This window comes from Amblyomma maculatum, chromosome 6 (genome assembly GCF_055883805.1).
Source record: "Amblyomma maculatum isolate TAMU_Amacu chromosome 6, ASM5588380v1, whole genome shotgun sequence".
NCBI classification, from domain to species: Eukaryota; Metazoa; Arthropoda; class Arachnida; order Ixodida; family Ixodidae; genus Amblyomma; species Amblyomma maculatum.
In genome coordinates, this window is record NC_139349.1 from 181,017,053 (window position 1) to 181,089,141 (window position 72,089).

A 72,089-nucleotide genomic window follows, 5' to 3' on the forward strand; every position below is an offset into this window, starting at 1 on the left:
GACATGGATGGACGTGGCAGCATCGCTCTCGGAAGGATACACACACGTCCACCACCGTGCGTTCCTTTCCCGCTCGCTCTGTCCAAAGAAAAGGTCTTCCTTCAGCCCAGTCTCCCCCCCCCCCCAAAGAAGAAAAAAAGAAAGAAACAGCGAACGGCAGGAACGGCTGGGGGAGCCCTTTAGCTTGTGTTGCTGTGTCCTTTCGATAGGACCACTCAAGTTGTTGATGCTTGTTGAAACAACACTTTGGTGCGCTGTTGCAAATTCTATATGCTCAAGGACGTCGGTGTACTATGTGCGCGAATAAGTTTGAATTTTGGCAGTGTCCTCAGATATTATTGAGAAATGCACGGTCCAAGTGAAAGGTGTGTACGACGTCATGCAGGTTCCAGGCAAGTTTCATTATTTTGCCGCTCTTGCCTTCACAGTGCAGACAATCTGTTTTCCGGCTTTTGCATATGCGGGTTCTGTTTGGAATGAAGCAGATCAGCTAGGAGATGTAAACTTAGACGAACTGATGCAGAGTGCTGATTCCGGCTAGTTGGCGCATATGTGTTGCTCTTCTGTTCCCGCTCTGTAAGCACTGCTTTTTTCATAAGTGATCCTAGATTTAAGCACACTATTCAGGAAGCATAATCAAACCTTATACATAAAATTCTGGCCTGTTCACTTTGCACATCGTACTGCTCTAGTTAGGCGCTGTCTCATCCTGTTCTCGTATAACTTTAATGGGGGGGGGGGGGGGGGGGGAACGATTTTACGCAACTTTTAGGCGGCGTTCGTGAACACCAGAAGTGCAACAGAGTTACATGTTTCACTTTGCGTTTTCGGTTTGTTCTTGGAGGAAGGCGGGATGTGATCGGGGCACATCGTCGGTGGCACCTGCGGCGCCGTGTCCTAACAACCGCATTTTTACGCGGCGTTTCCCAAATGACACTACATGCACATGTCTGGAATTGTCGAGCATGACCCCGGGCTCGCATGCTATGTCCCTCCATCCCACCCCCCTCTGCGAAGGGATCGAGGGTCATGACCCCCTGATTCCCTCGAAATTTACGCTTCAGTGTGATAGCGTTTTTTTGTTACTTGAATTAGATTACATTGTTCTGTTGTCTATTATGCCGTATACGCCTCATGCCTTCCGTCTGCGGCTGGTTAAAAGTTAGAACCTCCTCCTTCCTCATGCGCGGTGTAAACGCATTTCATCACTCTATCTCCTTCAAACACATGGCGTGTGAACCAGTGGGCAGGTTTTCCCGGTAAACTATGGCAGTGGTTATTTTCCTTCCTCCTCGAAGTTTCGCCTTTGATTGGCATGCTTAGGGCACTGCCAGAATTGTTCTTTGCACTTTTCACAGCCTCTGGTTTCCATATGCAGTGCATATCTTATTCTCAGCAACTGTCGGAACAAGTACCGGATGGTGCTTGCCAGTGATACGCTACAGCATGAACGCAGCCCCGTCATTCATTTAAGTCCATTGTTAGCTTCGAGAAATTTGGATTGCTAATTGATCAACGCGGCTTGACACTGCCGAAAACAGACGCAGAGAAGAATAGTTTGCGCCTACTTTGACTCACTGTAACATTGCCATAGATAGAAAATAATGAAAAGTAACGAATATTAAAACTGCTGGGCATGAGGTTGGGAGTGAGTGAGGACAAATGCGATGAGGGTGAGGGTGAGGGAGGACCAGCAGTATTTTTTAAGTGAGGATGAGGGCGAAGGAATTTTTTTAAGTGAGGGTGAGGGAGGGCTGCCGATTGGAAATTGAGGACAAGAGAGGAAAGGCCAAAATGAGGGCATTTGCCCACCTCTGCTCTCGCCTGCCTTCAGCTTTCCTCACCTGTCGCGCCTATCATCCTCCTCAGTGGGAGTGCAGACTCTAAAAATGGCTTCTTCTTCAAGGCGACCATGAAGGGTGTGCACATGAGGGGTGTATCAAGTGTTGGCTGTTGTGCAGAGACCCTTGGCTGATGCGGTGGAAACTTTACTTTTGTGCAGGTGCGGTGGACGTGGTCCTGGCGTCATCAGCAACCACACTTTTGCAGCAGGTGGGGTAAGCCTTGTTGTTAGCAAAGGAATGACTCAACTCTTTCCCTATGATTTTTTTGTAGGTTTCAATAGTTCATTTTTTTTCTGCGTGCACTATTAGACTTCGTACCCTTATGTAATGCATAAAATGAATGCTATGCTAAAAACTTCAATTTGAAGCCTTAGAAGTCAGAGTGAAGTAAGTGTTGCAAAACAAAGGTTTAGTTGCCAAAAACAAAATTTATAAAGATGCACCTGTACCTGAAAATTAAAGAAATGTTAAATTTTTCTGGAATACACAAAATGTTTGTGATGTAAACCGCACACACTTCAAGGGACAAGAGGAAGGGACACAGGATGAGCGCTGACTCTCAACTAAAGGTTTATCGCTAAGACCCATAAAGTTGACTTTACCTTTCAGGGGTACGTCAGCACAGGACCGGGTTAAGTGGAGGAGTATGGGAATGGCCATCGCCCTCTGGAAGGTATAGTCCGGCTGATGATATATACCCTTCAGGGCGATTGCATCGGAAAGGAGCACGTGGCAACACCACGTGTCAAAGTTTTTGCAACGGCACCTTTCGTCCTTGGATTCATTCGATCCTCTCACAGTGACCCCACTCTTGTGCCAAATTGCACCAAACAAGATTTGCTGCGTCACCCTTGTACAGGGTGCGCACATGTTCTTGAAAACCTTTAAAACTCTTGAATTCGAAAATTTCATTTTCGAGGCCCTTGAAAATCCTTGAATTCCTAGCATTAGAAAAAAAACCTAAGAAAATCAGAAAAAAAAATACGCGGTTAAAATATTTGTCTTTTCAATATTGTGTTTCAGTATCTGCATTTCAGGCGTAAAAAATCAGTTTGTGCTAATATAGCCGACGTTGTGCGGTGGCTAGCCACATTGGAGCCACTTGCTCTAAAGCCAACTTGAGCTGATTCAATCCAATTCGATTTTGTCGCTTTGTTATGGTGGTTGACGGCATTGAATTTTTATGTCTGTTCTGCACCCGACTTGTTGTGGCTAAAAGCATCCGACTGCAAAGCAAATGCCTCGGAAATGCAAATTTCAAGGCGCATGGCTTTACGACGACGCTTACAAAGACTCTTGATGTGGTGTTCAAGCGTGATAAAACAAAAGTGCTGATGATTGTTGACAACTGTCCCGCTCACGGTGATGCGGAAGGCAATTCGTCTTGAATTCCTCCCTGCAAACACAACTGCTGTTCTCCAGCCCCTGGATCAGGGGGTGATCAAATCTCTGAAGACAAACTACAGGAAGCTACTCCTCAAGAGGATGCTAATATGCATGGACAATTCCATAATGTAGAGCGTAACATTGCTGTCCTCGGTGGGAATGCTAGCTGACGCATGGAGTGCAGTAACGCCAGCAACGATATGGAACTGCTTCCAGCATGCCTTCCGCATACCAGGCCACAGCAGTTGCCTGACTGCGCTCAAAATGAAAATGAAGACTGCCTCCAAATGGAGAGCGATGATGCAGGGCTAGTGCTTTCTGCCCTCTAAGTACACAACATAGCTGCTGACGATAACCTCTGCGTGTGCAGGGAAGACACTCTGGTTGACGACTTGGTAGCTGAGTTGCTGCCAGCATAGTACAGCAGTGAAAGTGAAGAAGAGGAATCAGAAGAGCAATCCTCTGTGACAGCAGCACAAGCCTTCAGATACCTTGCCGGGGTCCGGAAATTTTTGACTGCAGCAAAAAATCCTGAAAAAGAACTGGCTGCTCTTACTGGAATAGAGAACTTTGTTCTGAATGCACATGTAAAAAAGAAGCAATCAACAATTCATGATTTCTTCAAACGGTCTAGTCAGCCACAGATTTCCAATAAACTTGTTCTGGATCCTTCACCTCTGCTGTTTTTATTGTGTAATAAAAGAGTAGAAGTTCTTAAAATGCGATTTAAGTGAATACTTAATTATAATGTGCACTGTAATCTTGCTCAGAGTCATATATGCGAGAACTTCCGATAATTCAAACAAAATCCTGGGGTCTCTTCGAGTTTGAATTAATGAGAGTCTGCTGTAATAGCGATGGAAGAAACATTGATCCGTGCATCGTGGAGCCTTTTTTTCATGTCCAAATTTACTAGCGCTCCCTTTGAATCACGGTTTATGAAGATACAGGATTGCAGTGCATAAAAAGTAATTTATAAAGAAATGCACAGATTTAGTGCCTCTTGAAGCCTCTCGATATTGGCTGTGCGCAAAAAACCAAAGCACTGTTTCTGCTAGTGGCAGGCAAAATGCCATCAACAGTTGAAAGCAAATAAAGAATAATGAAAGGACGCCCCTTTTTTTTTTTTCTTACTTGCCCGGTGGTAAGAAAATAAACTGCATGACTTGTAGAGTACTTACAGCTGATCTGGAACTACCTTAGACACCAACAATATCGTAGGAACCCATGTTTGGAAAAATCGCTTTAATACTCGCACGGAAGAGAAGCGCCGCCCCCGTTCCAGCCCTGGAATGACGGCGCTCCCTTTTGCGGCTTTGAGTGCTCGCTCTCGGTTGTGCTCTTGCATTGCCAAGCCGTGATACGAGGAAGTTGAGCAAGACTAATAAATTTCTTAACATAATTAATTTATTTTATTTTCAGTACACCCTGCAGCGCCGAAGCATTATAGCAGGGGAGTGGGTACAACATTAAAGTGACGAGCAGATAAACAACAACAAAAAAATCACACGAGAGAAAGAACAAAAAAAGGGGGGGGGGGTAGACAAAGGAGTAATGAATTAAAAAAAATACAAGAGGAACAACAGTGCATTCGGTCAACAATAATAGTTTGAAGGAACAGTAAAATCACAAATCATTGATTAGCCGTAAAAATACATCTCGGTCTGCACTCACATCAGTTGGCAACTTGTTCCATTCAGAAATAGTACGTGGAAAAAATGAGTACTTTTTGTAGTTAGTTTTACACGCCATTTCTCGTATTTTAAAACTGTGGTCTGTCCTGTTAGAAATATAGTGGGCTGTTTTGAGGTACTTTTCCTTATCAATGCCTGTTGTGTCGGTGTATATTGAGTGCAGAAGTTTGAGCCTTTGCTTCTGGCGCCTTATCTGTAGCGGTTCGAGTTCTATGTGTTTCTTTATCTGTGTTATGCTGGCATGTCTGGAATATTGCCTTGATATAAATCTGGCTGCGCGGTTTTGTATACCTTCTAATTTATCAATCAGGTACCGCTGATGCGGATCCCATACTGCAGACGCATATTCCAGTTGAGGCCTTACCACTGACTTGTAGGCAGTACTTTTAAGAATCTGAGGAGCAGTTCCAAGGGTCCGTATGAGTAGGTTGAGCATTTTCCCAGCTTTTTTGACGGTCATATCAATATGATTTGCAAAGGACAGATCAGCAGTTAGTAGGACTCCTAGATATTTAACTTCTTTTGCCGTGCTGAGAGTGGTGGAAAAATACAGCGCAGAGAAGGACGAGGACAAAATGACTTTCATTTTGTCCTCGTCCTTCTCTGCGCTGTATTTTTCCATCATGAATAACCAGCACGCCCAGACTGCTACGGTGCTGAGAGTGGTATCACCTAGTTTGTAGGTAGGTTCATTAGGAATCTTAGACTTAGTAAATGTTACCTGGTAACATTTGTTGGTGTTCAGGCCAAGTTGCCAGGTTTGGCACCAGGAGGCTATGCTGTCCAGGTCCTGCTGCAGGGCATCTACATCTTGTACATTTCGGATTGGTCTATAAACAACGCAATCATCTGCGAATAATCTTATTTGTGAAGATATGTTTGAAGGGATATCATTGATATAGATTAGGAAGAGTAGCGGTCCCAGCACCGAGCCCTGCGGCACTCCCGAAGTGACTTCAACAAAGCTAGAATTTTCGCCTCCAATTACCACGCATTGCATTCTGTCGCTCAGGTAGTCTTCGATTACTTTCACAACTTTATCATCCAGGTTAAGAGTTCTCATTTTGTACTTTAGTAGTTCATGTGAGACGGAATCAAATGCTTTGCGATAGTCGAGAAAAACTGCATCGGTAGGGAACCTTTTTTCAGCAGTATCCGCTAGCTCATGAAAAAGTTCAACCAGCTGAGTGGTGCAGGACACGCCTTTGCGGAAACCATGCTGGTTGGGAAAAAAAAAGCTGCTTTGTTCTAAGTGTCTAATTATATTGCTGTATAGTAAGTGCTCGAACACTTTACAACATACGGAGCACAGTGAGATTGGTCTATAGTTGTTCACAGAGAATTTGGAACCGCTTTTAAGGTATGTCACCACCTTTGAAAAGGCATTTTTTTGTAAAAATTACATTTTTTCTTTTTTATATTTAGAGAGTCCCCAAACATTCAAGAATGTTTTTCAGCAACAATCATGTTCGTATCTTATTTAGTTCAAAAGTTATAGCTAACTTTCCAACAAATAATGAAGAGTTCCGAAACCGAAACTGATGTGGTTTGGTAACAAAAACAAAAACGATAATCTACGGCGCATATTGAACTTTTCTGTTATGTTTTAGTCTCATATGCAAAATCTTTTTAAAGGCAATTTGTAAGGCTTTGTTTTTTTTTTAAATATTTCTTTAAATTTCCGCAAGGGGGTGCATGACGCTACTAACGTCTCTGTTTTTAATCGTGTTTTTCACAAAACTTGATTTCTTGCACTTTCTTGTTGTGCAAACAGTTGTAACTTTGAACTGAAGGAACATTTTTCAATGAAACTTTGCACGCTCGTTTCTATATTACTAACCTGTGCAGTGAACTAGGATGAATGAAATCGAATGGTAAGTTTTGATGTAATCATGTTTTATGTCAAGGAATGCAAAAAAAAATGACACATTTGTTTGTTTTCGTTGGAATTTTTTGTATAACATGATTCCCAATAATCGGATGGCAAAGATCCTAGTTAGTTGCACAGCCTGGTTATTTGGCTAACTCTGTGCCAAAAAGTGTAGAATTTCTGCACTCCATTGGCTAGTTATGAATGTTTGCGTAACAGCCATGTTTGGAACATTTTTTGTCAATAACAAATTCTAACATCATTTTTTAAACTTTTTTTGCTTTTGAATATCATATAAAACGATGCTTTATAAGGTCAGTGCGAAATAAAAATTTAAAGGTCAAAATTTAAAAAAATTTTCAAAAAGGTGGTAACATACCTTAAAAACTGGTACGACATAAGCTTTTTTCCAGTCTTTGGGTATTAGGCTGCATTCGAGTGTTTTGCGAAAAATTACTTGTAAGTACTGTAAGTATTGAAAGAACAGGCTTTGAGTACTCTAGGAGAGATTCCATCTGGACCAGTTGCTTTGGTTTCGTCAATGGAGTTTAGGCACTTCCTGATACCCTCAACTGTGATTGTTATTGAAGGCATTACGTTTTGCACTCTAGAAGTAGTGCCGGGAAAAGTATCTATTTTGTTCTTTTTTAGAAATACTGATTTAAAGTAGTTATTAAAACAGTCAGCTTTAGCGTTATTCTCAGATATCTGGTTTCCATCGTAAAGAATACTCGGAATACCTGTTCTCTCCTTGCGTGTCTTTCTTAGGTAGCTCCAAAATGCCTTGGGATTACTGTTAATAGATTCAGCGAGTCCGGAGAAGTAAATCTCCTTGGCGGAAGCTATAGCTGCGGTATAGGCTGTATGCAGTTCCTTTAGATGGCGCCCAAGTTCGCTTGAAGGATTCTTTTTGTATTTTTGGTAAGCACGGGTCCTTTGTTTTATCTTCCGTTTGACCTCGTAAGTCATCCAGGGTTTGTCTACTTTAGGTTTGTCAGAGATTTGTTTGAAAGGAACGTGTTTTTCGATCAGTGATGACAGCACTGTTTTAAAAGAAGTCCACAGAAGTTCTGCGCTCTCAGGCGAATGTTCTGTAAAAGCCTGAAAAGCTGCCTCTAAACCCAGACTGATTTCATTATAATTCGCCCTGGAATAGTCATAAACCTTCCGTACTTCATGGGTAGGAGGAATAAGGTGTGGCAGAGTGAGCATTGCGGTTACAATTTTATGATCACTGATTCCAGGTAAAACACAAACGTCATGAACAACATTCGGGTCATTGCAAAATAATAAGTCTAGGGTGTTATTTCCACGCGTAGGGTTCACAACGTATTGCTCAAACCCATACTTAGAAATCATATCAATAAATGCTGTACAAGTTCCGTCTGAATGCATGCTGTCACCCCAGTTCAAGTTTGGAAAGTTGAAATCTCCTGCTAACACAATACGTTCATCTGGAAGCGAAGCCAACGTGTCATCAAGGGAAGAGATAACTTGCGGTCGAGCGCTTGGTGGGCGGTACACGACGCCAAACGCTATCGTTCCTTTATCAGGAGTGGTGAGCCTGCACCAGACTGATTCGTGATCATTGATTTCCATGTCAATTGCAGTACAATGCAAGAATTCTTTTGCCAAGATAAACACTCCACCGCCTCTCGAATTCCTGTCTTTTCTAAATACCTGGTATGCCGAAGGAAATACTTCGCTGTCTCTTACTGAGTCGTCTAGCCAGGATTCTGTTGCAAAAACGATGTACGGATTAAACATCTGGAGCAGGCCATAGAATTCATCAATTTTATTCTTAATGCTTTGACAGTTTATTAAGAGAACAGGGCACTTCGAATGTTTAGGTTTCCCGATGCTTAAGAGTGGTCATTTTTTATCTAGTTTAGTTACCTCTTGGGTAAGATCGTCCCACACGAAAACTTCTCCATTTATGATAAGTTTGTCGTATGTTAGGGCCACTTTGTCTTTACCGTTAAGTTTTCTTGGCTTACCAACAGCCCATAGCTTTTGCCGTATTTCTCTGACACGCCGATCCCCGCAGGGGGCACCTGTTAAAGCAGGTGTTTGTGTGTTTTGTGCGACACCACGGACCCCGAGCACCCACGCTTAGCCGTGCGTGGCATCGTCGTGTCTGGGGAAAAGGGGATCCTGGTGGTTGAGCCGATGCCGAGTGTTTGGACCTTTAAGGCCCCTCGGCGGAGGCAACACACCACTTTGGCCCACGCTTCCCATAGACGGCACCTCCGGGCTGACCCACCCGGGGGAAATCGGCAGTCGCCTTTTCCTGTTCTCCCCTCCATCTTTCACTTACCTATTTTCTTTCTTAGAACTGTCCTGTCCTCTCTTACCTTCTTCATTTCTTCCTACTTCCAGGCGGCGAGGGTTAACCTTGTGTGGCTAGCTACCCTGAGTTACGCCATATTGGGTTATAGTTACGGTGTACAGCTGGCGTGGGCAGGAATTGACAATTTCTGTCCCGTCCCCTCGTTGGGCTCCATGGTGGGTGGCTGGCACTGCAGCCGAACAATACAATATTTTATGGCATCTAAACTCCTTAACCCCGATCGTCCTCCTTCTAAAAGGGGGCGCACCGAGACCACCATGTTCTTCTCAAAGAACATAAACAACTTTCCTCGTTTCCACGTGGTCCACAGTGACCACGAGGAAATTACTGCACGACTTGTGTCCCCATTTCTTGTTTCCCGAACGTTGACTGAGGCCATTGGCCAGGGCTATAAGATAAAGAAACTTGGAAACGGTGACCTGTTACTAGAATTAATGTACAATCATCAGTATCAGAAGCTAAGTGCAGTCGAATCATTTGGAGAAATACCGGTACAGATTAGCCCGCACCGATCACTAAACACTGCCCGAGGAGTCATCTCTGATGATGACCTTAGGTACGTGAGTGAGCAAGAACTTCTTGAAGGCCTGAAAGAACAAAATGTCACAGATGTTTACCGGATAAAGATCAGACGAGATAACAAAGAGATAGAAACAAAGCACATTGTACTCACCTTTGCTGCAAGCACTCTCCCAGAATCTGTCGAAGTAGGCTACACAAAGATAAAACTGAGGCCCTACATCCCTAACCCACGCCGTTGCTTCAAATGTCAGAAATATGGCCATGGCTCTCAGAGTTGCCGTGGCCAACTCACATGTGCAAAGTGTGCCTCGCACGAACACCCTACAGACAACTGCGAAGAACAGCTGCTTCTCTGCTCAAACTGTCAAGGTAACCACCCAGCTTATTCACGCTCATGCCCATACTGAAAAAAGAAAAAGAAATAATTACACTGAAAGTCACCGAAAACATATCTTACGGAGAGGCACGAAAGCGGCTTTCTCTTCCTCAAAAGCCACACTACTCCGTTGTGACGCAGCAGGGCGCGGCATCACAGCGGTCGTCGGCACCTGCCCAGGAAGCACACAGTTCTTCCAGGGCAGCGCCACCTGCGCCCTTGGTGGAGTCAGCTAGCGCTACTCCACCACCACCCGCAAAGCTGGCTGCGCGGACCCCCAGGTCAGCCGGCCCAAAGGCCTCGACCCATGAGTCGAGGCCTAAAACTGACAATCCTGTGCTTTCTGCACAGTCGTCCACCGCATCTGAAGATGCGATGGACACAACTTCTTCACCCCAGCTGCCTAGGCGGCAAAGCTCACTGGAGCGAAAAAGAAAGGGAAAAGTCCCAATAACAGGTCCCAAGGACCTACAAACCTAAATTTAAACTTGTCCCTTAAATAACTTTTAATTATGGCGCTCCTCATTTATTGGAACTGCCGAGGACTCTTTAAAAATTTAGATGATATATATGAAATTCTTGCGGACTATCAACCAAACATACTTTGTCTGCAAGAAACCCATTTAAAACCAGCAGACTCAAATTTCCTTAAGCAATATAATGTATTCAGGAACGACAGGCAAGGCAGCTCTCACTCCTCTGGTGGCGTTGCCATCGTAACACAAAAATCAATCCCCTCTCGAAACATCTCACTCAACACAGACTTAGAGGCAGTGGCAATCAGAAGCTTAGTTTATGGCAAAATAACAACCGTGTGTTCCCTGTATATTGCTCCAACTTATAAGCTAAGTAGCGAAAGTTTTGAAAAATTGATTGATCAACTTCCGGAACCTTGGTTGCTGGTCGGAGACTTTAATGCTCACCACCCATTATGGGGATGTACAAGAACCGACTCCCGAGGCGTTCTAATCGAAAAATTCTTATTGTCCTCGGGATCATGCTTACTAAACACGAAACAGCCAACTTACTACAATATAGCTTATAACTCTTACACATCCATAGATCTAGCCATTGGCTCCTCGATGTTCCTGGCAGCTACAGAGTGGACTGTCATTAACAATCTATACGGAAGTGACCATTTTCCGATCTTAATAAAATATACTGGGAACGGAAATGAAAATGTGTCGAATCCCGTAAAATTCAAAGAAAATGCAGCCAACTGGAAGATGTTCAGGGAACAGTCATCATTGGCCAGTTCATCAGTTACTGACTTAGGCGTTGATGAAACTCAACGCTTAATCACGCTGCACATCATAGAGGCAGCAGAAAAATACATTCCACAGACGTCAAGTAAGCCACGAAATAAACGAAGACCCTGGTGGAATGCAGAATGTAAGACTGCTCGTGAAACTCAAAACAGGGCATGGTCGAAACTACGCCGATACCCCACAGCCGAAAACCTAATAGCCTTTAAGCGTGCAAAGGCAAATGGCAGGCGTATTCGACGCATCTCCAAGCGCGAAAGCTGGTCATCATTCCTTTCTTCAGTGAACTCCTATTCTGACGCACACAAAGTTCACAACAGGATAAGAGCACTTAAAGGATATAGCACAGTCCCAACGCCCCTTGTCAGCACCGGTGGTGACTCTCTTGAACATCAAGCAGACACACTAGGGCAACACTTTGAATACATATTCAGCTCAGCACACTATACAGATTCCTTTTTGCGGCACAAGGCAAGAGAGGAGAGGAAGCACATACATGATAAAAGGCCATCCTCAGGAGGATACAATAGCCCATTCACCATGCAGGAGCTGAAGATTGCACTAGACACATGTGGTAACACAGCACCAGGTCCTGACAGGATCACATACGGAATGCTCAGGCATCTGCATGTGAACACTGTTGAAACCCTACTCTACCTGTATAATAAAGTATGGGCCACAGGACGCTTTCCTAAAGCATGGAAGGAAGCGATCATCATCCCTATATTAAAACCCGGAAAAGAACCCACACTTGCTGCTAGTTATCGGCCTATCGCACTAACCAGCTGTCTATGCAAGCTTTTTGAGAAAATGGTAAATCGTCGCCTTCTCCATTTCCTTGAATACAATGGTCTTCTTTATCAAAACCAAGCTGGTTTTAGAGCTGGGCGATCAACAGCTGATCAGCTCATTGCGTTTGAGTCTTAGGCAAGGGATGCTTTTGTACATAAACAACATTGTTTATCTGTCTTTTTCGATCTTGAAAAAGCATATGATACCACTTGGCGCTATGGTATCATCCGCGACCTCTTCTCTCTTGGCATCACAGGAAACATGTTGAGCACAATTCGAAGTTATTTGTCTGAACGGACCTTCAAAGTTCGTGTTGGCAATGCATATTCAAAGCAGTACATTCAAGAAAATGGTGTCCCTCAAGGTGGTGTTCTCAGTTGCACACTTTTTGTAGTCAAAATGAACTCTTTAAAAAGCGTGCTGCCAAAAACTATTTCTTGTTCTGTATATGTTGATGACGTCCAGATAAGCTTCAAATCTTGCAACTTGGCCATCTGTGAACGACAAATTCAGCTAGCTGTAAACAAATTGTCCAGGTGGGCTGATGACAATGGGTTTAAATTTAACTCTGGAAAGAGTGTTTGTGTACTTTTCTCTAAGCAGCGTGGCATCAGGCCTGACCCCAACATTACACTGAATGGCCAGAGCCTTGCCTTTAAAAAAGAACATAAATTTCTTGGCGTAGTTGTTGACGAAAAACTTTCCTTCATTCCCCACATAAAACAGTTGCGACTGAAGTGTCTCAAAGCGACGAATTTGCTAAAAATTCTCTCTCACCGGTCATGGGGCACAGACCGCGACTGCCTTCTGAACCTTCTGAATAGTGTAGTTCTATCACGCATTGACTATTGCTCGATGGTTTATGGGTCAGCATCATCCTCTGCGCTAAAATTGCTCGATCCCGTGCACCACCTCGGCCTTCGCCTCGCTACGGGCGCTTTCCGAACTAGCCCAATTGCTAGCCTCTATGTCGAGGCGAACCGATGGTCACTGCAACGAAGGAGACAATTTACTTCTCTAACTTATGCTATGAAGGTATTATGCCAACTGGACCATCCATGTCGTCGGCTCCTGCTTGACAAAACTGGCACAGCACTTTTCTCAAAAAAACCATCTCTAACACCACCATATCCAATCAGAGTTGCCACGCACATTGAATATCTGAATGTTTCGGTTACCAGTCTTCATACAACTTCCATAAAAGACCTAATTGCTCCTTGGGAAATGCACGGTGTTAATTGCGACCTGTCGTTTCTTGAAGTGGGCAAACATGCATCCCCTATTGCCATACAGCAGCACTTCATGTCACTTCAGGAGAAGTACACTTGTGATGAATATTACACTGATGCTTCGAAGTCTGCTCAAGTCTCCTGTGCAGCACATGGACCACAGTTTTCACAGTCAAAAACCCTGAACAGACATACTAGTATATTTACCGCTGAATGCCATGGTATCCTTTTAGCTGTGAGACACATTATAGAAAATAAAATACAGACGTCGATCATCTACACAGACTCCCTCAGTGTTTTAAAGTCCCTATCCTTTTGGAAATGGCAAAATAAGAACCCAGTACTGAACTCTCTTTATAACACCCTTATGTTTGCCCATGAACAAGAAATTAAAATTACACTGTGTTGGGTGCCAGGCCACCGCTGTATACCTGGTAATGAGGCAGCTGATAGGCTAGCTGCTTCAGCTGCCCTTCGAAATAAGACAGACATTGATAAGATAACTTATCATGACCTCAAACCACACATAAAAAACATGATTCGACGACAATGGCAAGAGGAATGGGACGCAGCATCAGAAAATAAACTACACACAATAAAGGCAAAAATAGGCAGGTACACCACAGAAAAACAAGACAGATTTAAAGAAGTAGCCCTGTGCAGGCTGAGAATTGGCCACACATACATAACCCATACATATCTTTTAACCAACTCTCCTGCACCACACTGCTCGAGATGTGGTGATCGACTCACTGTCATTCATGTTTTAATCATATGTACACAACTGGAACCAGAAAGAAGACGTCATTTTCCCTCCTTGTTCACTCATCAAATACCTGCCCACCCATCCATTTTTATTGGCGACAACCCAATGTTTCCTTTAAAACAGGTGCTTAAATTTTTATCAGAAGTAGGCTTTTTACATGAAATTTCTTATCGACGTGGGTCTCAGCCCGCTCCTCCTTGAGAGGACGGATGAGATCTTTTAATACATCTACTTATACATTGCGCATCCATTATATATCACAAATGAATTTTAGGCCCTATACACCATTGTTTTTAGCGATATTACAGAGCGAATACATTTTTAGGCCCTATCATCATCATCATCATCAGCCTGATTATACCCACTGCAGGGCGAAGGCCTCTCCCATATTTCTCCACTTAACCCGGTTCTGTGCTAGCTGCATCCACTTGACCCCTGCGAACTTCTTAATCTCATCCGCCCACCTAACTTTCTGCCTCCCCCTGCTACGCTTTCCTTCCCTTGGAATCCAGTTTGTTACCCTCAGCGACCATCGGTTATCCTCTCTTCGCACTACATGTCCTGCCCATGTCCATTTCTTCTTCTTAATTTCCACTAGAATGTCATTAACTTGAGTTATTTCTCTGACCCACTCTGCACGCTTTCTATCTCTTAATGTTACCCCTACCATTTTTCGTTCCATAGCCCTCTGGGTTGTCCTCAACTTAAGTAGAACTCTCTTGGTTAGCCTCCACGTTTCAGCCCCATAGGTGAGTACAGGCAAGATGCAACTGTTGTATACTTTCCTCTTGAGCGATACCGGTAAGCTGCTAGTCATAATCTGCGAGTGCTTGCCAAATGCGCTCCATCCCAATCTTATTCTTCTTGATATTTCCTTTTCATGGTCTGGATCTGCGGTTACTACCTGTCCTAAGTAGACATATTCGCCTACTATTTCCAGTATTTCGCTACCTAATGTAAACTGCTGTTCCTTCCCGAGGCTGTTGAACATTACCTTAGTCTTCTGCATATTGATTTTCAAGCCTACCATTCTACTTTTTCTGTCTAGGTCATCAATCATTATTTGCAGTTCATCCCCCGAGTTGCTTAGCAAGGCAATGTCATCAGCAAATCGCAGATTACTGAGGTATTCTCCATCTACCCTTATCCCTAACTGCTCCCATTCCAAGTCTCTGAATACTTCCTCTAAACAAGCTGTGAATAGTACTGGGGAGATTGTGTCTCCTTGCCTAACACCTTTCTTTATGGGAATTTTTTTGCTTTCTTTATGTAGAACTATGGTTGCTGTGCAGCCACTATATATATCTTCCAGCACTTTCACGTACGGCTCGTCTACCCCCTGATTTCGCAATGCCTGCATCACCGCCGAGGTTTCAACTGAGTCAAATGCTTTTTCGTAATCAATGAATGCTAGGCCCTATACACCAGTTTTTTATCCCTTCATGAAAAATCACAGCTATTCCATCATATAAACTTGAGTGCACCATTAACCTTGAGTTTGGCGCTCTTTGGCCTGAGTCGCCCTTGCGCCATTAAAATCCATCATCATCATCATCTGACACGCCGAGAGTAGTCCCTTGAGATTGCAAAGTTCGACCCTTTTAGTTTATTGCCATTGCTTAGGACCGATTCGATGTCCTTATATGATGCAAAATTTACAATAATCGGTCGTTTACGCTCAGAAGTGTGTTTGCCTATCCTGTGGGCCCTCTGGATTTCCCCTATTGTTACCTTTAACGTGTCCTGGCAGAGCGCCCTAACAAGGTTCTCAGAAGTTTCCCAGCTTTCACGTGGTTCAGCATCTTCAAAGCCGTGGAAAATTAAATTCATTCTTCTGCTATTATTTTCTAAGTAGTCTATTTTTTTGGCTGTCACATCGACTTTTTCAGAATGACTTTGAATTCCGCATTCCGCTGTTGCAGTCTCATGTTCTTTACTTTCAAGAACGGCCATCCTTGACTCGAGCGATTCTATGCGTATTCTGAAATCACTCACTAGATTTTCCAGCTTAGTTTGTCTTTCCACAATGTCACTTAGTCTGTTAAGAATTGCTGTCTGACCCTCTTGCAGACTGTGAAGAATAGTAGCCGTTTCGGCGCCAGGACCGGGGTTTTGTTCAATGTCGCCAGACAATAACAACAATTTGGCGAAGAACGCCTTCACTGACAGGACTAGTTCATACATCCTTTGTGGGAAAGGCAGCAGCAGCAAAAAGCGATCATCGCTTCTATAGCAAGGAAAGTCGAGCCTTACCTGCAGTATGCAAAAATGCCTGATTAGAAGCATGTTCACGCTGTCGCCGCTGCCTTCCCCACTGAAGGCGAATTGGTACAGATGAGGCCTTTTATACTGGAAATCTTGAAGGTCATGTGATGTTCCTGAGGGCACGTGGTGTCGGTTATTACGCCAGTGACCCTGCACGTTGTAGCGAAGATCTGGCAGGCAGTAGTTCTGGTCAGTCCATCGGTAGCTATCTTGAAGGGGGTGTGTCCTTGTCTCCCAGAGCATGCTGTTGACACAGTCACCGATGACAGAAAGCAGCAACTGCAGTATGCAAAAATGCCTGATTAGAAGCATGTTCACGCTGTCGCCGCTGCCTTTCCCACTGAAGGCGAATTGGTACAGATGAGGCCTTTTATACTGGAAATCTTGAAGGTCATGTGATGTTCCTGAGGGCATGTGGTGTCGGTTATTACGCCAGTGATCCTGCACGTTGTAGCGAAGATCTGGCAGGCGGTAGTTCTGGTCAGTCCATCGGTAGCTATCTTGAAGGGGGTGTGTCCTTGTCTCCCAGAGCATGCTGTTGACACAGTCACCGATGACAGAAAGCAGCAACTGAAGTATGCAAAAATGCCTGATTAGAAGCATGTTCACGCTGTCGCCGCTGCCTTTCCCACTGCACCTTCCAATCATAAATGCACCTTCCAATCATAAATGTCAGTGCATTACCTGGAATGTGAAGAAATAAATTCAGCATTGCAGTACTATTTTTGGGTGCAGCACATTTGGAAAGCTTGATTGGTGTTTTGAGGCCTTTTTATTTTAGCTGTGAGTCTGTTCATTTTTGCATTGTTACTGCATAATACACTTTTTAACATTGTATAGGTATTTTTCTTTTCTTCTCAGCACGACTCGCAAGCTTCAATCACTCCGGGCTAGAGGAAGTAGATGCCAATGGTGATCTCATCAAGTTATGGTGTCAGAGTGGTCTGCAAACCTGGTGCTTTCATGTGCACAACATAAAAGGCCTCTTTGAAAATGCGCCTGGCGGCAAGGGAGGACATCTCAGTGCAAAGGGCAAGCTAGTCAGGCCAAAATTTGCCCGACTCTCAGATTTGCTGGTGGAGCTACAGTTTCAACGCTGAGTGATAATATGACCATTGTTTCCCATGTCACTTGCTGTGAAAAGAATGCCATTTTCTTATGGAGAGACTGCATCTAAGATATTTCTAGCAATGTTTCCAGATTTAAAAAAATTGCAGAAAGTTTTTCTGAGGAAGAACCAAGGTGTTCTACATCATCTCGGATGGTCCATTTCATAAACAAATTGATTGAAGAGCTTGGCTGGCCAGAAGTGTACTATTCAATCGAAATTTATGAAACTCCAAAACCTGAGTAGCATGTGCAACAGCTGGAGGTAAGGTATTTTTCAAAGGCACAGCAGAAAATTGTAGTGGAGCATTTACAGTCATTTCGTTTCCACTATGTCCACTATGATATGTGCTATATCATATCATATATCATATCATATATCATATCGAAAAGTCTCTCACAGAACTACCTGAGGACAAGCTACTGTGCTTCTTCAGTGATAGACTCATCACAATGAAATGCGTGAAAAAGGAATTGCAGGAAGCTCTGAGCTGCAATCTCGTAAGATGCGCAATGCTTTTGGCTCAGGCCTTAGTGCATTTGGTGCCAACCTTGAGCTTCTAGTGATAGACATGTACAGTAAAAGCTCGTTAATTCGAACTTCACGGGACCCGGAAAAAGATCGAATTATCCGATGTTCGAATTATCGAATGGCCTCGAAAAAACTGACAAGAACCATTTGTATAACTGTAAATGTACCGTATATAGTCGCGTAACGAACCCGCTCGCATAATGGACCCACTCAGCCCCGATTTGTGGCAACGAATAAAAAAAAAAACAACGTAAGTCGTTAGCGCGTCCTTTTGTTTCGCGCCGTCGCGGTCCACAACACATTTCTTGGCAGTGGGCCGATATGCTGCGCAGCGATAACGGCGTGTTTATCTTTTGACTTTAGCTCCAGCAGGGTGGGGGGGAAGTGAACTTGGCAAAGTGCCAGCGCTTGTCCAGTTGTGTAAGCCTCCTTTTCAGTATGTTCGCTTTATCATGCTATGAGCGACTGGGGCGGGCGCGTCTACCGCGACTCCAATAATCGGAACGCGCGATAGCAGCAAGCGGCTTTTGAAGCAGCGTTGTGATCGCGGCTGACTTGCGTGCTTCCGTTGACAACTGATGGTTGGAAGGACGGATGGCTATTGCAAAAAAAAAAAGAAAAGAATGTTTAACCCGTAGTGCCCGTCCGAGATCATAGCCTTTCATGGGCGTTGGCTGGGACCGCGTCAACAGTACTTATCCCTATTTCCAAATTAACAGGGTTGGAATTAACGTATATATTTAGTTCCGAACTACGTTGTGCAGAAGAGAGCAGGCAGCCACCGCCGTCGCACCCATGCACTGACCTTGCTGCGGCCGCCGTCCCCTCCCTCCAACGCCGCCGCCCGCCGCGCCGGTCATGGCGCCATTTAAGTTTTGCTCCCTTTTACTTGGTTTTACCTGGTTGCATCTTCTGTCCCCGTTTTGGACGTGCGCAGCCTTTAACTATGCCTTCCGATCGCGGAAGTGTTTCTTTATTTTCTTTTTTTTTTTTTTTTTGCCGCGTGATGTGCGCCAAGCCGCCCAGACGCGGCGGCACGTAGTTTGAATTACCCGTAGCGGAATCGACTCGCGTTCGAATTAATGGGCTTTTTTATACACAGATCTCTATGGAGCTTGGGCGGACCAAGTAGTGTAGTTCGAATTATCCGAAAATTCGAATTATCAAGATTCGAATTAACGAACTTTCACTGTATTACTATTTCAAGCATGCTGTTCGATCGGCAAGACTTATTGATCAGCAGAAGGCATACTGGAACATGTCTTTCTTTGACATTTAAACAACAGGTAGTTGGCATTTCAGTCCAGTCTTGAGAGGGTGCTGGAACAATTTGAAGTTTTCAAGGTCTACTTCGAAAACGAAGCAGAAGTTGGGCCAACAAGGGCTGCAGTCCAAAAACTGCCAGCTGCTGGCAACACCACTTTCAGACGATTCTAGCAAAGATGCGCAATACTGCCCAACTATTCTCTGGATTTCAGACTTTATTTCAGCGGGAAGAACCGCTCATTCACACTGTGTATACAGAGTCCCCGAGTCTAATGAAGAAGGTGCTGAGCCGCTTTATGAAGCATGATCCAACTTAAATGGCACAGAACTGAAGAAACGATGTTGCAGCACCGGGAGGTCTGAAGCAGCATGTGGAGCTTGGATCTGATGCTGACAGTTTTTTTGCTGGAGACCCTAAGAAAAAAAAAAAAAAAAAGCCTCCAGAATCGGAGCACGAGCATTTTACATTCCTTTTGAGGAAACTTCCTTTAGAGACCAAACTATTGCTCCACTTGCATTATCTCGACCCATATCTACAGATACCTTTAGAGGACACTGTGCAGTCTGTGTTGCAGCAATGGGGCCCCAAATCATAAATGGTGAGCAGATGGCATCACTGGTTGACAAGTGGCATTCTCTTCACTCTCAGCGAATTAGTGAACATGCAACTGCCCATGTTTCTGGTGTTGACAACTACTGGGCTTCCTTGCTGGGCTGCGGAAAATATCCACTGTTGTCCATCTTCATTGGGAGTTTATTGATCCTACCACACGGAAATTCAGACTGTGAGCGCGGGTTTAGCGAAAACAAGGCAGCCGGGCAGACTTGGGAATCATGGCCCTTAATGGCATACAACATGTCAATATGCTTTGATAATGACCTTTCCAACGTGCCAGTGACAAGAGAACTGATTAATGCTGTTAGGCAATCTCACAGAAATTACTTACACAGTCTTCAATGGGAGGCTGACGATCATGAAAGAAAAAGAAAAGCTGCTGCTGTTAACACTCCACAGAAACAGATTCAGTACATAGGATATTTTGGCTTGTCCCTCTTCATGTCTCTGTTTCCTGGTGCGCTGCCTTATATTCAACAGAAACAGAAGACCAAGCTTGTGACTAGGAGAAGCAGTGTGTAGAAATGCGCCTTGAACCATCCAAGGCAATACTTCAGCGCACACAAAAGCTGATAAAGATTTGGAGGCCATTGAGTTTTGGCAGTGGCTACTGACCGAAGCCAACACAAGTATGTAGAAAAATATGACAGCATAAATGAAAAACTCCAGAAGCTCTAGAAAGCCTTTTCAGCATTTCGAAGAGATGTGCAGATACACAGAGGAAACGTGTGACCTATTGTAATTATGTTAACATGTGACCGAAGCAAAATATCTGTTAAAATAAACAGCCTTTAACATATTCTAGTCATTGAACACATATTGCCTGCTATGACTGTGAATATTGAAGGCGATTCTGAGCAGAACAAAGAATTACCTGTTCAAGTAAACAGAAATTATTTTATGCTACTGAGTTTGTCCTCACTTAAACGTCAAAAATCTTAAGTACATTCTTTGATATACTCCCCCAGTATTTCTGTATTTGGAAACAAGCACAAAGGTATGTCAAGAGAAGTCTTCATGTAGGAAATTTCCAGCATTGTTGACAAACATAAGGGCTATGAAAAGTAAGGTTCAATATTAATATTGTCACGTGGCTGCGACAATGCCGTGATCACAAAAAAACACAGGTGTAGAAGCACTGAAATTAACTCTTTATTGGGCTGACTTGCACCCTCAAAATAACTTGGCGGCGGCGATGACGGCAAACATGCTCACTGGTCGTCTAATAGCGAATACCTGTCACACCCGTCAACGCTCAATTTAAAGGGGGATGTGGCTTTCAGCAGACGGAAAATGGTCAAAAAAATCGATTTTTTTAACATTATTTTCTGCTTTTACAACTCTTGTTTCATGTAATTAAAATTTTTGACCTTTGAAAACCATCTAGAAATAATCGTGCCTCGTTAATATGGACACTTTGGTTTTCGACCAAAACTGTCCATTAAGCGAAGCATCCATAATAACCAGTCATAAATAAAATGAAAAGGATTTTATTGAGAAAAGTGAATTGTAATTAATGACTTCTTTTGTAGATAACGGTGTGCACTGGACTCAAAATTTGACAGAACACTGGCAGTTTTGAGTGCATTATCCTTATGATTGTTGTCCTCGAAAAATTGTAGTGCAGTCTGAAGCGACTCGCGTACCATGACACGTGTGATGGTGGGCTTTGTGTTGGTTGAACTTTCGAGCATGAATCGGCGTCCGATTCTCTACTCACTGCCACTTCCAAAATGACCTCGGCACTGAGCAAAGTAGCCGATAAGTACAGTGAAATCTCGTTACTACGAACACCACATTAACGAACTTTTCAAATTAACGAATTTTTTAAGAATCCTCGGCAGATTTGCCATGTTTTCAATGTAAAACTATTTCAGAATTAAGAATTTCAAAATAGATATATTTCGGAATAACGAACATATTTCATTTCTTGTTCGATAATTTTGGAACATCAGTATTACGAATTTGGCTAAAATTAACAGCACCGCAGCTTGCAACTCTTGCGTGAAACGAAACAGAAACCGCCGTTTCTGTGTTTATGGTCCGTGGGCTGTAGCTATCATCATCAGGACATCTAGGACCAGCTCCTAGCGCCACCATGAAGCTATGGTTTATTACACAGTAGCCAGCAGGCCTAGCTGCCTGCGTTTTTTTTTTTCTTCCTGTGTTGTGTGTCGTACGCGACTCGTGCGTTCGCGCGTGCGGGACGGAATTTTTTTTTTTTTTTTTTGCCGCTGATTATCTTATTGCGAAGTTTGTGCGAGATTGGCGATGATATTAGCCAGCAAAGTGCCAAGAAGATATGAATGCAGCTGCTTTCACTGCAAGAAATCGACGCAGGGAAAAAGCGATTCGGCCTCTACAGACAGCTAGCATTGCCCCATCGACTGCCGCGATCATTATAAAAGACCGAGACAAGATTTTCAAAGCTCAGGGAGCATTGAAGATGGGGTCATAAAAAACTCCGATGTGTTGTTGTTGTTGTTGTTTTTTTGTTTTGTTTTTTTGCACATGGACAAAGTCCGTACTTTCAGCGCTCGGTGCAATCACGCACGCGATGAGGTGTTCCGGAAAATGGAAGGTGCATGTGCTTTAGTGGTGTAATTTAGTGCGCGGTCGTGTTTGCTGCACGCGGCAGAAGAAAATAATGGATTTCTTCAAATAAATCAGCTTTGGAGTTAGTGCAACCTTTTCACTTCAGGTTTTGCTTGTCTACACACGTGCCTACTGCCAAGGTACATCATTTTCGTACCTAGGTTTGACTACTGGCTTATAATCGCAGATTTTTCATTACAACGATATTTCAAAATAATGAATGATTTTTCGCGGTCCCGCAGGATTCGTTATATCGAGATTTGACTCTGCTTGAGATTCTTCTGAGGCGAGGAAACAGCCGAGCCGTCGATACTAGTCCCTCATGGCTTGGATTGACTGAGATGGCTTTTGCCGCTTGTGTTCACAGATTGCTTGCTTCGTGCCTACGTTGAGCTTTGTTCTTTTGCGTTTAACTCCTGATGCTCCTGATGCTTTGCACTTTCTTGCCTAGTTAACCTTTCTGCCTTTCCGTTCTGATTCTTTTTTGCCTTGTACTGTTTCCGTAAGGAAGCTAGAGAGTCAAGTTGGCAAGCTGCAATGCAGAGGGCTATCGAACATCCCATCTTCTTGGCGTCGTTTCTATTTGTTCGCGTAAAACAAACACTGCAAGCTGAAGTACAGTTTAGAACGACGGCTAGCCGCCTACGAAGAGCTCAGACCTTGTCAAGGCTGCATTGTTGACTTAAAGCGAAGCTGACATGCGGACCGCCTGAGGTGCAAAATGTGGCAGTTCGGCAGCGCAACAGAGACGAAAACCAGGAGCGTGAGAGGGAACCGCTTCCAGGACGGGACGCCCGGTCTCGGTTGCATGCTCGTACATCGCCTTTCTTTTGTCATCCTCTCACCGAAAAGCGTTAACGGCTTCATGGAACACATACTGTGCTTTAGGAAAGAAAACCTCAGTTCCCACCGCCACTGTAGGCACTTTTCTTTCTTCCTGTCATTTCTTTCTTATGCTTTTACTGGCCTCTCTGTTCACGTCCAGCAGAATTTCTTGCAACCACATGTTGCTGTTTTCCCGACTGCGGCGGCACTGCTGCTGCGCCCAGAAATCTCCTGGTTCCCCCCTTTCGGGGTCTTTCTTACGCCAACCCTCGGTTTGCTGTGTAAATTCCTCTCCGCTCTTGCGATCCCCCCCCCCCCCTTGCCCCCTCCCTAAAACGGCCCCCTCCCAAAAAGGTTTTGGGCATGTGCAATATGGTGCAGAGAAAGGGAAAAAAAAGAACGTGCTGCACTAAACACGTAAACAGGTTCGTTCCCTGCAAAACGGGTGTTATACAAAATACCCCTCACATGTGGGAATTGTTACATATGGCAAACTGGACGTTGCTTGAAGGTTAGACTTCAGGAGCACGGCGCAGCCGTTGAATCATTGGCGGAAGGTGGTGAACTGGCAAAACATAGTTGCTATTGCCGTACCTGCATGCCCAGGTTCCGTGGCACAATTTCCTGAAAAAAATTACTGACCCAACTTAACGGAAATTTTTGAAGCCTACAGTATAAAAGAAGAAAATGACCGTTGCGTAAGCACCACTTAAGTATACCTATCCAAAAAAGAATTCAATTGTCTAGATGCCAACTTGTGCCACTTGCGTCCCCGCGCCTGCTGTTTATCAGGTGTGATTATGAATTTTGTATAAACGAGGTTTTCCTTGTAGTAAACTTAAGTTGAAGTTGCGCGTTTTGTCCTGTGCTTTCTTTTCTTCGTCCCTGTTGCTTCGTGCGGTTGCAATAGCATTCCATAGTCAACCACCAACTAGCCCGCCTACATCACAACTGGAAAGACCATAGCACGAGTTATACGAATCTTGGTTGGCAGACTAATGTCTCTGCTCTTTACTAGGCGGTCAAGGCTAACTATGGCTCTCTTTCCCAGAAACAGGCGTCTCCTAATTTCATGTATTGCAGTCTCCTTCCGGGGTAATCTTGGAGCCCATGAAGAGAAAATCTGTCACAGCTTCCACTTCTTGTCCCTTGATGCTCCAGGACTTGATAGGGCAAGATGCCATGATCTTTGTCTTTTTAATGTTCAGTTTAAGCCCAAACTTCTCACTCTCTTCTTGTACGTGCATCAGAAGTCTCTTGAGTTCCACTTCACTTTCTGCCATTAAAGTGGTATCATCCGCATATCTAAGGTTGTTGATACGTCTTCCAGCAATCTTCACTCCAGCTGAAGACTCGTCCAGACCGGCCTTCCTCATGATGCACTCTGCATATAGGTTAAATAGGCAGGGCGACAGTATGCAGCCTTGCCTCACTCCTTTCTCAATCGGAAACCAACCAGTAAGACCATGCCCAGTTCTAACTGTGGCCTCTTGCCCTTCATCAGGTTCCTGAGGAGACAGATGAGGTGAAATGGAACTCCCATCTCTTGGAGAGCTTGCCACAATCTGTTGTGATCTACGCATTCAAACGCTTTCGCATGATCTATAATGCAGAAGTAGATTGGTTTCTGGAACTCTCTTGCTTTTTCCATGATCCAGGATGCTGCGGTATAGACCAGGCAAAAAAAAATGCCGCCATACCCGGTCGTAAGTGCGAGACACACCGAGGTGGCCAGCTGTGGGCAGGTCGTGGAGTTCTGTAACAGAGGAGCGGAGCTGCTTGGGAATCGCCAACAAAATTGGAAAATCGTCATTATGGAAGTTACGGCGGTAGAGGACACCATCCTGTACAACAAAAAATTGCAGAGAAGAATCCAGTTTTCGAGATGTCGGGCCCTTCAATTATTGAACTTAAATATGGTCATTGCGCTGTTCGTCTCCTATGTTGGCGAGATTGGAGAGGGCGAAGATGCAGGGGATGGCTTCTGTTTCACCAAGATCAGGGAGCTCTTCAGGATATCGACACAAACAGTCGGAGTCTGGATGAAGGTGCCCTGACTTGTACACCACGTTGTAGGAGTATTCTTGAAGGTGCAGTGCCCAGCAAGCAAGGCAACAGGAGGGATCTCTCAAGGATGACAACCAACCAAGCACGTGGTGGCCAGTTGCAACAGAAAAAGCGGCTGAATAAGTAAAGCCGGAATTTAGCAGCAGCCCATACAATGGCGAGGCACTCGCGCTCGGTAATAAAAAAATTATGTTCGGCGTTAGAGAGCAGGCAGCTAGCACAGGCAATGACGCGGTCTTTGCCGTAGTGATGTTTGACCAGCATTGCACTGATCCCATATCCGCAGGCGCCTGTTCGAACTTCAGTGGAAGCTGAGGGATCGAAATGAGCCAAGACCGGGGCAGATGTCAGTAAGCTAATAAGCGTTGAAAATGCACCTTGCTGGTCAGGGCCCTATGTGAAAGCGGTGTCGGTCTTAAGTAGGTTGGTGAGAGGATGAGTGATACGGGCAAAATCTTTGATAAAGCAGCGAAAGTAAGAGCAAAGGCCACCAAAGCTGCGCACATCCTTCGAAGACTGGGGACGCGGAAAGTCTTGACGACTTGAACTTTAGCCGGATCAGGTCGTACTCTGGAGGTGTCGGCCATGTGCCCAAGAAAAGTGAGTTGGCGGCGACCAAATTGGCATTTTGATGACGAGCTGGAGGCTGGCTGTACGGAACACTGTGAGAATACTGGTCAGGCGTTCAAGGTGCAAAGAAAAGGTTGGCGAGAAAACGACGTTGGCGAGGTAGCACAGACAGGTTGTCTATTTAAAACCGCGAAGAAGGGAATCCATTTGTTCAGAAGTCGCTGGGGCATTTCAGGGACTGAACGGCATGACTTTAAATTGGGGCAAGCCGTCTGGTGTGACAAAGGCTGTTTTTTCATGGTCCTGCTCGTCAACAGCAGTCTGCCAATTCTTGGACCGTAAATCGATGGAAGAAAAGTATTTAGCTCTGTGGAGGCAATAGGGCATCGTCGATTCTGGGAAAATGGTACACATCTTATTTAGCGATGCTGTTGAGATGGCGGTAATTGACAGAAGCGCCAGCTGCTGTCTTTATTTTTAAGCATAACTACTGGGGTGCTCTCGGGCTGATCGAGGGTTCGATATCTTTTGCAAGCATCTTGTCAACCTCCTTTTGGATTACTTGGCATTCTGCACTGGATATGCGATAAGGACGGCAATGAATAGGAGCACCATCGCCGGTGTTTATGCAATGCTGCACAGCAGCGGTTTGAGTCAAAGGGTGCTGATCGAAATGAAAAATGTTTCGGAAATATGTCAACAGACGGCAAAGTGCTTGAGCTTGGGGAGATCTGTAGTGAACATCTTATCATAATCTTGGAGACTGGAAACTTCAGGGAGTGAGCAGTCAGAAGAGACAGTAAACCGTTATTAATTTGAACAGCGTGAACATGAAGACAAAGGACAAGATAAAAGAAAGCCACAGTACAAGCGCTGACTCACAACTATGCCTAAGCCCTTTACTCCAAGTTTTTGAGTGACTTTTTGTGCAGCAGGTGAATCCAGGGGTTGTTTCACGTGATTGTTTTGTTTTCTTCATGTTTGTGTTTATCTGCGCCTTGGAGTAAAGGGCTTAGGCATAGTTGTGAGTCAGTGCTTGTACTGTGGCTTTCTTTTATCTTGTCCTTTGTCTTCGTGTTCGCACTGTTTAAATTAATAACGGATAAATACCAACTCGCCCAACAGAGTATCTTGGTAATGGACAATAAACCGGTGGTCACAACAGAAAGATCACATTCATTCACAGGACAGAGCGGCGAGCGAGACGCCTTGAGGGAGGGGCTGGATTTATGACGCAATGCCTCAAATTTCAGAACGGGGAGGCATGTTTGGTCTGCGGTCATAGTGACGACAATATGAGCAAGGGCAACACTTCGCGTGGGGGGAGCATCAAGGGTTGGGGTAACGATATAATGTCCATCGGGAATAGGGGGTACAGAGCAAAAGGTGGCTTAAGTTGTGGCTTCAGGTGGCAGGCGGACAAAGTCGGCATTAAAGGCGGTGCACAATAATAGATGGTGGGTCGAAAGCAAAGGGAAGGTCAAGTTCAACAATGCTTGTAGCAAAGTCTATGATGGCTGCATGGTCAGAAAGAAAGTCGAGCCCAAGAATGACGTCGTGAGGGCAGTGCTGTAGAACTGTGAACAAGACTGTAGTATGGCGGCCAGATATCATTACACGGGCAAAGCACAAGCCAGATGTTGCGCCATCTGTGACACCCACAACCTGTATAGAGGCAGGGGTCAGCAATTTTCGCAAGCGACACTCCAGTTCGAGGCTCATGACAGAAACATGTGCAGCGGTATCAATTAGGGCTTGAAGGGCTGTTCCATTAACGAGTACAGTAAGCAAATTACAGCGCGCATGAAGAGCTAGACGAGGATTTGTGATCGTGGTCCCTCTGCAGCATCGCCTCCAGATGCTGCAGCATCTAGTTTTCCGTTGGGGAGCGGCCATAGGAACCTGGAGATGAAAAGCAACGGCGTTCGGGTGAACGGGACTGACGGCGGTGTCGGGAGGGCATTCAGTTGAGGCGGGAAGGCTCATTTTCAGCGGCAGCTCTTGAAAGGTCGTAACAAGGCGAGAAGGGAGGAGAGCAGTCATCCTAGGTAGAAGAGGATGGAAGGCGGGACCTTTGTGGCTGGAACCATCGATTTTGGCAATAACGCATGATATGGCCGATGCAGGAGCAAGCAAAACAAATAGGCCGGTTATCAGATATGTACCAGTTGTCCGGATTACGTCGACGCAAGGGGACATAGGCAGGTCAGCTAGGATAAACTGGGCGATTTTCAGTGTCATAAGTAGGTCAACCACAATAAACGGTTTGAACATCGGCGGCAGTGGGCGGGCTGATGACAATAATGGATTTGAAGCTCAGGATGGCGAGCTCTTGGCAGAGAACAGCCTGAATTAATAGAATGTCTGAGTGATGACCATCAGCGCAATGTGGCAGCAAGGTAGCGGGAGAGATGGCCTTGAGTTCGCGGCGGACGATACGGGTCACATTTTTGGTCTATGTTGGCTGGTGTTAGGGTGGCAAACCTTGACAAGATGATGTCGGAGTAGTATTAGGAAGGCGAGCAAATGACGGTGTGATGTGATGACTTTTGGCGTCTTCAAAACGGCGGCATTCTTTTATGATGATATTAACTATGTGGCAGTCTTTGTATACAAGCAAGTTGAATCAACACATGACCAACTCTTTGGGACTACATGTGATCCACTTTGTGGCAAAGGGCAAGCGCATACTGATTGTAGGCCACAAATGATTTAATAGATGTCTGGACACAGGTCTTGAGGGTTCTCTTAGCGTTAAGCTCTCGGCTAAGGGGTTTTCCAAAGAGTTTGCGGAGCTTCTCTTTGCAAGCATTCCAACTTGTCAACTGGTCCTCGTGGGTCTTGTACCAGGCTAGCGCAGTGCCTTCAAGGTAAAAAACATTGGCTAGCTTAAAGGTGGGGTCCCAGCGATTATATTTGCTGACACGTTCGTACCTGTGTATCCATTCTTCCACGTTGGCAGTGTCCATACCAGTAAAACAGCCAGGATCTCGCGAGTGGGTGAGGATGACCAATGGTAAGGCCTCCGGTGGTGTGGGGACGGTATCCTGAGGTATCGTCGGGTAGGAAACTAGGTGGCCGCTGCGGAGTTCCGTCGTGCGAGGCTGACGCCGAGATCAACGACTGCACCTCTACCAAGATGTTACGTGAAGACAATCTATTTACTTTATATTTACAAGACAGCAATTGGCATAGCAGCAAGCAGCACCATGGAAAACAGTCCCACTTTGTCATTTACCTTGCTGTGAGGCAAGGGAGGGAAACACTTCGTCCTCATCGTCTCGTAACAATATCAATGAGGTTTTACTAGGTACAATGCACCAAGCAGTAATGGCAACTTATCACCATGTAACGTCCGCTGACAGCTTTTGCCCTGTTGAATGCCACTGAGGCACACATATAACTTGCTATCAAATGTGGCTTGGCACACACAGAGCTGCTCCAAATGGAAGGCTCAAAATTCAAATGTGTCTTTCTGTAATTTGGGTCCCTCTCTTTGCTGTGGAACATGCACTGCTGCAGTTCAATGCAGAATATGCTGTAAGAGCCGAGTCTGAACCTCCCAAACATCGGCTCTAAAGGACTTACACCACTTGACCGCTTAAAAAAGGAAACGGGCACTTCAGACACTGGCAAAAATAACATCATTCTTCAATGCATTCAGATTACTGCCCAGGTGTATTTGTGCAGTTGGAAGACTTTTTGTGGGCATAAAATTGTTTGAAAATGTATTTTTTTTTTTTCTTTTTCTCAAAACCATAATTTGGCACAGTAGCCGTCTTGGAGTTGCAATATCTCTATTGTATCAACACAGTAATTTTTTTTTCTTGCTGAAATCAACTCTTATGCTCCGTAGTAAGAGTAACTTCATTTTGACTAGGAAAATTTGAAACCGATACCACACAAGATATACGAACGACGAGACACAAGCGCTTGTGTCTCGTTCGTGAATGTTTTGTGGTTGTGTGTGTTAGCCCCGTTTCAAATTTTCCTATAGTCAAAATGAGCCAACTCGCCCAAAAAGAAGTGTTAGTGAAGTAAATTCATTGGGTTTTATAATAGTAACATTATTTTGTTTCAGCAGCATGAAATTTGCTCGACCAAATTGGTCTTGCAGGCTCCATTTTGTTTTACTGCATTCTTGAGATGGTACCTTGGTATGTAAGATTTTATCCTGGCTTCTATTCGAAAATTTTCCACCTTCAAAAGAGGAACATGGAATTAGGGTTTATTCCCAAAATACTTGTTGACAGAGGAAAAAGGAATGCAGATTTGTGATCGCATAAAACTGTATGAACGACTGAAGTTTCATCGCAATGCACCCTCAAATAAACTTTTGTCAAAGAGGGGTGTCACCTCTTCGTGTGGCCTCCAGTGGAGCAGCAAAAATTTTCAAGTGAACTTAAAGCTTGAATTGTGGAATGGGCTTGCAAAAATTGCCGAAAGCAGTCCACATTAAAGTAATGTTATCTAAGCAGCATGTGCACGACGGTTGCCTGCAGTTATGATGAAACCCAAGTTAAAACGAGTTTTTCCTGGTTCTGTCTAGCGCTTTCCGGACACCGTCGGGAAGGTTGAAGGGTTGCTCCAAAATCATAAAACCTTTTTCACACTTTGCTTTTGCATTACGGCAAAGTGCACAATATTGTGGAACTGCCCGTGACCAGCTGGAAGCAGAATCTGGATACACGCGAAGGACACATGCACATGCATTAGAACGGCATGACGCCATCCCAAAACAAAAAAATTAAAGAATATTGACGCCCCGAGCTGCGTTCATTTGCAGCCATGGGATGACATGAAATAAAAGACGATATATAACTTTACGATTAAACAAAAATTAGTAGCTGTGAGCTAGCGCATGATCGGGTTAATTGGAGGAATATGGGAGAAGCCTTTGCCTGTCAGTTGGTATAGTCCAGTTGATAATGGCCATGACTAGCTGTGAACAGCAAAATGTGCTTAGTATGCATTTAATGCCATGAGCCTGCTCCAGAGTGCTTCGAAATAGCCCATAAATTGCTCCAAACATGTTCCGAAATAGGACTTTTGCTGCTCCGAGAAGCTAGAGCCTGCTTCCACCCCTGTAAGGGAATTCTGACTGCAAAGGCAGCATGTTGAGTTTTGCTGCTGCTTGGGAATAGTCGGTAAAATCAACTGCAGACAGCCAGCACAATTTCCAGGATTTTTTGGCTGGCCATTCTCGTTATCGACGTCTCCCTTTTGTCAATGCATTAAAAAAGTGTCCCCTTGAGAAAAAAACTCCATTGAAAACTAGACTGCAGTTTGATCACACTTGATACGGTGCAGCATGGCCGTAAGCAATGTGGAAGGCTCCAAATTGTGCAGTCATTTCTAGCAGGCTAGTAGATGTACCATGTCATAGAGGCGCATTCAAAAATTGTGCTGCAAGAAAAAAAAACTAGAAGACTAAACTTTGTGTCTGATCACATGCTGATTGGCCCAGTGTATCTATAAACAATGCAAAAGGCTTGGATTGTCGCGAGAAGTTTTCGTTAGGCGGTAGAGAAACAGCAAGCAAAAGTAACAGCATGGATTGCTCTCGTTATATGTAAGGAAATTTTTCATAATGTTCAACTTTTGTTATGTTATTTTTTTGTCGCATGCAAACCCAGCCACTGTTACCCATGCTTTCCCACCCACTTTTCAAATATATGCATTGTCTCGCTCTGCAATAAAATAACCAGTTGAAGTCTGCGCTGTGTTAATGTTTCTTTCTCCATCTGTCAAGGGCGGTGTTTTGTTTTCCTGAGATAGCCTATGAATACTTCTCTGCATGTCAAGGGGGATTCCAACTGAACACCTGCCATATGTTTCGCACGCACCTTTCCCTGGAGACGATCTGAGGGCACAAGGAAGCCAACTTGCGTGGTGCAGAGAAAACCACCGCCACATTCTTGAGGTTGTGGGACACCCTGTGAATATAGGGTATAACTACCGGTCTGATCTTTGGCCGACCACCACCTTCGGGGGGTGTTCCTACTTTGAATCTTTTGCAGAAGCTTCTCTGCCGTAGCGGCTATGACTGACAGCGAAACCAGCTTTCTGTAACTTTCCAACCTGATTATTGAGGCTTTCACTCACCAGGTGAACACATGAATTTTGCAAGGCTTCCTTCAGACAACATGGCACTGATGTGTTTTGCCATCTTGCAATGTGCAGACAAATAGCAGCAGGTCTTTTCGGGCTCAAGTACATTCAACACATGTGATCTGGTTTTAAACTGAAGTAATGTATAAGAACTGCAGTCTATTATGGTCAGGTAGTTTGTAGGTGAAGGTTTAGACATGTAGTCTCTTGCATGAAGTCCGTGTGTGTCAAACTGGGTTGCTCTTTAAGAAAAATCATCATCATCATCATCAGCCTGACTATACCCACTGCAGGGCGAAGGCCTCTCCCATATTTCTCCACTTAACCCGGTTCTGTGCTAGCTGCATCCACTTGACCCCTGCGAACTTCTTAATCTCATCCGCCCACCTAACTTTCTGCCGCCCCCTGCTGCGCTTTCCTTCCCTTGGAATCCAGTTTGTTACCCTAAGCGACCATCGGTTATCCTCTCTTCGCACTACATGTCCTGCCCATGTCCATTTCTTCCTCTTAATTTCCACTAGAATGTCGGTAACTTGAGTTATTTCTCTGACCCACTCTGCACGCTTCCTATCTCTTAATGTTACCCCTACCATTTTTCGTTCCATAGCCCTCTGGGTTGTCCTCAACTTAAGTAGAACTCTCTTGGTTAGCCTCCACGTTTCAGCGCCATAGGTGAGTACAGGTAAGATGCAACTGTTATATACTTTCCTCTTTAGCGATACCGGTAAGCTGCTAGACATAATCTGCGAGTGCCTGCCAAATGCGCTCCATCCCAATCTTATTCTTCTTGTTATTTCCTTTTCATGGTCCGGATCTGCGGTTACTACCTGTCCTAAGTAGACATATTCGCTTACTACTTCCAGTACTTCGCTACCTAATGTAAACTGCTGTTCCTTCCCGAGGCTGTTGAACATTACCTTAGTCTTCTGCATATTGATTTTCAAGCCTATCTTCCTACTTTTCCTGTCTAGGTCATCAATCATTATTTGTAGTTCATCTCCCGAGTTGCTTAGCAAGGCAATGTCATCAGCAAATCGCAGATTACTGAGGTATTCTCCATCTACCCTTATCCCTAACTGCTCCCATTCCAAGTCTCTGAATACTTCCTCTAAGCAAGCTGTGAATAGTACTGGGGAGATTGTGTCTCCTTGCCTAACACCTTTCTTTATGGGAATTTTGTTACTTTCTTTATGCAGAACTATGGTTGCTGTGCAGCCACTGTATATATCTTCCAGCACTTTCACGTACGGCTCGTCTACCCCCTGAGTTCGCAATGCCTGCATCACCGCCGAGGTTTCAACTGAGTCAAATGCTTTTTCGTAATCAATGAATGCTATGTATAAGGGCTGGTTATATTCCGAGCATTTTTCTATCACCTGATTGACGGTATGGATATGATCGATAGTAGAGTACCGTTTCCGAAACCCTGCTTGATCCTTTGATTGATTGAAGTCTAAGGTTGTTCTGATTCTATTAGCGATTACTTTAGTAAATACCTTATACGTAACAGACAGTAAGCTGATTGGTCTGTAATTTTTAAGGTCCTTAGAGTCCCCTTTCTTATGAATGAGGATAATGTTTGCATTCTTCCATGGTTCCGGTACCGTCGATGACACCAGGCACTGCGTATACAAGGTGGCCAGTTTTTCTAACACGATATCCCCCCCGTCCTTCAGCAAATCCGTAGTTATCTGATCCTCTCCAGCTGATTTCCCCCTTTTCATAGTTTCTAATGCTTTCTTGACCTCGTCCTTCGTCACTGGTGGAACGTCTGAATGTTTTTCCCTACCGCCAATCTCATTACGGTCCTGACTACTTTGGCTACTGTAGAGATTTGTATAGAATTCCTCGGCAACTTTGACTATCTTATCCATATTCGTGATGACGTTGCCCGCCTTGTCCCTTATTGCATACATCTGGTTTTTGCCTATGCCCAATTTCTTCTTTACCGCTTTAAGGCTTCCCCCGTTCTTTACAGCATGCTCAATTTTCTCCATGTTATACTTCCTTATATCGGCCACCTTGCGCTTATTGATTAGCTTTGATATCTCGGCCAATTCGATCCGGTCTGTTGGATTGGAAGCTTTCATTCTCTGGCGTTTCTTAATCAAATCTTTCGTCTCCTTAGACAGCTTACCGGTATCCTCTCTAACTTTCCTACCGCCTACTTCAACCGCGCACTCAGTAATGATATTTCTGAAACTATTGTTCCTTGCCTCAAGGGTAATGTCGCCATCCTCAGTTAGAGCTGAATACCTATTCTGTAGCGAGATCCTGAACTCTTCTGCCCTCCCCCTCACCGCTAATTCGTTGATGGGTTTCTTTCTTACTAATCTGATGCGTTCCTTCTTCAGATTTAGGCTAATTCGGGACCTCACCATCCTGTGGTCACTGCATCTCACTTTCCCGATTACCTCTACATCTTGCATAATGGCGGGGGTTGAACACATTATGAAGTCTATTTCATTTTTAGTCTCCCCGTTCGGATTTTTGCATGTCCATTTCCGGTTCTTTCGTTTGCTGAAGAAGGTATTCATGATTCGTAAGTTATTGCGCTCTGCAAACTCAACTAGTAACTCCCCCCTGCTATTCCTAGAACCAATGCCATAGTCACCGACTGCCTTGTCTCCTGCTTGCTTTTTCCCTACCTTGGCATTGAAGTCGCCCATTAGTACAGTATATTGCGTCTTTACTTTTCGCATTGCCGATTCTACATCTTCGTAGAAGCTTTCAACTGCCTGGTCATCATAACTACATGTAGGTGCATAGGCCTGTACAACCTTCAGTTTATACCGCTTATTAAGCCTAATTGCGATGCCTGCCACCCTCTCATTAATACTATAGAATTCATCGATATTACCCGCTATATACTTATTGACAAGGAAACCTACTCCTAGTTCTCGCCTCTCCGGTAAGCCTCGATAACACAATACATGCCCATCCTTCAGTACAGTATATGCCTCATTCGGCCTCCTAACCTCACTAAGTCCTATGACATCCCATTTCATACCTTCTAGTTCCTGTAAGAGCACTGCTAAACTAGCTTCACTAGCTAGGGTTCTAGCATTAAACGTTGCCAGGGTCAGTTTCCAATGGCGGCCTGTCCAGCAGAGCCAGGCTTTCTTAGCACCCCCTGCTGCGTCACAGGTCTGACCGCCGCCGTGGTCAGTTGTTCCGCAGCCGCTGTGGAAGCGCAGCGCTGCGGAACAACTGACTGACTGAGGCTGGTGACTGAGGGTGACTGAACGCTGGTGACTGAGGGCCGGGGTTTTGTGGAGCTTATCATGAGAGGTTGCGGCCAATTACTGCACCAGGGTGGCCAACTCCTGTTCTGGTGAGGGAGTGCGTTGCCGGAGGTGTTCACCGGCATCAGGTCGCACCCCAAACCTGTTTATGCAATTCCATCGACACGCGGATTTTTTTTTTTTTCTTAATCCGGTGGAGAATTGCGCGGCACCGGGATTTGAACCCCGGTCCTCTTGCATGCGAGGCGGATGTTCTGCCGCTACGCCACCGCTGCACTCAGATAGTCTCTAAGAAAAATCAGATAGTCTCTAAAAACTTTAAGCAATAGATTGTCTAAACAGCGCACCAGGACACTATAAATGTTGGCCAAGAAAATTTCTCAGAATATGTGTGACACAAGTCCCAATGCAAATGGCCTGGCATTAAACATGAACCTGGTTGTTAAAAGGTACAAAGGTGGACTCAAGATAAAATTCTAGGAGTGTCATGAAATTGCCCAGTGTTCACCTGCTAGTGTTCCGAGAATCCATGAGACAGTTATCTTCAATAACTGAAGACCAGAAATGGCGCATTTTGCAGAATGGAAAGAATAGGTTTTCTATGTCATATGAGAATGCGTAAAATGCAGCTGAGGAACCCTGTAAGAATGAGACCACAAGAGTTCTTTACTATGAAAGGGTCTTGTACTCAGAGCTGTCGGTGCTAGCAAAGTCAACACCACTCTAGAAAAGTGTTAGGGAGAAATTGCTAATAAAGAGACATTCGAACTGAGTTGTCTAGGAATAATTGCCGGACGGTTTCTGATTATAAACGGAGAAAAAATCCTGTTGTAGTTTCGTTAGAATATGAATGGTTGAGAAACCCTGAAAGTTGCCCTTTAAGGTGATGCATGCAGATTGAGAATAGTAATATGTTGCGAGTATGGCACTGCGTTAGCAACCTAGTTATCCTCATTTCTATGCTGGTTTCTTGTAAAACATGGGCGAGTACGCCTACCTTCTTATTGTAAGTCTTGTTTCCTTGGAATTCACTCCTTAATGTTGAGGGATCTTTTAATTCCACATGCCAGCTGGTGCTCGCTTCATTTCTTGCAAATGTGCAGTGCCTAGAGTGATACTGAGTGGAGGCGTTGTCCTACAGGAGAACCTGTACTCGGAGCTGTTGGTGCTAGCAGAACACACAGCCACTTCGGACATTGGAGCCACCATCAGGCTGCAGGACTTGGACTGAAACCCTTTTGCTCAAGACAAATAAAAGTGCCCTCTGATTTCCATGGCGTCTGCTTATTGTGGTCTCAGGTGCTATCCACTTTGAGGCGTATGAGGTGCCTTGCATGCATACGCCATGTCTGCGAACCAGGCCGGGCTAGTTCATTTCTGACGCAACTATGTTAGATGATGCAGGCGATAGGATAGGCTCATCTGATGAGGCTGACCTTTATATACAAGTGTTGCAGGATTTTGTCATTGACAATGTGACCCTGCCGATTTCATTGTTCTACAGATATGTAGATTAACGCATGTGGGGAATGGTAGTTGCAACAGCTGCACCAAATGAAAATATTTCTACATGCTGCTACAACATGTTTTTTGCTCGCTTTTGCACAGACCTTTGCTAGAAGGTCACCAAGAAAACTTGGCAAGGGCAAAACTGAAACAGCGCATTTTACTCGTCTTTAAGATCTTTGTCGCAAAAAGTAGGGCTATGGAAATATTTGAAAATTTGAATAGGTTCTGTTCTGATAAGAATGGGATACATTTCAGTTGCCCAGAGCATTTCTTTTTGAAGACCTGAAAAAAGCCACCCTATTGTACTATATATAGCGCTCGTGCTAGTTGTTTCTTTCCTTGTGTCCTCATCTTTTGCACTAGTGTTTTGAAGCTATGGACCAACAATCTCAAAGAGCTACCGTTCTGCACTATATTTAGCACTCGTGTTCTTTTTGGTTCTTGTGACCTGGTCTCTTGTTTTACTGCAGTGTTTCGAATCTATGAACCAAAAAAACACTCTACTGAACTATATTTAGCTCTCGTGTTCCTGTATCGTCATCTTTTGTTGCGCTACATCGTTTTAAAGCTGTGAGCCAACAAGCTCTAAAGCCATCCTTTTGAACTATACTTAGCACTCGTGGTGCTCTTTTCAGTTCTTGTGTCCTTGTCTTTTGTTTTTCTGCAGTGTTTTGAAAATATGAACCAAAAAACTGCTCTACTGAACTATATTTAGCTCTCTTAGTGTTCTTGTATTATCTTTTATTCCACTGCAGTGTTTTGAAGCTGTGAACCAACATGCTCAAACACCACACAACCCTTCTGAATTATATTTAGCACTCGAGCCTGTCCCTTTCGATTCTTGTGTCCTTGTCGTTTGTTTTATTGAAGTGTTTTGAAGCTATGAACTTAAAAGCTGCTCTACTGAATTATATTTAGCGCTTGTAGTGTTCCTATGTCATCTTTTGTTGTGCTTCAGTGTTTTGAAGCTATGAAAAAAGTTGAATAGCCACCCTTCTGAACTATATGTCACATGGTGGTGACAGGCTGGTGGCAACAAAAGTCTGAGAGTACACTAAAGACACTATTGGACTGAATTGCACCCGCAAAAGAATTGAGCAATCGGCGGTGGCGATACCAGCAAGCATGCTCGATGGTTGACGATCTATGAATCCCAGTTTCACTTATCAGTGCCCAATTTGAAGGCTGAAAAGAAAGATCTAGATAAAACCACAAGCAGTGAATAACATACCTTGGAACATTGTAGAAGCACTGGCACATGGCTAGAATCTTCGAGATACATCTAAAAGCATCATCTGCAACAAAGGAGATGATAGTCGTGTCTCGCGACAAGCATGAACAAAGTACAGAAACGATCTATGCGCTAGAATCGCAGTGATAAGGCTTTATGGCTATCAAAAAAGGACAAATAGACAAATCATTTGCAGCATTACTCCCCCTTTGAAAAGGCATCGCCCCCAATGCTTACAAAATAAAAACCAAAAGGTAAACAAATTATGAGGAATATAAAATAACTAGGGCTTTTAGCGTGTGCAATAAGTCTTTAGGCGATCAACGGCCTGTCGGTCACAAGAGAATACAAATATTTGGGGGTTGTATTCTCTGCCAATTTGTCATGAAATGCTCATATACATAACATAACTCTCAAGGCTAGTAGAATGTTAAATTTCCTTAGACGAAACTTTAATCAGGCACCACCTAAGCTAAAAGAAACATTATTTCTGTCAAATGTACGTCCCATTCTTGTGTACACTTGCAGTACTTGGGATCCGTCCACCCAGTGCAACCTGCGCTTGTCGCTTTTTTATATCATTTACTCTAGAACAGGCATCGATAAAGATATGTATCTAAAGGAACCAACATATGTATCTGCATAACGGACCATTCCCAAAAAGTACTTGAATATGCTTGCCGGATGAACTTATTTAAGAACAACTTCTTCCTTAAGACAGTACATTAGTGGAATGATTTACCTGAAAAAATTGTTTCCAGGACCCCTTCGTCTTTTATCCAGGACCTAAAGAATATTCTTTTTTAATTGGTTTTAGGATTGCTTTCAACTTCACATGTCTGTATTTCCGGTGTCCTCTAGTGTGATTAAGTGATGCAAATATCTAGACAACTACTTGTGTACGAACCGTTTTATTTTTCACTGCTCGTTTCATGCCTTTCAATTTACAGCTGAATTTGTATTATGCCATCTGTGCACTCATATTGTTTTTTTTTTTCTTTCCCCCTACACTAATGCCTGCAAGGGCGCTGTAGGTATGTAAATAAATAAAATCAAAACGTGGACAATTTCTGAGCGCGCTCATCATCTGAGTTGTGCCATTGGGGATGACTGCATAGTGAAGATATCCATTGCACTGAAGGACATCGTATGGGCCGAAATACTGCCGCAAGAGCTTTTCACTGAGTCCGCAACGGCGTATCGGCATCCAAACCCAAACTTCATCTCGCTTATACTCTGCCTCGCGTCGTCGCAAGCTGCATCGTCGGGCATCGGTGCAAAGACGCACTTCCTCGGCACGCTGCAGGTAGGCGGCGACGTCGAGGTTGTCTTCTGTCACGTGCGGCAACATCTCGCCGAGCGTTGTCATGAACTCACTGCTGTACACAAGGTTGAGCAGGGTCTCTGGTTATCTCCTGGACGGCCAAGTATATGCAAAGGTCACGTACGGCAGGATGGCATCCCAGGTGTTGTTTTCGGCGCTGATGTGCATAGCAATCAAGTCTGCAATCATCTTGTTAAGGTGCTCCGCAAGTCCATTGGTCTGGGGATAGTATGCTGTTGTACTCCAGTGGTTTGTATGACTTTACATCAAGATGGCTTGCGTGAGCTCTGCCGTAAATGATGTTCCCCTCTTCGGGATTCGCACTTCGGTGGTGCCATGTCGCAGTAGAATGCGTTTGACGAACTTACCGACTTCTGCTGTGGTACCATTAGGCAGGGCTTTTGCTTTAGCATAGAAGGTAAGATAGTCGGCAACTACGAACCTCTTGTTACCCACAGATGGAGTTAGAAAGAGGCCGAGGAGATCCATCTCAATTTGCTGAAATGGCATATTCAGGGGTGGTATAGGCCGTGTTTGCGCGCACTGTGCGTGCAAACACGAAATGCCCTGCTGTCGGTTGGGTGTGAAGTTCTTCACAAGTACGTCATTTCTTAATGCAAACGACGACAAATGATGCCTGAGCACAGCAGGAGGGGAAGCGGTCTTGACTTCCAGGTAAACAGCTGAGTCTTTCTAAGGGTCTGAGCACTGCTGTTGTACGAAACTGCTGGCGCTTGCCAGCCGCAAGAAGATGTCTTCTTTCGGGGGAGCATCGAGGGGGGGCTCAGGATAAGTAGTCAGCATCGGAATGCTTGCGGCCAGACGTGTAGACTACATAAATGTCAAATTCTTGAAGATGTCTCCATGGGCAAGGAGGCCAGAGGGGTCTTTCAAATTGGCGAGCCAGCAGAGCGCATGGTGATCACTTACTACCTTAAATTGTCGACCGTTTAGCCACAGACAGAACTTCAACGTAGTCCAAATTATCGCGAGGCCCTCCTTGGTCATTGAGTAATTTGCTTCAGCTTTTGAGAGAGACCTGAAGAGGACAAGCTATCGGGCTAGTTGGTTTTCCATAGTTTTTGCAGCGTGTAGCCGGACAAGGACAAAGATGGAGGAACACGTAAGACTCTGTGCATCAGCGCCTGTGCGTCTTAGTCTTTATCCTTGTCCGGCTACATGCTGCAAAAACTATGAGAGAGACCTGTTAGATAAGGTTTTCCACACCAGCATTTTGAACAAGGATGGTGCGTAGGCACATGCTGCTTGCGTCGATATTAATTTTAGTCTGGGCGTTTTCATCAGTGTTCTAGGATAGGAGGAGAGCGTAGGCAGTGCTTAATTTCTTCAAAGGCATCCGCTTGAGGTGTTTTCCATTCAAATGGGACGTCTGCTGTTGTAAGTTGTGTCAAAGGTTCGGAGATGCACGAAAAGTTCTTGACAAATTGTTGGTAATATGCGCAGTCTAAGGAATCTGTGTACCGCTTTTTATCACTGGGCTGGAAACTAGCTGTGCAATTCACAAGGGTGGAAACTTCGGCTAGACAGTAACAGTGGTCCATTATATGAGTGTAGCGCAAAAGGATGAAAGAAAGGGTACACAAACAGGTGCTAACTTCGACTGAAAGATACTAAAGCAACCAAGGCTAAACTTGACACAGACTAAAAGGCGCATGCGTCCAAAAGAAACGGTGAAAAAAGAAAAAACCGCTTGGTGATTACCGTTCCTTAAGAATGCCAGCTCACGTATGGACAGGGAGATGGCTTGCTGGCACATTTATCATCCAAAGCAGCATTCTGTGCTGCTTCTATAATCTCTCGGGTCAACTGATCTCGGTGTTTAGCCACAATCAAGCATTTGTCCAAAAATAGTACACAACCACACCCTTTACAATGCAGAGCCAGATTACTACAGTAAGTATATTCATGTTTTTGTGCTCACGGAGCCTTTCATTCAAGCAATGCCCGAACTGACCAATGACATGAGGGCTGTTGTAAACAAGCACCAAACAGTTTGTAAAATGTACTCAGGGAATTGTTGGGACTGTGTTGTGTACCCTTTGTCTTTCATCTTTTTGCTCTACACTCTTATGCCATGGACTAGCTGTGCAATCGTAGTGGACTTATGCGTGTCTGCGCGAACTCCCTCCTTGTTTACGATATGACCGAGGAATAACAGCTTCTCATCGGTGAAGTGACACCTCTGCTTTCAGCGTTAGCTCAGAAGACTTGATTGCGTCGAGCAAGCACTTCAGACCCTGTAGGCGACACGCTGAAGTTCTGGACGAAAGTGGGTACCCAGGTCTCCTAACTGTTTCATAACCCAAGGTTCCACATGCAAATTTAATCTGAAGTGCTTGATGGATTGTTTGTGGGGACCATGTGCTCCCCTGGTTACTGTTTCGTGAAAGTGCTTCCACTTGATCTTTGTTCAAGAACTTCATGCACTTTCCAAGATGTTCTAAGCTATTTTCCAGCTTATTCACTTTTTTTAAGGCCTTGAATGGTTGTATTTGCCTAGCTGTGTGTTTCATGGAGCTTGTTATATTTCTTCGTCATATCAGCGAGTTATTTAACTCTGCGCAGGAGCTATTAGCAGATTGTTGGTCATGCACTCCAGTAGACATGCAGCAGGAGCGAGCTTTGCGCATTGTTTCTGTCACTTGGCGAAAGGCTCAGGCTGGCTGCTTGTGGGTTGCAGTCATGTCCTGCAGGCAGTTCGTTGCTGCTTGTGAGGGACGCTGAAGCTGTTTCCTTGCTTTCAGCTGATGAGGCGGCAGCTGTTAGTGAATATTCATCTTCACATGGCAACAATCCTTCTTCACATGCCACGGATGACACAGGAGGTCGCATCCTTTCTTTCGGTGGCTTCCTCTACCGCGGCAAGGCTGAAACATCAAAAAACAAAGAAAATAATAATGAACAAGTTGAAGGTGCAAATAAGAATGCCTGTTGCCGGAATTAGATTTAAGCCAGGAATTGCAAGTGCTAGCACATTAGTGCCATTGACATTCGTCAAAATACGACAACGGCAAGCGACCTTATGAATGTAACGTTGATGTCAAAGTATTGTATGTATGTATTTACCGTTAAAGGGAAATACGGTCGACACAGCATTTGGTTTCAACTTCTTCCAGCCCTCAGCCCGATTTTGTTTCTGTTCGAAGTTCGCTTCAAAGTGGGCCTGCAGAAAATGTCAGAACTGGGACATAATGAGAAGCTTTTAATATAATATTGATATGGATCATCAACACATATTTCTTTTTGTACTTGGTTCGCATGCAACATATTTTAACACCCTCGAAAGATTCCGGCATTGTACAGTTTCATGATGCAGGCACAGAAAACTCATTCGTTACATGACAGCCTTTTTATTGCATTTGAGTGCACAGGCTGCCAGGCGTCACACATTGCAAAGCACAAACGGACAGACTCCAATCGCGGTTACGACACGTGCACGGCAAAAGTTGTAGACACGAAAAGCGAAGCGCACAATACTCACTTGGCATACGCACGATCCCTTCGTCGGCTGCCACTTGTCATGCTTGACTTTCACAATCCACAGGAGCCTTCTTTTCAGTTCTGTTGGAAAATGAAACATTCCCCAACCATTTTTGGAGTGGTTCGTACACAGCGGCACACAGCAACCGGGCATTCTGCACCGAAAACCACAGCCAGGCGGCCGTGCAAAGTTCACGCATGCTGCTTCCGTGGGGACTGGGCTGTGCTATGGCGGACAGCGGCTACGAAAACCGGTCGAGGTGGCGACAGCTTCTTCAAAGAATGTCCCCACCCTGAACGAAGCGGGGGCGAGAGAGGGCATCCAGGCACCCTATACCGACAGCCTGGTGACTGCTCTGTGCAAGTAGTGTTCAATTGTCGTTCGCCAGGACAGGGTCATGGTGCTTCTATGGCAAAGCCATGCAGGCTGATGCGCTTGCATGGGTAGTGTCATAAAATGTGCCCAGCCTCACCACAATGGGATCACAGCGGGCGATCGCGGGACATCCTCCGGACATCGCATTTCCTGGGGCAGGAAGGTCGTTCATAGGTTTGGTGGGCGGGGGCCAAGGAGCGGCATTTAGGATGAGCTTATTCTTTTTGAGGGGCTTGTGGATTGCCTCGGGGTGCAGAATGGCATGCGGCAGCAGCGTAGTTCATAGTTCATCATCAGCCGGCCTATGCCTACTGCAGGTTGGCCTCTCCCATATTCCTCCAATTACCCTGTCCTGTGCTAGCTGCATCCACTTCACCCCTGCAAACTTCTTAACCTCATCTGCCCACATAACTTTCTGCGCTCCCTACTACGCTTTCCTTCCCTTAGAATCCACTTTGTTGCCCTAAGCGTCCATTGGTTGTCCTCAGTACGCACTACTTGCCCTGCCCATTCCACTATGTTATTAACTTGAGTTATTTCTCTGACCCATTCAGCACGCTTCCTACCTCTTAACGTTACTCCTGCTATTTTTCGTTTCATAGCCCTCTGCATTGTCCTTAGCTTAAGAGAACCCTTTTTGTTAGCTTTCACATTTCAGCCCCATAGGTGAGTACAGGTAAGATGTATACTAATTCCTCTTGAGCAATACCAGTAAGCTGCTAGTCATAATATTCGAATACTTGCCAAATACGCTCCATCCCAATCTTATTCTAGTTATTTCCCTTTCATGGTCCAGATCTGTGGTTACTACCTGTCCTAAGTAGACATATTCACCTACCACTTCAAGTGCTTCGCTACCTATTGTGAACTGATGTTCCTTCCCAAGGCTGTTCAACATTACCTTAGTCTTCTGCATATTGATTTTCAAGCCTACCTTTCTACTTTTCCTCTCTAGGTCATCAATCATTCTTTGCACTTCATCCCCTGAGTTACTTAGCAAGGTAATGTCATCAGCAAATTGCAGATTACTGAGGTATTCTCCATCTACTCTTATCCCTAACTGCTCCCATTTCAAGTCTCTGAATACTTATAAGCAAGCTGTGAATAGTACTGGGGCAATCGTGTCTCCTTGCCTAACACCTTTATGGGAATTTCGTTTTTTTATGCAAAACTATGGTTGCCGTACAGTCACTATAGATCCTCCAGTACTTTCACAGTGAGGTTTATAGAAGAAAGGCAAACACCAGGGCCGCCTCTTGCTAGCTTTAATCCCCGGCTGTCCCCTCGATTCTCAATCTGCCAACATGGCCCTCAGTCTCCATTCTTCGTGTGCCCAAGTCCCAAACCTCATCTTCATCCTCTTCGTTCAGATTCCCTCGCGAATCTGCACCACGCTCTGCGCCCTGAGGTTAGACGGCTCGAAGCTGGAACAGTGCCACATCAGTAGTCCCTGATGACCACCATGATAAAGTCAATGATGACATGATATACATGCCTTGCATGTGTCATCACTTCTGGCCATATCAAGCATTGGCAGCCATGCTACCGAACCACCGCCAAACCATTGTCCGTCTGCTCTGTAGACCCGTGACACCGGACCACTGCCAGAGACACTTTTGATTGTTATTACACTTTCGGATGCAATGCCTTCCTCAGAGTAATGAGCCGTTCAATGCAAGCTATTTTTGGACTTGTTGGATCGGCGTGTGTATGCTATGAAGCAAAAATGCAAATGTGCGACGGTACAGATCCGTACACGCTGCGACTGGGTGTTGATACAACAATGGATGCTGATGTTCTTCCTTAAGTAACTCACGAGGATATCGTGAACTACTTAGTTTACTCCTCTAGTTTTGTGACTGTAGAAGAAATGAAGCGTTCAAGTCATTAGAGGCGCACAATACAAGGTACGTCGGACGGATCCGATCGATGGTCTTAAAGGTACGTCCGACGGACCCGGTGCGTTTTTCTTCGGGATACGACGGACGGATCCGGAAAATATTTTCCGTCGGAAGAACCCCGATCGGTAGGGTTCTTCCAACGGACCCAACGCATTTTTCTCCGATATGGGCCTTGGGATCCGTCGGGAAAGCCCGGAAAGCCGGACGGATCCGAGATCCCCAGATGTGGTTGTAGCAACAACTTGGTAGCCATATGTAGCCAAATCAAAGCTGGTATGTGCGAGGTGCAAGAAGTATGTACTACACACTGCATGCGTGAAATGTGAAATTACAAATAATAGTACAGTGGCAAGAATAGTGCCTAGAATAGGTGATATACTACGTGATGGCATGGTGATAGGTTTACGTGAGTTGGACCGCGGCAAGGTGGCAAGCACGACCAGAGCGCAAGCGCATGTAATCGCGGTGTTGACGGCCATCCCGCGGCCCGCACGCCCGCTCATTTGATCCTCGTTATCATGTGGATTAACGTCTACGATGGTCGTTATGTAGTTTTTATTCTTCAAAGTTTCGTCACTTCCATCTGTGATGAGATGCGTCACGTTACGCATTGCTTTCTGCTGGCATTGAGGTTTGGTGCTGCAAGTTCTACGTAGTACATATACAAGCGGCGCTGAAAAAGCTTGCTGCCGCCGGCGTGTCTCTAGCCCAAGCCTCGCGTTATTCGTGTTTGTTGGAGGTGTGGTTTGTGCTTACCGTGAGATGCTGTGATGTACGGATTACGTCCTACTAGAGTGCTGTGATGAGTGCGCCGATGTCCGGACGGACATCAGTGTGTCCGTTTATGATCGGCGATGTTGCACGTGCATGTCAGTGTTTATTAGGTGCAGTGGTAATTTATTTACATGCGCTGTGCAACAATCAGACGAAAATAAGTCATCGATAATTTGTTAGCCTGCACTACAGAGCTCAAAACCCGGAAAATGGGAATGCACATGATGCAGTTTTCGCATGTTGGAGTGGACCGAAAAATAAGTGCCCAGCCCACACCGCCGGGATGCGCATTACTACAGGTGAAATGGTTCAAGCTTGTGTAAAATAGCTGCCTGGCACAGCACCTTCCTAAATGTTCAGGCTTTGTAATATTGTTGAAGGCCACTTTATCATTAATAAAGGAACAAATATGCTTTATGTGTTAATGACTAGTGCTTTTTTAACATATGTTCATTTTTTTTTTCGTTTTTCCTTAGTTTCCTTTGTTTTTCATGCTAGACAAAAACAAATAGTACACTTTTAAACTTGTCAGACCAAAGCTGAACATGAATATCTTCCATGCATGTGACAGCTTTAATGCTAGAAAGGTTGGCGTGTATAGCATGTACGTAGACGCTGCGACATCTTAGTGGCACGTTCGGCTACTTGCCCCAAGGTCGTGATGTTTAATGCCACTGATGGCAGTCGCACTTTGGTGCAGGTGAAATGCAAATGCTTCTGTTTCCTGCAAGATGTCAACGCAAAGTACAAAGCCCGGGCAGTCAAATTAGTCTGGAGCTCAAGGTGGAGGTAGCTAGAGAAGTCAGACAAAATTTGGTGATTCCCCCGCTGCCAAAAAACATGCACCCGGAATATAACAAAGACAGGAGGAAAAAACGAGCCGAAGCATTAGAAATTAGATTCGGCGAAATTTCGGAGCATGAAGTGGCCTATGTAGACGCGGCGGGAGGTGGTGGCAGTTTCACGGTAGCAACGGTCGTCAGCGGCCGGAGCAATCCCGTGACGGCTGCCACTTTGCGCGGGCGGAGTATAGAAATAGCCGAGGAAACTGCGATCGCGTTAGCTTGCGTCGGAACGGAAGCGAAGTTTGTCATCAGTGACAGCAAAACTGCCATACAAAATTTTAGCAAGGGCAGGATCTCGCCCTTAGCAGCCAGAATCCTAGGCCAGAAAAAGTTGGATAGGAAAATTCAAATAATTTGGACTCCTGCGCACGAAGCCGTCCCCGGCAACGAGGCGGCCCACAAGCTGGCTCGAGATCTCTACCGTCGAGCCGCTACAGGGCCACTTGATGACCGAGCAAGCGGAGAGCGCTTGCTAAAATATGGGGAGATCACGCAGCACTACAGATTGGATCGTAGACTGGTACCCCCACCAGACCCGAAATTAAACAGCAGACAAGCAGTGGCGTGGAGGCGACTGCAAACTTATACATATCCGCACCCGGTTATGGCGAACCACATGTTCCCTGAGGCTAGGAGTGACAAGTGCAATCTTTGTGGGGCGAGAGGGACCCTCGACCACATAATATGGGAATGCCCGTATTCTCCCAGGAGAACGAACAACATAGGCTGTAGAGACACCTGGGAGACCCTGCTGCGCAGCTCGGACCCTGAGCTCCAGCTCCTACTCGTCCAACTGGCTGAAGAGGCTGCTGGGACCCAAGACCTCCCGGCCTGCCTCTGAGGCGGCGGCACCCGCCCCTTGACCAGAGTGTCGGGGGGTGGGTAGATCACCTTATCTGTTGGACATTAAAGTTTAGTCCATCCATCCATCCCCACTACGGTATTTTTCATAGCTACATATGTCACTTTAGGATGTGAAACCCTACATGCCACAGGTAGGCTGCATTGTTTTTTAGATTTTGTTACCTCTCATCTATGTTTTGCAACATTTGGCTAATTTTAGTTCTCAAACAATTGTTAAAGATGAAACCGAAGCAGTTCTTGGCATGGTTTCCTGCTTGGATTAATTTGCTAACTGCTGTACTTTGAAACTTGCATCAATGCTGGACAGTTCAAATAGCAGGCAGTTGAATTACAGAAATGATGTCGATCGTGCATTTCAGTTCTGACAAATGGAAAGTAACGGTCCCCTCCTTGCATGCATAGGTGCCCTTAGACAAATACATACTCGGGTGTGTGATTGTGACGCACATCAAGGGTCAACAGAAGGCCATGTGGAGCCAGTGTGATATTCTTCATGAAGGCTAAAGTAAAATTGTACAACAGCTGTTGTACCATGCAGAAAAAAATTGATCATTTAGTGTATGATTAACTGACCTTGAATAGCATCTTACTCAGAGTATGATGTGATATATATCTGGTTTAGCATCCCAAAATAACTTCGGCTATGAGGAACACGATAGTTGAGGGCTCCGGTATAATTTCGACCACCTGGGGTTCTTTCACATGCACTGACACCGCACGGTGCATGACGGCCTATTGTTTCGCCTCTATTGAAATGCTCCTGCTCTGGCTGGAACCAAATCTGCATCTTTGGGTTCAGCAGCCAAGCACTCTAACTACTGAGCCAGCACAACGGGGCCAAGTATCAAAATGCATGCCATTACATTTCCTTCTAGCCTGTGGTTTTCTTCACAGAACTAATGTATACAAGGAAAAGTAAATAGCAAGAAAACACTAGTTTTATTGCACATTATATTCACATTTCAGCAAATATTCTCTAGGAAAAAAATTCTCATAATGTTTGCATGGAAACCATGAACATCTTACAAAAACAAAACAATGCACTTACTCCACTCCAATTATTAATGGGCAAGGTTGCATCTATGCTACTACACTGCACTTATCACAAAACCACAAGCCCCATCTGCTTCGGCCAATCACTTCATGAAAGTAACGGAGACAGATGTCGCACACCACAGACTGGTCGTCTCGCAACATATCTTTGCATATGTTGCATTTCAATTTCATGCCTTTCCACTTAGCTTCAACTGTTGCCAGCATTACTAGTCACCCATCTTTTCTGAAATTCCTTTTTACGCTGTTGGGATAAGCATCCTTGTTAACGATGGTCTCTGGAATTTTCGATGCTATCATTTTCACATCTTCCTCATCTGGAAGAATGAAGGAAATGACAAGCTTTGAGCAGAAAAAAAATTAGGGAGACTCCTAATCTCCACCTGTAAGGGTATGGTGTGCCAGCGTCAATGGTTCTTGTCTGCAGATCCCACTGTGGATTCCCGTTAATTAACATGCCCTTTGCTACAAACATAATTACTAATTCCTTAATTCATGTCTCTGTTATCTCAGATATACTCATTAGCATACGGTCGTAGGCTGCCTTGTCAGGTGATAGACAACCTGGCATAGACCTCTGTAAGCCTCAACCTTTCTTAATTGGAGCTGAAACGTCCCAGAACATATTTCAAATATAACTTTGTAAGCTTGACTTAACAGCTCCTGCCATGTCGTGTGGCCTCGTGAGATTTGGCTCGTGGCACTTTTGGCTTGTGCACAGGGGTCATCTGTTAAATGCTGGTTAACATGCATGAAAAATGCATTTTCACACAAACTGGTGGCAAATGGTCAAGTGGTGCACTGCAGATTCTGAAATGTATACCCATATGCATGCAAGGATCGCATCATCACATAACATGATCAAGAGTTTTATCAGTACCTGTAGTTACATAGCATTTCAATGCCCATTAAAGGACCACCTCAGACGATGGTTATTGTTACCACAAGACCTGCTCTAACAGCGTACTGACACCATTCCACTGAGCGATGGACATATGCATACCCTAGATAGCTCATGATTGTGGATCTCATTTATTTCTATGACTTCCAAGGATTAAAAGGTGATGAAAAGAAATAACCAGGTTACCTTGACACAATGCTAAATTACAGAGGGTGAATATGCTGCATGAAGATACCAAGAAGCTTGTACTAAGAAAAGTGAAAGTGAAATGGCAGGATTTTTGAAACATTGAAATAAACTACAAACTATACTTGTCAAACCTGTCATTAAGGAATGGAAATCATGCAGTAATCAAAAACACAACATGGAGGCCATTTTAGGTCATCTTCACAAAACACATACCCACACCTCACACACAGCTTCATACTTATGAAAGAGGACAAACCAATATGCAAGGAGTGTGGAGATGAACTAACAATAAACCATATCTTACACGTGCGCCAAAGTCGAGAAAATAAGAGGAAACATTTTGTACAATTTTGCAACAGATCCCTTTCCATCCCAGCATGATCCTAGGAGAGACGTGCAAATTTCCTGCATTTTTTGTTTCCTAAAATGTTCCTAAACAAGCTACATCCTGAAGAACATTTTAGTCATTACACACAAAATAAATACATTAAACCTTGTTCTTGGTGCATGGCAGCATATTAGTCGCTTATGCACCATAAAAATCAACACAATGCTGTAAGGTATACCTTGGTTAGCTATGTTATATGAGACAAGCTTTCAGTGTGGTGTGGTCCTTATTCAAGTGACAGCGCTGTCATGAGGGTCTATGTCCCAGCGATCGGAAAGTGACCTATTCCAATAATTTTAGAAACTGAAGGCGATTCTACAGATTTCTAAAGACTGGAGTGCTCAAATGTTTTATCAACGTCCGCCTGCTTTGACAGCCTGGAGTGAAACTGTTGAAGAGAATACATTTTTGAACATTTAACGCGTTTCTGAAGGCGTTGCTTTCAATTACGGGGCCCACAAAAAGCAGCTGAATGTCAAACGCCGCCTAGGTAGGCTTTCTAGCAAGACAGCGGTGTAGCGTGGAAAATCGCTCCGCCGGTCCATCGCTGGCGCCGCTGACTTGAAAGGCGAACTGTTCAAACTTATAGCTACTGAGCACACCTGAAACACTAAATTGTGCATGATCAAGGCAGAATTTCTCTAAAACTGAGCACTGGTAGCTATCGATTTCGCGCCCAATATTGTGAAAATCTGTCCTCTCTTCAATCATTGATACGTCCACGGTTGAACATTTATGCGCCTCGGGGTAGGCCAGCCGTTGGAACATGGATGTGTGGTTGTAGCAACGATCACTTGCATGGCACACTCTGTAAAATTCCAAGAGTCAGCTTCTGCAACGAAATGTGCAGCGCACATTTTCTACCGCGTACCTAAGTCCGGCGATGCATGCATATCGACCCCGGTCGTTTCAAAGCTGCGCGGCCGTTCAGTCGGGTCACGCTAACCTCGAGCATGCGAGGGTTTAAACTACATGTACGCAAAATTCAACGACAAGAAAAAGACGCAGGCTAAGCACTTTGGTCTAGTCTTCCCCTAAATACCAAAGAACATTGCTGTTCACACGGAATTCGGATCATTCGCGCTTCCGGCTTTCCGGTTGTGCACTCTTGCGGTGCGGTGCAGTAGGTCTTCGCCTCAACGAGTCGATGTGCAGCTCGCCGCAGTAGCAGCGCAGGCCTCTAGTAGATTCGGCATGTCTTCTGCCACGGCTCTGAGGCAGAATTTAAACGAAGAATTTAGCTAGAAACATCCTATTTCCTCGGTCTGCATGTGAGGAACGAGCATAATGCCATTTCACATAGATACTTTGGACTGCCGAATGTTCTGCACGGCGAGGTGTGTGTGTGTTGTGCCGGCGCTAGATCTTCGGAGGTCGATGCAGGACCTAAGACAGCGTAAATGCTAGGAATAGCTTGCTCGCATTACGGGCAGATCGAGGTGATAGTTTAGTGCGAAGCGAAAGCTGCTCGTGAATGTGCGTATCTCGATGCCAGCTGGTGGAGCTGGTGCAGTACGTAGCATCGCCTGCAGCTATATGCGTGACAGCGATGCTTGCCGTACACAACCCTAAGAGAAGACCGTGATGTATGTTAGAATGGTGCACTCTTCGTAGCACCTCATCGAGAGTGGCGGCTAGCTGATATCATAGAGGATTCATTCACGCGTAGCAAGCGGAATGTGGCCGCGTTCGACGTGCATATAGTCATGAGCCTGTATATCGACGTCCGCCGTATCTTTACGAGAATCGAATGGATACGTCGGACCACGACCTACTGTATAATGGGCGACCTGCGCATCCCGCCACTCTCTACGGGAGCGCGCGGCCAAAGAAATACCACGTGACCGCTGAGTAGGGACCGAAACAGCCGGTAGATGCCGCCAAAGCTCACCCCCAGAGCAGCGTTTCACGCGCTCCGGCTGTGCCTGCAAGCGAGCGGCGCAGAGTTCCGCGGGAGGATTTGTGGAACCATTATTTCTCATGAGCGATAGCTGCGGCAAGATAAAGGCAGTGAAATGAGAGTGGCAATATTGGGAGTAAGAGCCCCGGAAACATCTTCGAAGCAGCCGTCGTCGTCCTTTCGACGTTTCTTCAGTTGGTGTGCGTATAGTAGCCCAGTTGGAGCAGACTGCCAGTCTCCCTCCCGTGCACGTTCGTTCCTCTGTATTTGATATCTGCGCAGGCAGGCTGTATCCAGTGCAATTAAATATTTGCCGAATATGCGTACTCGGCGTTTCCCCTTTCCGTTTCTCGTCATGCGCATAATAAGCTTGTGAACACAAACTGTAGTGAAAATTAACGGCGGCGCAACACACTAGACAAGAAAACGAAAGAAAAAAACAACGAGAAAACAATCGTAGCAAAAGCAGAGTCAAAAAGGTGAAGCAAAAGCAGTCAGAAACCTAAAAAACCCCAAATCGACAACAAAAGACGAACATAGCACAAAAGCAGAGTCAAACAAATGAAGCAAAGCAGTCAGAAAACCTAAAAAAAAAACAATCGTACCAAAAGCAATATAGTCAAAAAGGGAAGCAAAAGCAGTCAGAAACCTAAACACAACAACAAAAACGATCGTAGCAAAACCAGAGTCAAACAAAAGAAGCAAAATCAATCAAACCTAAACTAACAAGACGCTCGATCGTAGCAAAGGCAGAGTCAAACGAACGAAGAAATGAATTAACAGCACGCCTAACCACATATAACGTCACGTTATACACTGACCGACTTTTAAGCCCTGAATTTTTTAGCGACCTAGCTTCTGTTGTTTGGTTAGGTGTCGTTTGACTCTGCCTTTGCTACGAGCGTCTTTTGCTGGTTTAGGTTTGATCGATTTTGCGTCTTTTGTTTGATTCTGCTTTTGCTAAGATGATGTTTTGTTGTTGGTTTAGATTTCTGACTGCTTTTGCTTCTTTTGTTTGGCTTTGCTTTTGCTACGTTCGTCTTTTGTTGTTGGTTTAGGTTTTTGTAGGTTTCTGACTGCTTTTGCTGCACCTTTTTTACTCTGCTTTTGCTACATGTTTTCTCGGGTATTTTTTTTTGTTTTGTTTTGTTTTTCGTTTTTTAGGGTCTGGACTGGTTTGCTTCTCATGCCTTGCTTTGCTGTTGCTACGAATGGTCCACACTGATTTTTCTAAGAGTTGGCCTGCCTTCCGTTTCGATTAGTTTATCTGCTTGGGTTAGAAATATCTTGTCTGGTATCCTGATGTTGCCGCCTGGCTTCCTCGTGTTGGGTTCTCAGCGGTTATTTGGCGATAAGTTTCATGCTTGAGCTGCACGTATAAATATGCCACTTTTCCATTCGCAAAATTGTTGGTCCTCCTGCTTAAAATGCAGGCTACACACCGTGCTCCTGTCGCTTGGAATCCAGGGCTGTTTCCATGACACTGAAAAGCAAGTAGGGCCATAACAGAAATGTACTTTGCGGACATCACTGAAGGCAACGGAAACTCTACTTTTACAGCATCAGCTGATGATCGCAACCCTTTCCTTCTAAAATGATCTCGCTATCACAACGGACGCCGTCGAATAAGGCTCGAATAAGGCGATCTTATAAGCATGTTTAAAAGCTGGTGCAGCTTCATAGCTTAAGTTTGGCTTGCCGCGAGATGTTCTTGAGCCACTGATTTCGTACCTCTGTAAGGTCCCTGTCGATGTTCGCCCGCTCGACTTGCAGTGCGGCACGCAACAGTAGACCATAGTGCGCGTAATGATGCCGCAAACGCGTAGGCATCCGCCGCCACCCACAGGCACAGAGCACGTCAAAACTGCCCCCGGTTAAGTTATTTAGTGCCTACTTAAAATAAACTCGCCGGCACCGAGCTTTGCGGCCGCTCCCGCCCGTATATCGACGGCCCACACGTGTTCAATCTTCGCGCTCCGTAGCCGGTCGACGCGTCTCGTCGTGGGGGTGAGTTACAGCGCCACTCTCAACAGTGGCGTTTTAGAGAACTAAAAAAAAACAGCACAAGCAAAAGCAAACCTCCGGCGCTGGGGAGGCGGCGCACACGCAGGTCGCCCATTATACAGTAGGTCGTGCGTCGGACGTACCTTTAGACAGTTCGTAACTATTTTACCAGCCGGTGGGTGGGAAGCCTGTCTGAGGTGGCGCTGCGATCGGCAGCGACAGGGGTGTAGGCAAAAACGCAGCGTGCCTACACAGCGCCAAGCGACGCTGCCTTCGAAACCAGTTCGCGCGTGCGAATATTCTAAAGCGATACGTAGAAATAGTTTGGTCTATTCCTGGAGAGCAGTTCAGCACTTTACTAGCCGATTACTGCTGGAATTACCTGGCGAACAGCGCTGCATTGGCTTCTGTCACAAACCCCCGCCTTTACGGTCAAAAGAGGTGCGGGATCCCCTTTACGATTACTCGTCGTTCCTCTATGAGGGTTGTGAACACATTTAAAAGTTAGGCCGGTCAACCCGTGAAGCACGTGTGTCGGTGTGTGATTGAGGAATAAGTACAAATAGGTCACTTTCTTTTACAAACAATTGAAGGTTTATAAATAGCAGACCAAAATTACACTGATAATAATAGAGTACAATGAAAGAGAATACAACGCCACGACAAGATATTGATAAAGACGAAGAAATAAATGATAAGAGAAAAAAAAATAACCCGACAATGAACAAAACACTGTGATAAAAAATATGAAGACTATAAAGATAATAAAGCAGGTATTTCAGATATTATAAGTATGAGCAAAAGTTACATAAGAACACAGCGTAAAATACTACTAAGTCAGGTCAAAAGTTAACAAAGCGAAAGTAATGTTCGATTGAACAACAGTCCGTGGCGAATGAAATTCTCACGTCTTTCTTGTTTGCTGAGGCGTCGAAGGCTGTGTTGCTCGGTAGCGGCGGCCGTACAGGTGCAGAGGACGATGCGTCGATCGCGGGCCCGAAGAACACAATACGCTTTCGGAGCACCGCGGAGTGGCCGGAAGTTTGAATCTTCCCAAACGCACTGGTGAGGGCGTGCTGCTGTCGGTTATTTTATACCCTCGGCCGACTATGCAGCAGCCGCGTCAAGGACAGGCGGTCGCTGCCCCATCGGCTTGTCGAATCTTGTCCAGAGGAGCGACGGAGTCCCGTGACTTTCGCTCTATATTCCAGCCATAAGCTCCCGCATCTTCCGCTGTATAATAGGTGAGGCAGCTTGTGACACTGCCCCCCACTGAAGAATATTGCCTCGGAATATTCTAGAACTCCACAAGCGCCGAGAACGATGTTATTACGCCCCTATAGAGGGGTGCAGTAGATTGGGTCCGTTCAGTGCACTGAAGATCGTTCGTCACTCACTACCGTTCATGACGCGCACCATATACGCACTGATCTGAACCCGCACACACCACAACACTGTAGTTCTTCAGTCATGTCTTGCGCACATGTCACAAGTCACGGATCACTGATAACAATCAAGTGCACATATATACAGGCACATCGTGTACGATTTTCATTACACAATCAACACAATGCAGCTATGCAGTAGTGCAAGCTTAACAACTATTCCAGCCGGCTCATGTAATCTGCTCCCACGTTCTCGCTGCCTTTAATATACTCGACACGGAAGTTGTATTCCTGAAGCTTAATACTCGTCTGTGTCTTCTTCTGCCGATATTACTGCACCAACAGCTGCAACAATGGTGTCGTCTTTCCTTTGCTGGTATCTCTTCAGCATATTGATGTGGAATATTTTTGTGGCATGGCCCAAATCCACTTCATAGTCGACATCGCCCCTGCGGCTGATGACCGAAAAGGGACCCTTCCATTGCATGAGCAGCTTATTGTGCTCTGTGGGAAGAAGAATAAGAACCTTCTCTCCCGGTTTGAGTGAGCGTTTGCGGCTCTTGATGTTGTAGTAGCGGCTGTAACGCTCTCCTGCGCGCTCTAGCTCTTCGTGGGCAAGTTTACAGGTATTTTCCAGTCTGTCCCGTAGAGCAAGCACATACTCGTACGTCGTTCGCAACTCGTTAGGGATGGTTGCATTCGTCCAAAGTTCTCTAAGTACAGCCAGGGGTCCACGCACATTTCGCCCATATAACAGTTCGAATGGGGAAAAGCCGAGGCTTTCTTGGGGCACTTCCCTGTATGCAAACAAAAGTGGAGCCAGGTAGCGATCCCAATCGGTTGGTCTCTCTTGACACATGCGCTTGAGTATTTGTTTAAGCGTGCCGTTAAACCGTTCGACTAGGCCGTTCGCTATCGGGTGGTAGGGAGAGGTATGCAGCTGTTTTACTGACAACAGACGGCTAACCTCCTTCATTACTTCGGACGTAAAATTCGTGCCCCTGTCACTGAGGACCTCTCTGGGCACTCCTACACGGGAAAACATTTCGACAAGTGCTTCGGCTACCCTTTCGGTCTCGACGCTAGGAAGTGCGACTGCATCAGGGTACCGAGTGGCATAGTCCACCATGGTCAGGATGTACCGATTGCCTTGAGCGGACTTCGGGTTGAGTGGACCAACGATGTCGATCGCCACCCTCTGAAACGGTGTCTCAATGACGGGCACTCGAACCAAAGGCGCTCGTGTGGTGTGACCCTTAGGAGTTGTGCGTTGGCACAGATCGCAAGAGGCAACGAACCGCTTAGCGTCAGCCTGCATTGCTGGCCAGAAGAATTCTGTCTGAAGCTTCAGTAGGGTTTTCTTCGCGCCTTGGTGGCCTCCCATCAACCCATCATGTGCCAGCTTGAGAATAGCTGATCTGTACTTTTGGGGCACAACTTCAGTGTACTCCCCGCCCGACTCGGCGACGTATTTCCTTTGAAGGACGCCGTTAGCAATGAAAAACTGGTGGCTACCCTTTCCTTTCTTCGCTTGCGGCGGGCCTACGCGATCGAAACACGAGCGTAGGGTCGCGTCATTCTCTTGCTCTTGAACCAACTCTTCGCGGCATACACTAGGGAGGCCTTGCAGGACTTTAAGCTTTTTCAGCGTTTTATCCTTGCACGCCTGCGCTCTAGTCACTACCGGACAAGCTTCAGCGGCATCCGAAATGGGTGCGGGGCTCTCGGTGTCAGGCGCTAGCTCTTCAACTTTTACTGCAGTGGACCTCGTAGTCTCGCTTTTGTGTTTTCTTGTGCCAGTTCGGATCGGGGTCGTCTGCTGGCCTAGCACCTTCCACATTTCCCAGCACCAAATCGTACAAGGGATTCTCCATACACTTAGCGAGAAGTCGTCCCTGAAAGTACGGGGTGTCGACATCGACCCAAGCTTCTGGGAGCATTAGGACTGAGCGGTCAAGTAGGTAAACTGGAGACTTCGTATCGGTGATATCTTCTTTCCGTACTAAGTCCTTTCTTACCACCACCGTGTTGCAGCCTGTGTCTCTCAGGACTCGGACTGTCTGGCCTCCGATCATGCCGGCTACGACAGGTAAGCATTCCCTGACGGCGCATTCTTTACTGGTGAACCCAGCGTTGATGACGGGGATCTTCCCTCCATCCTTAAGTTCGAGGTATCCGTTCTCAACACATACTGCAGCGGACTCCCGATTTTCTTCTCTCTGTTTCGGGGCCCCATTTGCCCAGCATCTCCAGCTTGGATGACCTGGTTTTCCGCATTTGTGGCATTTCTTGGGCGGTCCCGATCCGTCGGATGGGGCGGCCCGGCAATTTTCGGGGCGGTGTCCCGTGCGTGAACAAATAAAACATTTCTTTTCATCGCTGCTCTTCGCATCCGATGATTGAAGCAAAGTTTCCCTTCTCTCGGTCGTCTTGGAGACGGCGTTTTCTGCCTTATTCATCGGGGTGCTTCGCTTTCCGAAGTTTGACCAGCCATGGGCCTCCACATACTTTTCTGCCCTTGCTACTGTTTCAGAGAAGGATGTGTCCTTCTTTTCTTTCAAAAACATTTGTAGCGGAGTGGCGCAGTTAGAAAGGAACTGTTCCTTTAGAATCAGGTCAAAGAGATCTGTGTACTCTTTCTTTGTGTCCGACAGCTCTATCCATCTGTCTAGGAAGTTCTGAAGACGCGTCACGAACTGTGAACACGTTTCCTCGTTCCGGGGACTAGCAGACCTGAATTTTTCTCTGAACCCTTCCTCTGTCATACGGAAGCGAATCATGAGTGCCTGCCGGAGCTTGTTGTAGTCCAAGCACTCGGACGCAGACATGCGACTAAAAACGCTGAGCGCTTCGCCGCTTAAACATAGACTAAGGGCTGTAGCCCACTGGTCGCGAGGCCAATTCTGACTCTCAGCGACGCGCTCGAAACGCATGAGGTAAGCGTCGGTCGTCCCTGCCCTCATTAAAAACCGGCATCAGCTTGTGCGGGCTTATGCGTTCGGGCCGAGCAGCTTGACTCTCCCCCGTTTCTGACCTTGACTCTCCGGTGCTGTTAGCGTCAGTTGCCGGATTATTAGGTAGGTCTCGTCGGAGCATCAGTAACTCCTTTTCTTTTTCCATCTCCGCTATCCGGAGTTGGGCTTTCTGCGACTCTATTTCCTTTTCTTTCTCCATCTCCGCCATCCGGAGTTTAGATTCTAGTTCTGCCTCCTCTTTCCGCCGCGTACGTTCCTCATTGCGTTCTTCTCTGCGACGAGCTCGCTCCTGATCTACCCATTTGAGCAGCTCTTGACCCTCAAAGCCAAAAGTTCGGCCGTACTCAACAAGCCGTTCTAACTCTGCATCAGCCATGTTAGGTGGAAAGCGTTATGCAGTGCTAGGATATAACACTAAAAAAATTGCACCTACTCCTCTCTCCCTCACCGACACTTGGTTGACCAGTCCTGTCCGCGGACGCCAATTATGTCACAAACCCCCGCCTTTACGGTCAAAAGAGGTGCGGGATCCCCTTTACGATTACTCGTCGTTCCTCTATGAGGGTTGTCAACACATTTAAAAGTTAGGCCGGTCAACCCGTGAAGCACGTGTGTCGGTGTGTGATTGAGGAATAAGTACAAATAGGTCACTTTCTTTTACAAACAATTGAAGGTTTATAAATAGCAGACCAAAATTACACTGATAATAATAGAGTACAATGAAAGAGAATACAACGCCACGACAAGATATTGATAAAGACGAAGAAATAAATGATAAGAGAAAAAAAAATAACCCGACAATGAACAAAACATTGTGATAAAAAATATGAAGACTATAAAGATAATAAAGCAGGTATTTCAGATATTATAAGTATGAGCAAAAGTTACATAAGAACACAGCGTAAAATACTACTAAGTCAGGTCAAAAGTTAACAAAGCGAAAATAATGTTCGATTGAACAACAGTCCGTGGCGAATGAAATTCTCACGTCTTTCTTGTTTGCTGAGGCGTCGAAGGCTGTGTTGCTCGGTAGCGGCGGCCGTACATGTGCAGAGGACGATGCGTCGATCGCGGGCCCGAAGAACACAATACGCTTTCGGAGCACCGCGGAGTGGCCGGAAGTTTGAATCTTCCCAAACGCACTGGTGAGGGCGTGCTGCTGTCGGTTATTTTATACCCTCGGCCGACTATGCAGCAGCCGCGTCAAGGACAGGCGGTCGCTGCCCCATCGGCTTGTCGAATCTTGTCCAGAGGAGCGACGGAGTCCCGTGACTTTCGCTCTATATTCCAGCCATAAGCTCCCGCATCTTCCGCTGTATAATAGGTGAGGCAGCTTGTGACAGCTTCTTTCTCCGTGGCCTCAACAGCGCGCGGCTACGGTGGGCGACTGTTGCAACGTGGGACTGTAGTGACTGATTAAATTAAATGAAAACGAGGCATCACAATGTAAAAGAAAAACTAATATATAGTGAACTCCGGGCCTATTGTTAGCGCATACAAGGACGATAATATGAATGATTGGAAGTGCGTTTTTCATGTGACGACTATTTTGATGGGTACTTGTTCTGCTGCTCCAAGCACCTTCACTCTAAAGAATAATATTACCGGCAACTATACTGAACTAGAAATCATATTTGTAGGTCGCTGTACCAGCTACTTAAGTCGTAGAATTTCACTTAATAAGAACTCAATCTTCTATATATATCTTCGTAACATTCGCCTAGTGGGCGCGCTGCCAACTTGCGCGATAAAAAGACGTTCCACGTCTGTTGAATCGCGCAGACGTAGTCAGGGTCATTCACAGGTTACTGTATAAATAAAAAGCTCGTAATAATGCTGCATTTTCTTGCATTTTTTTTTTGCTGTGAGCGCAATTGTAATTTTCTCTACGATGTCCGCGATCACTTGCAGTGCAATTTGCGAGATATGCTGAGCATTTTTAATATATTAGGAAAAATTTTATTCAAATGCGCTTCATATTATTGTGCTTATTTTTCACCCTAGCCAATTCCACTTTGGTACATTAAACGTAATGTACCGTATATACCACAATTAACTATCTAACTCAATCAGAACTGGTTGTATGGTTAATTTGAATTCATTATAATCTTAATGACCTTAAAAAATAAAATTTAATACTCTGAGAAATAGCGCTGCTTGACTTTGTCCAGTTCCTAACGATGTTCACTCGATTTCTAGTACCGTTGAAGAGTGCGTCACTCGTTGAAATTCCGGAGAGCGAAAACAGAGAAAAGCTACTAATTGCTATTCTCTTGGCCTGTTTCGGCAATGATCGCGCTGGAGTGACCGCTAAATTAAGGTAACTGCAGTTGCCTTCGCAGCAGCTTTTGTGTCCTTTTCTGTACGAAAATGTGCACGGGTAGTACCGCAGATGAATGGAACTCACAGCGCGGTTTCCTAGCTGCGTTCAATTAAGATCATATACGCGCACGGGATATCACGTCTAAACTTCTTATGGCCTGGTAGTATATACACCAAAACGTGAACGAGCTGCAGGCGTTTGTTATTGCGCTATTCGTCATGTGGCCGAAAATCAATCACGGCAATTAAGAGTTGCAAACGAACTGATCACGTTTCAGAGCAGAACTGCAGCGCACGTTAGCTGACAAGGCAATCCGTCGCCGAAGGGTCTACAATTGTCGCGCTCAATGCCTCTGTCATTCGCTCTCATCTTCATCCGACCGCAAGAAACAAGTGAAAACAGGTACCACTTTCTTTTTTGTGCCTTGTGGCGCAATCAACCGCACCACACATTGCAGGAATATCGGGAATAATGCTCGAAAACGCAGCAAGCGCCGCGCATCCAATGCAGACGGCCCATGCTTTTGCCTACACCACGAAAGTCACTGCTGTCGCCAGCGCCGCCGCATCTCCACTGACGTCACGGGCTGACGCTTGTCTATAAGACGAAAAAGTGCTTCTGCTCGGAGAGGTAAGCGCAAGGAACCTTTCTGGCATGTTTCTCAGCGAACATACAAAAAAATCACCATTGGCATTTATGCAAATGAAAAACCGTGCTTCTGGCTGTGGCAGCAGCGCTTAGTGACAGGAAAATTTCAGACTTCCGCGTAGGGAAATTTCGGAGCACGTCAGAAATGCTACGCGGTTTAAGTGTCGCGGCGATTAATATAAATTTCACTACAAAAATGCAGTAACGAAGATAAACTATGCCTGTCCGCTTACAATGCTGGAGCACTGGAAACATATTCTGTCAGATCACTTTGGTGTGCATATGCCCATTTTGTGAAAACAGAAAAGTGCACAACCACGCAATATTTTCGCAGGTCAACCATTCCCAACGGCTCAACGACCACCCACTAAAAGCCTGGATCTTATGCAAGGCAAATGGCACATTGCACCTGCATGGCAGGTACAGGTGAGACATGCTCAAATGTTGGAGCTTGTCTCTTTACTGCGATAACTTGAGTTCGCATGAGGAACTCAGTTTCATGCACCCAGAAAAAAACATCTGGCTGCCAGCCTATGTTGAAAAGGTGCTTTTTAAACGGCTGAGAGACATAACTTCACTTCATCGAGAGGACGTAAAGAGCAGATCGATGGCACACATGCTGAAGGCCAGCAGAAGAGGAGGAGGTTAGAAATTCCATGACCTTCTCCAGAGGAGTTGAATGCACGGTGCAGTACCAGCTCTTTTCTCTGTGCTCTAGGATAGATGTGGTGTGTTCCAGGAACCAATTAAAAAGCCAGCAGAACACCTAAGAAATATGTTTACTGACGATGCGTTAAGCGACGATTATGAGGTGCTCGTGAACAAAGCAACGGATTTGATGTCATCATTTCATCATTTCAGAGGACATCGTAAAGGAAGTAGAGTCATTATTGAAGCAGCAGTTAGTCTCCCTACTGGTTCCTTTACAGAGCAGGAAGAATAACTGCCTCTTCTATGAAGAAAGTATGCCATACTAAAGCAGAAAATCCTAGTGTGTTCCTAATCAGAGATTTGCTATCCAGAAGCCCAAGCCTCGAAGGTGCCAGCTATCGTGGGGTAGGAATCATGAGAAGGATGCGTTAGCAGCTTACGTACATAGTGAAGGCACAAAACATGACAATTTCAAATGGTCCAAGTCAGGCCTGCACCTCAGCACTAAGGTATCCTTTTGCTGGGGCTGCACTAGATGCTCAGGTCTCATGTAGCTGCTGCGGAAAAGGTGTGGCAGAGTTTAAATGTACATACTGTTGTGGGACGCTGTGCCCGCCTAGAGATAGACACAGAAGAACGGAGGACACCAGGCAAACACCACTTGCCCCGGCGCTCTTCTCTCCTCGGCGCGCGCCGTAACAATACCTGCTTAGGAATGCAACTGCATTCAGTGATGAATATACATGCCTGACCGAAGTTAATGGGATCATGCAGCTTCAGAAAAGCCATTCGTATTATTATCAAGTGCAGGCACAGATGGCTGTGTGCCAAGGGGAGTATTGTGACTTCGTGGTTTGAGCGCCGACTCTTCACATAGAACGCATCAAGTTGGATGAAGATGTCTGTGAAAACATCTCGATTTCAGGAAGGTGCTTTGTGACTGCAGTGCTCTCCGAACTGTATGCCAAGTATTTCACCAGGCAGAAGCACAATGTCGCACTGCTGCATTGTGTGAACAGGTTTAAAAGAACTTTTAGACGGGCTAGATGGTTTTCAGCTTCAGACGGCATACTTAGCGCAAAAAAACACATACGCACACGAGAGAAAAGGCGGGACACGGGACAAGCGCTACTACATCTGGTCTATTGCACTGAAAAGACCTGCAATATATAGGAAAGACCACACATGCGTAGATCAGCCAACACACCCCCCTTCACCGAAACCGCTCAAGAAATCGCATTTCTGCCCCCAACAGAGCAACAGACGTGTCACGAACACACCCTTCACCCCTCTTTCTTATATGAAAAACTACAAGGAGTTCACGCGCCTTCTTATCTACGCTTCTGCCCAGAATCCGTATCTCGTTCAGCCGCGGCTCACACCCACTGCATCGAGCACAGGGCTCAGGGAGCCTAGCGCGCTTGTCGGAGCTCAAGGAGCGAAAATGTTGCGCCGCGCGGTCGTTAACACATTTGCCTGTCTGGCCTATGTAAACCTTCCCGCAAGTCAACGGAATCTCATACACGACCCCCTTGCGGCACTCCACAAAACGTTTCTCATGCCTAACACCGCAGGCGGGCCTTCTGTCTTCACGCATGACACGTGAGCAGAGTTTTGAAAGCTTCTGGGGAGCGGAGAACACGACAGGTACACCATGTCTGTTCGCCACCTTTTTGATGTTGTGGGATAACTTGTGGACATACGGCACCACTTCAGGTTTAACCGCAGTCCTACTCCGCTCTTTCAGCTTTCCTGACATGGCTTTTTTTGTCTTTTTGACCAGACCTTCTACTACCAACGTGACGACCGCGCAGGGGTAGCTTGCTGTATGCAGCCGCTCGACCTGTCTCCTTAAACTCGAAGCCATGGCATGCGGGTACGACTTCACGAGTGCGGACTCTAGGCAAAGGCTAGCAATGGCCCTCTTAACTGTTTTAGAATGGGCTGACTCATACGGAAGCAGAGCCTTTTGTGCCCGCGGTGCGTATTCCCAACATATATGATTACCGCCGAAGTTAATCTTAATGTCTAAAAACTGTAACAAATCCTGTAAAGGAAGTTCGTGCGTAAAAACCAACCCCTTACCATTATCATGAAAACAAGATAAAACACTGCGCACAGCACTTGTATAGGCGATGCGAGGCTGTTGCCTTAAAACTACTAAAAAATCATCTACATATCTGAAAGTTTTTAAAACCCCCTGCCCATTAAAATCCTGTTCCAGGTCGCGATCAATAAAGGTAAAAATATATTACATAACACAGGGGCAACGCACGACCCTATACATATGCCTTGACGTTGACGATAAAATCGGTTGTCAAATGAAATGAAAGTGACCCCAAGATAAAACTCAAGCAGGCTTAAAAAACGGTCCACAGATAAACCCGACAAATTCTGAAAACGCACAGCACCGCTTTCCTCAATAGCATTTCTCACACAGCTGAACAGTTCTGCATGTGGCACGGAATAAAAGAAATCTTCCACATCTACTGAAAACAAGTAACCAACATCTGCCTCATTCTTAAGAAAACTAACATCGATCGAACTCTTTGTCAAGAAGGGAGCATGTACACTAAGGGTGTGTAGGTGCTTTTTAAGAAAAAAACTCAGGACATGCTGCCAGGTACCATTCTCACTGACCACAGACCGAAAAGGAACACCCGGTTTGTGTGTTTTGGCTGTGAAAAAAAACGATAAGGAGTTACACCTGGTATCACCAATCGCGTTAGCCAACTTGCCGAGTTCCAAGCTTTTGCACAACCCCACAGCCTTTCCTTTAAGGGGTCTGCATTCATAGACAGTTTATGGTTTTTTAGTACGAAAAGTAGTTTCAGTCTTTAAATTTTCCGGCGCAGCTGTAATGTTTCAATACCGTGAGTTCTCATGAGGGTCGTTGGTGAGTCAATTACGCGATACTTTGAAAAAATAAAACGGACGGCTTTGCGTTGAATCATTTCAAGGGCCTCGATGTTACGTTTAGTGTAGGGATCCGAGACGGTGCACGCATATTCTAGTGATGGCCTTATTATTGAAAAGTAGGTTAACTTTTTAAGTTTAGGTGGGGCAAGTTTTAGTTTATGTCTAAGAAAGCAGAGCTTACGAAAGGCTGAGGAGCATACGTTTGATACATGTTTATTCCAGCTAAGGTTTTTCGTTATTGTAACTCCTAGATACTTGTACTCGCTGACTTCGGTCAGAAGGTGAGATGAAATATTGTAAGGAAATGAGAAGGAAGCCTTTTTGTTATCTTCATGTATACTGTTTTCTCTAAATTTAGCTTCATGTCCCATTTATTACACCATGTATGTATGTTCTGAAGATTCATCATCATCATCATCATCATCATCATCATCATCATCATCATCATCATCATCATCATCATCATCATCAGCCTGATTATACCCACTGCAGGGCGAAGGCCTCTCCCATATTTCTCCACTTAACCCGGTTCTGTGCTAGCTGCATCCACTTGACCCCTGCGAACTTCTTAATCTCATCCGCCCACCTAACTTTCTGCCGCCCCCTGCTACGCTTTCCTTCCCTTGGAATCCAGTTTGTTACCTCAGCGACCATCGGTTATCCTCTCTTCGCACTACATGTCCTGCCCATGTCCATTTTTCTTCTTAATTTCCACTAGAATGTCGGTAACTTGAGTTATTTCTCTGACCCACTCTGCACGCTTTCTATCTCTTAATGTTACCCCTACCATTTTTCGTTCCATAGCCCTCTGGGTTGTCCTCAACTTAAGTAGAACTCTCTTGGTTAGCCTCCACGTTTCAGCCCCATAGGTGAGTACAGGCAAGATGCAACTGTTGTATACTTTCCTCTTGAGCGATACCGGTAAGCTGCTAGTCATAATCTGCGAGTGCTTGCCAAATGCCCTCCATCCCAATCTTATTCTTCTTGTTATTTCCTTTTCATGGTCCGGATCTGCGGTTACTACCTGCCCTAAGTAGACATATTCGCCTACTACTTCCAGTAATTCGCTACCTAATGTAAACTGCTGTTCCTTCCCGAGGCTGTTGAACATTACCTTAGTCTTCTGCATATTGATTTTCAAGCCTACCTTTCTACTTTTTCTGTCTAGATCATCAATCATTATTTTCAGTTCATCCCCCGAGTTGCTTAGCAAGGCGATGTCATCAGCAAATCGCAGATTACTGAGGTATTCTCCATCTACCCTTATCCCTAACTGCTCCCATTCCAAGTCTCTGAATACTTCCTCTAAACAAGCTGTGAATAGTACAGGGGAGATTGTGTCTCCTTGCTTAACACCTTTCTTTATGGGAATTTTGTTGCTTTCTTTATGCAGAACTATGGTTGCTGTGCAGCCACTATATATATCTTCCAGCACTCTCACGTACGGCTCGTCTACCCCCTGATTTCGCAATGCCTGCATCACCGCCGAGGTTTCAACTGAGTCAAATGCTTTTTCGTAATCAATGAATGCTATGTATAGGGGCTGGTTATATTCCGAGCATTTTTCTATCACCTGATTGATGGTATGGATATGATCGATAGTAGAGTACCGTTTCCGAAACCCTGCTTGATCCTTTGCTTGATTGCAGTCTAAGGTTGTCCTGATTCTATTAGCGATTACCTTAGTAAATACCTTATACGTAACAGACAGTAAGCTAATTGGTCTGTAATTTTTAAGGTCCTTAGAGTCCCCTTTCTTGTGAATGAGGATAATGTTTGCATTCTTCCATGGTTCCGGTACCGTCGATGACACCATGCACTGCGTATACAAGGTGGCCAGTTTTTCTAGCACGATATCCCCCCCGTCCTTCAGCAAATCTGTAGTTATCTGATCCTCTCCAGCTGATTTCCCCCTTTTCATAGTTTCTAGTGCTTTCTTGACCTCGTCCTTCGTCACTGGTGGAACGTCTGACTGTTTTTCTCTACCGCCAATCTCATTACGGTCCTGACTACTTTGGCTACTGTAGAGATCTGTATAGAACTCCTCGGCTACTTTGACTATCTTGTCCATATTAGTGATGACGTTGCCCGCCTTGTCCCTTATCGCATACATCTGGTTTTTGCCTATGCCCAATTTCTTCTTTACCGCTTTAAGGCTTCCCCCGTTCTTTAAAGCATGCTCAATGTTCTCCATGTTATACTTCCTTATATCGGCCACCTTGCGCTTATTGATTAGCTTTGATATCTCGGCCAATTCGATCCGGTCTGTTGGATTGGAAGCTTTCATTCTCTGGCGTTTCTTAATCAAATCTTTCGTCTCCTTAGACAGCTTACCGGTATCCTCTCTAACTTTCCTACCGCCTACTTCAACCGCGCACTCAGTAATGATATTTCTGAAACTATTGTTCCTTGCCTCAAGGGTAATGTCGCCATCCTCAGTTAGAGCTGAATACCTATTCTGTAGCGAGATCCTGAACTCTTCTGCCCTCCCCCTCACCGCTAATTCGTTGATGGGTTTCTTTCTTACTAATCTGATGCGTTCCTTCTTCAGATTTAGGCTAATTCGGGACCTCACCATCCTGTGGTCACTACATCGCACTTTCCCGATTACCTCTACATCCTGCACAATGGCGGGGGTTGAACACATTATGAAGTCGATTTCATTTTTAGTCTCTCCGTTAGGACTTTTCCATGTCCATTTCCGGTTCTTCCGTTTGCTGAAGAAGGTATTCATGATTCGTAAGTTATTGCGCTCTGCAAACTCAATTAGTAACTCCCCCCTGCTATTCCTAGAACCAATGCTATAGTCACCTACTGCCTTGTCCCCTGCCTGTTTTTTCCCTACCTTGGCATTGAAGTCGCCCATTAGTACAGTATACTGCGTCTTTACTTTTCGCATTGCCGATTCTACATCTTCATAGAAGCTTTCAACTGCCTGGTCATCATAACTACATGTAGGTGCATAGGCCTGTACAACCTTCAGTTTATACCGCTTATTAAGCCTAATTACGATGCCTGCAACCCTCTCATTAATACTATAGAATTCATCTATATTACCCGCTATATACTTATTGACAAGGAAACCTACACCTAGTTGTCGCCTCTCTGGTAAACCTCGATAACACAGTACATGCCCATCCTTCAGTGCAGTATATACCTCATTCGGCCTCCTAACCTCACTAAGCCCTATGACATCCCATTTCATGCCCTCTAGTTCCTCTAACAGCACTGCTAAACTAGCTTCACTAGCTAGGGTTCTAGCATTAAACGTTGCCAGGGTCAATTTCCAATGGCGGCCTGTCCAGCGGAGCCAGGCTTTCTTAGCACCCCCTGCTGCGTCACAGGTCTGACCGCCGCCGTGGTCAGTTGTTCCGCAGCCGCTGGTGACTGAGGGCCGGGGTTTTATGGAGCTTATCTTGGCAACTTGAAAACTTGATCTTGGCAAGTAATTTGGTGAAATAAAACGCAGTCATCAGCAAATAATTTAATTTGAACAGCGGTAGTTATAACATTAGTAATGTCATTTATATATATCAAAAAGAGGAGAGGTCCGAGAACGCTTCCCTGTGGGACGCCTGAAGTGACAGGCAGGTGGTTTGAATAGCAATCATCAATACAAACATCAAATGGTTTAATTTTTCTTGTGTTGGAATGACACGAGCACATAAAACTAAGCAGTGGTACTGCCCGCAGTGCAGAGGAGACAGAGAAGCAGTGTGATCAATTTTGGTTTTATTGCATAGGTAGTTGTGGTGGCAGAGGCTTCACAGTGTAAGTGTGCTTCAAACTGTCATCCAACTTTTATGTGTCTCTACAGTGGATGTTTACCCAAGCAAAAAAAAAGTGTGTGACAAAAGGTAGGGCCGACCTTTCTCGCCGACCAAAAAGTGGCCGGCCGACCTTCGGCACCCGAATGAGGACCGGCTTCGGGGATTGACACTGACCTAACGTCGGCCGATTTTCGGCAATCGACTACGGCCCGACCTTTTGGCCCGACGTGACCGACCACCTGCCGCACGTGGGCAGGCCATCTGCCAGCGTTACTGAATGGTCGGCCGCTCGTCTGCCCTAGCTACTTTGCTGACGAAAGACCGTACGTCGGCCGGTTGCTTCCCGATGCCGGTTAGTGGCCGGCATCGCCCCTCGTGCAGGTATTCATGCCATGCATTTAATATATCGTGGCCCATGCATATATAACGGGGTAGCACATACAAATGCATCAAGAGAAGCAGTAGCTTTGCTGATGCCATGAAGAAACAAAAGCTGCAGTATTTGGTGAAAAATTTATTTGTCAACAGCGTTCAGAAAAAGCTCGCGATTTGCTTTTTAATAAGCGTGGATATATGACTGACTATAGAACACGCGTGTGCCACATATGGAAGATGGGCTTGAGGCTTGGTCTTCTTTTGGCAGCCTGTCGATCACTTGATGTCTGCGACTGGTCGGATCTGCGGCAGGTTCCATCTTGGTCAGCTGTACGAAGACAAGTGTTCTAATTAAATATTTCATTTTCGCCTAGACTTTTACATTGCAGGCAAATATAGGGTGGAAAGGTAGAATAAATAATGTTGCTACTGCCACCAACTGCACTATCACATCAATATATTTTATGCGCCAGACTTCCATGCGACCCTACTGAAAACGCATTAGCGCAAAGCCGCAATAGGTAATCAGGATCCGTGAATCCGCGAAAAAGTCGCGATCACTTCGTTTTGCTGGAGTCATGATGTTGCAATTTGCAACCGTAGCGCACTCAAACCTTATCCTCCCGGAGCGCGTTCTTGCATGTTAATGCTGCAATTTAATAATTCTAGCAAAACCAAGTGTCCGCGCTTGTCATAGAGCGCGTATGAGGCATTCCAACGCGGCAGAACAAACAGTTTCCGCGATATTTACATGAAACCTACAATAAGTTTATTCCCTAAAATACAGCTTAATTTTCTCAAACTAGATGGAACTTTTACAGCAAAAGCGACCGGATATTTAACGATAAGTCATCTGATTTATTTTCGTTATTTAACAACAGAGCATTATTAAAAAAAATTGTCTTATCAGCCAAGACAACTATTTAGACAGCCCAACTCGTAGAAGCTTATAGAACCCGTTGTAAATTTTTAAAGCTTGAATCAAGTTAGCTGAACACCCCATGAGCATGTGAGCACCAGGAAATAATCCGCACTATGAAAATACAACTGCTTGGCCAGAAAGCAAGCGCACAGAGCAAAATCAATGTGAAACGGCTCAGATCTGTGTGCATCACATATATAATTCCAAAATCCACAAAATGAACGCGCTGGCTCACTTACCTTGCCAGCATACCGCATCACTCAATCATCAATTTTCTTGTATAGACATCATTACAGCAGCAAAAAAAATAATAATAATAAACACGGCATAAATCTTGTACTCAGTCCTGGCACGAGCTTGCTTGGCAGCAGCGATGATGCTTGTACAGCTTCTGATCGCTCCTATGGCGAGGAGTGCTGCAATATTTATATAAGTGATAGCATTTGATATTTAACTGGGTTGCATGCTGTTAGGTTTGGGGTCGCGTGCGCCTGTGTCGCTTACCGCTGCCAGCAGTTATTACGTGCGGCGCGCGGCCCCTCGGTAGCGTTGGCCTGGCGGTTCCGTGGACGGCGGACGGTATCAACGGTCCTAGCAAAGACGAGGCGTCTTCTAACGAAACAACCTTTACTACAACATCGTGAAGATACGGGCAGAGAAGCTGACCCGGAGAGATTACAGACACTCTCACACAGCTGGTGTCTAGCGTCGTGCCAACGGCGCGTCAAAGGTCTCTATCTCAGCGGAGTCGGTCGCTGCTTTTTATAGGTTTCCAGTTCACAGGGAAAGGGAGAAAGCCCTGCATGATCAGACACGGCGATGACTCAATCGCAGGTGGTCCGAACGCATCTCCTCCACCTCCAGCAGACGGGCGAGGGCGGCGCACTCTCTCACGAGCTCCAGGCTTGGCCGGCGTTTGCACACACACGCACGCACACACATTTGGCGCGTGGCAGGATCATGTTGAGACATGTCCGCGGGAGGAAGCGTTGCGCGGCCGATGAACGGCGCTGAAATGGCCGATCCGCTCGCGGTTCTGCCTGTTGCTATGCGGTGGCCGCGTCAGCTGTCCCACTTGTCGGTGGAGAAACGTAACAGACTGCCCCGCCGGGGAAGGGAGATCCCAAAGGGCAGGGGACTGCATCCGCTGACCGGAGGGATCGGGATGTTGCTGCTAACCGGGGTCGTCCGACTCAGTTTCTCTTGAGCCAGTCAGCCTGAAGAAGTCCTTGGCAAGTTCGGGTTTCCAAGGCGCTCTGCAACTTGTCTTCAAGAGAGATTTCTGACAACCCACAACGTCACAACCACGCTAAAAACTCAACTGGTCAGCCAGCAAGCACGGCACAATCTTCACTAAGTTATGCCAGACTATTTCCCTCTTTTGCCCCCATCTATATTAAAGGGCAGCTCAGCAGTACTTGGAACGCGTCCACAAATTTGAAAATTGCGCTTTCAAAAACGTCATTCTCAAACAAAAATAATACAATGCAATCTGTTCAAAATCCTATGCCAGGAAGAAAAACACCAACAAGTGAAAACTGAGGCTTCATCTCACATTATGGGCTTCGACTTAAGCCATCGGCGTTACCGTTGAGATCACCCTTTTCACTAAAACTTCGGCTGTCCGTTTCACGGAACAACCTTGCCTTCCTGTTTCGGTGCAAAGAAACACATGAGCATGAATCACTCATTTTTTTAAACAACCTATTCCTCTCCTTACGGGTTGCGCACCAGTCACGCATTTTCTCGGCACGGGCGCATTTGTGCCTTTGGGACAGTCGCTTTCTTTTTGATAGCTTCAATTTGCTCCATTGTTTCTCGCGCCTGCCTTTCCGTTTTTTTTTCTGCGGCAGTACTGGAACACAGGCTTCCTGCTTTCTTTTCGCAACCGTACGAGTTTGCTCTCCTTACGATGATAGCATTCTTTCTCGCGTCTGCCTTTCCACGTTTTTCGGTGGCAACACCTGAATACTCTAGTCTTACTTTCTTTCTGCGCGAGCTCCGGCAAGCTAGCGGTCAACGTTCTAACGGTAACCGGAGCTAGTAGGACACCGGTGTCGTCAAAGTG

At 45.4% G+C, this 72,089-nt stretch overlaps 1 long non-coding RNA gene across 1 annotated transcript; it reads left to right on the forward strand.

The window, feature by feature from the left end:
* The first annotated feature begins 1,998 nt into the window (after positions 1-1,998).
* On the forward strand, positions 1,999-36,567 carry LOC146187497 (uncharacterized). The gene is made up of 2 exons (XR_014708244.1): positions 1,999-2,052; positions 36,435-36,567. It is a non-coding gene; the product is annotated as an uncharacterized LOC146187497 (long non-coding RNA).
* Positions 36,568-72,089: the final 35,522 nt, after the last annotated feature.